Source organism: Pistacia vera, unplaced genomic scaffold (genome assembly GCF_008641045.1).
Source record: "Pistacia vera cultivar Batoury unplaced genomic scaffold, PisVer_v2 Contig503, whole genome shotgun sequence".
Lineage (NCBI taxonomy): Eukaryota > Viridiplantae > Streptophyta > Magnoliopsida > Sapindales > Anacardiaceae > Pistacia > Pistacia vera.
The window spans coordinates 368,343-440,431 of record NW_022196339.1 but is presented as its reverse complement, the minus strand read 5'-3'; the positions used below and the strand labels follow the sequence as shown (position 1 = coordinate 440,431).

Below are 72,089 nucleotides of genomic sequence, written 5' to 3'. Positions count from 1 at the left end.
AATGTCCTATCGTCTTAAAAGATGAAAATGCCTCTCTCACTTACTTATCCTTTATCTGTCTTCTATGTGTGTGACCAAAATGCTCCTCATCATATCGGTAGTGAGTAGTATCGCAATTGACACTCAATAAATCGTCTCACTAAACACAAACTAAGATTGGCCTCTAGCAAGGCATCATGGCCACCCGATAGATTCAGATTTAACGAAACAACTACCTATCAATGATATGATTATTGTGCAATCAAATCCTTTCATCATACGTTATCTTAGCAAGGTTGAGGTACAAAAGCAGTGTCAACCTCAGATATCCTTTACCTCGTTGTATTCAGTTATTAGACCAACGACCATAATAGATTGGATTAAGCTACAACTCAATCCCATTGTGACACAGATTTAGTGTTGTTGCAATTTACCGAATTGATTACTGAGATAATTTCTCCCATACCTAGGAGGGATGAATCCTCTGTCCATCCACCATAGTTTTGATACACTTCTCGATGTAGCTAATCACTACCATTTTGATAGTCCTAAATAGAACTACGTTGGGCTAGTGTCAAACTACATCAATTGGTGCACAAGGCACTCCGGTTGTCTCAAGTCTAAGGATTACATGCACCATCATCCGTTAAAGAATTTATTCTACAGACACTAGGGTTAGCATCTATGTGGAATCCTCTCATGTGTCTATCCGATGAACTCGCCTATGGCAAGCACCCATTTGTTGCACCAGGTTGTCAGTAAATAACATTGACAAGTGAGATCAGTCATTGCATTTTGACAAGATCATTCAACACTATGATAATCTTACCATATTATTTGTGTCCTTAGTTAGAATAATACTGGGGCTACAGACATTTCTAGAATGGCCACCATATGTGATCATAAAGTCCTTACTATTGAGATTTGAAACACTCGATACCCTAGTTATAGTTCTACCATTCTAAGGACATATATCACAATGAATACGAATTACACGATGTAGAAAAAGCCTTTTATTGAATATAAACATTCTTACAAAGAGTCAATATTACAATAATTGGATTGGCTCTAGGCCACCTACTCTAACATGAGGCATAGAGAAGAGGATGATTGTGGTGGAGAAAGCTGGTGTCACCAAAAAAAGGGTAGAAAAAGCAGGTGGCGACGTTTGCTAACGTGCACCGCCTCCTGCTAAAATGTGTCCTCTAATAATTTGGGGGTTAGAAAAGCAATTTACTAATTAGGCTTAAAAAATATTAATGGTGTTGGTTTAAAGGTGGGAATTCGGAATTTATGAAACTAGGGGTGAAGCTTGCTATTTCGCCAAACCTTAGGTGGAAACATATCTACACACACACTCACACAGAGAATATATATATACACACACACACATATATGTACATATAGCCATCCCATTCAAGATGCCCCTATTTATACCCCTGCTCCCTTCTATCCTTGATGGATCAATTGAACAACTTTATAGATTTATATTCAATTTCGAACCGTTATAGAAGCGAACGACTTGATCGCGAACTATGGTCTTTGTTTGTTCAATTAACTAACTCGAATTGATTGGGCTTCGTTCCGGGTAGTGTTTAGTCATAAGCCTGTCTCTTTGGGTCTTCACTTGTCTTTTTTCATTCCACTCCATCCCTACTAGATATTTTTTTCAACCTATTACGATAAAAAAGATTGGTCCACTCCGCAAAGCTGAGCTTTTAGGTTCACTCCCTCTATGCGGTCGGCCTTCTTACCAGTCTGCCTCCTTTCTCTTGATGGAATATAACAATGCCCAAGCTCCAGCTTTGCTTGCGTTCTTCACCGGCGCTCGCTGGATATATATATATATTATATATGTATGTATGTATGTATGTACACATAGGGGTGTAAACGAGCCGAGCCGAGTCGAGCTTTTGGCTTATCGAGCTCGGCTCGTTTACAACAGTGTCGAGCTCGAGCTCGAGCTCAAGCCTGGCGAGCCTCAAAATTGAGACTCGAGCTCGCGCGAGCCGGCTCGATATCGAGCTCGCGAGCCTTGTCGAGCTCGAGCTCGATAAAGGCTCGCAAGCTCGTTATCGAGCTCAATAAGGCTCGATCAAACCACCATTTATCCGAGTTTGATCGAGCCAAGTTCCCCTTTTTTATAGCAATCTGCCTGCGTACAGCATTTCATATTTACATCCAATGTTGAATTAACCATGATAGTTTTGAACATTTCAAAATGTTTATTACCTTACAAAATCAAAAAACAGTTCTGAATATATACAAATAACATTCATAGGAGATTACCGATTTCAGAGTGTCTGGTTCGCGATTTGGGATTTAGGGGTCTTTGATTGCGATTTGGGATTTAGGGCAACTGGGATGGAGAACTGAAATTGAGTAATTGACGCTCTATTTTGGTATATCGTGTTTTTTCAAATTTGCACTTGGGGGGGGGGAACTATGATTTTTTAAACTTTTTTCACTGAAAAATATCAGTTTAATACCTAATAGTTTAAAAAATCATGAAAATACCCTATTAAGTGTACAATGCTTAATCGAGCCGAGCCGAGCCAGGCTCGCGAGCCCACGAGCCCACGAGCCGAGCTTCACTGTGTTCGAACTCGACTGGGTTAACGAACCCAGTTCAAGTCGAGTCGAACCGAGCCTTATCGAGTCGAGCTCTAAACGAGCTTTTATCGAGCTGAGCCGAGCCGGCTCGGCTCGTTTACAGTCCTATGTACACACACACACACACACACACATATATATATATATGTGTGTGTGTGTGTGTGTGTGTGTGTGTGTGTTTATGTACATATATGTGTACGTACATACATAGATATGTATGTATGTATGTATGTACGTATGTATGTATAATCGAATAATGAATGAGATATGAAATAATGAAATGTAGAGGCAATTAAAAGAGAAGACTTACAAGTGGGATATTGTAATGCTTTCTTTCTAGCTAGTATACTCGTAAAATAATCACTAAAACTCATTAAAAATATATATAAGAAAATACACATATATATATACAAGTAATAAAGTATGGGCCCATATTTATTTTTTCTTTGTATACAAATATTTACAAAATGTTCTCAAAAATAGCAACTTGACAGTGTAGCCTGACCTTTCCACTGCGTGACATTTCGAGCGACCGCAACTCACCTATTACCTGCAAAACATTAAAAACAACGGAGTGAGCATTAATGGCTCAGTAAGTAAACCCACTATGCTACCATTCTCTCTCTCCGTTGCTTAAAATTCCAAATTTTCTTTCCTTAATTCACATTTCCCAATTATTCTCTATTCTTTCCTTGTTCTTCTCTCTGTTCTTTCTCTATTCTTTTTCTGTTTTGCTCTCTGTTTTTCCAAATTTTTCACTACCCATGATAATGAGCATGATGTTATGCATATTCATGATGCAAATGCACAAATGCATAAATTATGCATTTTCTTTTCTATTTTTCTTATTCTGTTTTCTTTATTTCTTTCTTTCTTTTCTAGTCTTTCTTTCTATTCTTTCTCCTATTTTTTTTTTTTTTCTATTTTTCATCTATTCTTTTTTTTTTTTTTTTTTTTTCTATTCTTCATTCTATTCTTTTTTTTTTTTTTTTTTTTCTATTCTTTCTATCTTTTCTATTCTGCCGATCGGACTTGGTTGAGGCATGGATTTGAGCCTTGGCCGTGGGAGTGAATTCTCTATTCTGGGTACAGTCCTCATCCACACACACTTCTAACGGACTGTATATTTCTTCTTTCTGAATTTGAGGCCGCTCACTAAAGGCGGCGTGCATGTGGACTATGTCCACTCCCGACTCCCCATCCAACAACCTTCTCTGTTTTTTATCTTTTTTTTACACTTCTTTAGAAAAATTCAGATTTGAATATCTTTAATATCTCATTTCTTTCTATTTTCTCTTTAACATATTTTAGGGCATTTTCATGCTCTTATAATATGTATGCATGTAGATGTTTTCATGCTTATATTCTTTCTAACTTCACATATTTAAATGCAATTATGCATTATGGAATGCAAACTCATTCTCTACCATCTACAAACCATCCCAAGGTAAACACTAATCATACTCATACATGCACTTCTCCTTGGCATTTCATCAAACAATTCATGTGTACAAATCACACTAATTTGGCTATACTTTTATCTCTATTTTAGGCCACCAAAAATTTGGAATAAGCTCCTCCCATAATTAACACCAAATCTGCCTAAAATACACACTTCAAAATTTTCACTTCAATTCTTCCAAACTCATTCAAACATTCATCAAATCAACACTTTAAAACTAAAATTCATTTCTTAGTGCAGGGATCTTACTCTGTAGAAGCTTAAGATTGAATCCACTCAAAAACACCAAAAACCTTTGAATTTCCTTTGAAGAAAATTAAGAATTTGAGAAAATATGAGGTGAAAGTGGCGTCAAATGGGTAAGAGTGGCTAGGGTTTGACTCTTCAATTTGATTAACATAAAAATTATAATTATTTTCCCATTTTGCCCTTGCACTTCTTTAAAATTCCTCTATGTCCCTTACTCAATTACCAATAATGCCCTCATTTTATTGCATTGTCCAAATTCTATCTCTTTTCACTCCTCACAATTTCAACTAATTTTGAGTGAAAAGACCATTTTACCCTTAATGCAAGTTTAGGCTTTTCTTCACATTTTCCTTAAAATAACCTTAGCAAACACAACAGGCATAAGAACATAAATTAAATTGCGTACCTTCATGTGGGCGTTACAATTCCCTCCTCTTATAAGAATTTCGTCCGCGAATTCAAACAACAACTCCGGGTAACGTTCTACATGTCTTGCTCCACCTCCCATGTAGCTTCTTCCACTTTATGATTTCTCCAAAGGACTTTCACTAAAGGGATACTCGTTTCGGAGCTCTTTAATCTTTCTGTCCAATATATGAACTGGACGCTCCTCATACACAAGATTTTCTTCTAAGTCCACACATCTACACGTAATATATGGAGGGATCACTTACATATTTTGGAAGCATTGAGACATGAAATACATTGGTACTCTGTCCATTTGTTGGTGGTAAGCCAACCTATAGGCTACATTTCCCACTCGCTGATACTTCAAATGGACCAATGTATCTCGGTGCTAACTTTCCCTTGCTACCGAAACGTATCACCCGTTTTGTAGGGGGCAACTCTTGAAACACTTTATCACCCACTTAGATTCAACATCTTTCCTCTTCAAGTCTGCATACCTTTTCACCTGTCTTGGGCTTGTTTCATTCTATTTCTGATTAACTTGACATCTTCTATCATTTTCGTGTTAGTTCTGGCCCAAGAGTGGTATCCAACTCATCTTTCTTGCCTATCTCATCCTAATGTGTGGAGATCCACAACGTCTACCATACAAGCCTCTAAGGAGCCATCTTAATTGTAGACTGATAGCTATTATTATAAGCAACTCCACCAAGGGTAACATCTCATGCCAGGACATTATGTAATCCATGCAACAAGTCCTCAACATATCCTCAAGTATCTGATTCGTTCTCTCTGTTTGGCCATCTGTTTGAGGATGATAGGCGGTAAAAGCCAATCTGGTACCCAGTTCCTCTGTAAACTTCCAGAAAGCTGAGACGAATCTGGAATCTCTATCTGATACTATGTTTTGGGTCCTCCATGTAGTCTCACTATCTCTTTAATGTAAATTTGGGCCAATTGATCCGAAGTAGTGCTTTCCTGTACTGGAAGAAAATGGGCTGACTTGGTCAATCTGTCTACTATCACCCATATACCATTAAACCCTTTCTGCACTCTAGGGAGACCTGTAATAAAATCCATCAAAATACTCTCTCATCCATTCAAGAATACTAAGCGGCTGAAGCAACCCTGATGGCCTTTGGTGTTCTGCTTTCATTTGTTGACAAACTAGACACTTAGCCACAAAACTCCAATCCTTCTCATACCTGGCCACCAATAGCATTTCTTTAAGTCTTGATACATCGTGTTGCTCCAGGATGAGCAGTGTATGGTGTGTCATGAGCCTCCGTAAGAATTCTCTTCTTTAACTCATCACTTAAGGAATGCACAAACGACTCTTGAAACGGAGATACCATCTAACATATGAAACTCTGGTATCTTCCCCCTCAAGCACTTGTTGACTTATTTTCTAACACCACTCATCGGCGGCTTGCTTTTCTCTGATTTTTTCCAATAAAGTAACCTGAACCTCTAACCTGCAATCGTTCCTAGTATGACCTTGATCTGTTCTTTGCACATTCTCTATAATTCTTTCTACCTTGTGCGTCAGGACAAGTAAACTTTTCTACTTAAGGCATCGGCTACTACATTAGCTTTCCCAGTTGATACTAATTTCACAGTCATATCTTTAACCAACTCTAACCATCTCCTCTGTCTCATATTCAGCTCTCTTTGGGTGAAGAATACTTCAAACTTTTATGATCTGTATAAATGTTACTCCTTGCTCCATACAATAATGCCTCCATATTTTCAATGCAAAAACTACAGCGCCAACTCTAGATCATGTTAGGTACCTTGTCTCATACTTTTTTAACTGACGAGAAGCAGGCTATTCTCTACCCAACTGCATCAATACTACACGAAGTCCCTGAAATGAGGTATCTATATAAATATCATAATCTACACCCTCCTGTGGTAACACAGAATAGGAGTTGTGTCAATCTTTTTTAACTTTTGAAAACTTTCTTCACACCATTCGACCAAATGAAGGAGTTCCTGTTTAGTGAGAGCTATACCGATTTGGCCAACTGAGTAAACCCTGCTACAAACTGCCTATATAACCTGCTAGCCCCAAGAAACTTCTAACTTCCTTTACTGTCTTCGGCTGTTGCCATTCCAGAATTGCTTTTACCTTATTTGGATCCATGATACACCCTCATTTGAGATGGTGTGGCCTAGAAAGATAACTTGTTTAGCCAAAACTCACACTTAGAAAATTTGGCGAATAGTTTTTTATCTCGCAATCGTTGTAACAATCTTAGTGTTCTTCATGTTCCTTTTCTGTCTTAGAATAACCAGGAATCATCAATACACCACTATGAATCGATCAAGACAATCCTGAAACCCCCTGTTCATTAAGTCCATAAAGATCGTTGGGGCATTGATTAACCCAAAGCCATCACCACAACACTCAATAGCCCATATCTGGTCCGAAAAGCAGTCTTGGCAATATCTTGCTCTGCAACCCTTACTTAATGATAACCCGACCTCAATCAACTTTGAAAACACTGCTACTCCTTTTAGCTGATCAAACAAATCATCTATGCGAGGTAATGTATTTATTCTTCACTGTCACTTTTTAACTCTCTGTAACTATACACATCCGTAGAGATCCATCTTCTTTTTCAACAAAATTGGAGCACCTTATGAGAATGGCTAGGTCGAAAACCCTTATCTAGAGTTCCTGAAGCGGCTTTTTCAATTCCTGAAACTCGGCTGGGGCCATCCGGTAAGGGGCTTTAGAAATTGGTGAGTCCCTGGTGCCAGTTCAACACTAATTCTACTTCTCTTTCTGGAGGTAAACCCGGCAATCTTCCAGAAATACATCTAGACCTCCCGACTACTGGCACATTCTGAATCTTTGTTGTGGACATCACTACTGTGCACTAACTGAGCATATATCCTGAGCACCCTTTTCTTAACACTTTCTGGCCTTCACACGGCTGATTAACATACTAAGCTGGTAACCCTCACCAAAATTAAACTTTCTCCATCATCAAGATTAAATCTTGCTTTTTTTCTCCAACAATCAATCTCTACTCCACCCTCCCCAGGAAATCCATGCTAAATAACATCAAAATCAGGCATATCAAACACATCAACACTGGCAACTCCCTTCCATGGATCACTACTCGGCTCCCCTGGAAGCATCTCTTGAGTTACTACACTAACACCATCTGGTAACTCTATCTTATGGGACAATCCCTCTATGGTTTTAAACCTATTCTCTCTAAAATCTCATGTTAATGAATGAATGTGTGGCTCCGGAATCAATTAATCCATAAGAGAACTGAATGAAATACTGACCGTAACTGCAATGGGCTAGCTTTCGCTCACACTCTAGGCTACTGTAACACCTTGAGCATTGGTACCTCTAATGTTCTGCTTGCGGTGCAGGAAGGGCTTACAATCTTTCATCATATGCCCTGGCTGCCGGCACTGTAACATACATTTCTGCCCAAATCTCTAAGACACTCCCCATAATGATTTCTTCCACACCTGGCACTGGGGAACTTCATCAGTTCTCAGCTTTTTTTTGCCAATCCCTTCTGTTCTTCTTGGGTTGAAACTTTTCTTATTTCTCACCTCTCTATTCGTAGGGGCATCAGCTCTATCTCTTTGTGGAGCAGAGGTGGAACACTAGGGGCTACTGCTGATAGGGTTGCCGGGGTTAGCTATTCACAAATATTTCTGCCCGTAAAGCTCGTTCCAAAGCTTCACGTATGTTCTGAGGGGGCTGGGCACCGACCATCACATCTCGGGCTATTTCTGTTTTTAGGCCATGCACAATTTACTCTCCTCAACTCTATTGTACTCACTACTCCTAGCGCAAACCTTGCCAGGGAATGAATTTCACTGAATATTCTTTCACTGAATTAGCCCCCTGTTGCAACTAATAAACTCCTGAATCTTTTCATGGACTCGATCAACTGTTCTATATTTTGCCTCAAACAACTCCTGAAATCTCCCCGGTCATCAAAGCTGTATCATGAGTATCCTCCATCAATTCCCACCATAACGGCATCACCTTAAATAAAAAAATGGCATACTGAATCTTCTCCCGGTCGGTCATAGGGAAAAGTGTTGTCGTATGCTCCACTGATCGAACCACTCATCTGCCCTATGGGTCCACTGTACCCCTAAATTCTGACCCTGGTGTTGACTAGGCAACCCATAAATCGGCTCAATATGATTCTGCACTACTAGGGGTACCGGCCTCTCTCCCTCTCTCCTCTCTAGGGTCCGTACAATCACCGGGCTCCAACTCTCTCTGGTACGGAGCCTCCCCGATTTTCTGCCAAGACTTGCGTATAATTTACGAATCCTTGCTTCATCGAGGACAGGGGGAGTAGATTCTGGAGGGTTGGAAGGTTCACCTGTGCTAATTCCTTCCTACTGCTTCCTCAGGTTCTACGTCCATCTACATACCCAACACTTTCATCAACTAAATTCATTCATCTACTACAAGTAAGGAAAGATACCTTACAGCGGTTGGCTACGGACATCACGTGGCAGGAGAGGCACATTGTCAAATCCCAAAACCTTTGCTCTGATACCAAAAATGTAATGCTTTTCTTCTAGCTAGTATACTAGATTACTAAAACTCATTAAAAATATATATAGAAATCCACATAATATACGAGTAATAAGTATGGCCCATTTATTTTTTTTTCTTTATAACAAATATTTACAAAAGTTTCTCAAAATAGCAACTTACAGTTTAGCCCGACCCTTCCACTGCGTGACGTTTCGGCGCACTGCAACTCACCTATTACCTGCAAACATTAAAAACAACGGAGTGAGCACTAATGGCTCAGTAAGTAAACCCACTATGCTACCCTCTCTCTCTCTGTTGCTTAAATTTCCAAATTTTCTTTCCTTACATCACATTTCCCATTATTCTCTATTCTTTCCTATTCTTTTCTCTGTTCTTTCTCTATTCTTTCTCTGTTTTGCTCTCTGTTTTTCTAAATTTTTCACTACCCATGATAATGAGCATGGGTTATGCATATTCATGATGCAAATGCACAAATGCATAAAATATGCATTTTCTTTCTATTTTTCTTATTCTGTTTTCTTTATTCTTTCTTTCTTTTCTAGTCTTTCTTTCTATTCTTTCTTTCTATTTTTTTTTTTCTATTCTTTTTTTTTTTTTCTATCTTTCTTCTTTCTATCTTTTCTTCTATCTTGCCGATCGAACTTGGTTGGGCATGGATTTGGAGCCTTGGCCGTGTGAGTGAATTCCTAATTCTAGGTATAGTCCTCATCCGCACACACTTCGAACGGACTGTACATTTCTTCTTCTGAATTCTGAGGCCGCTTACTAAAGGCGCGTGCATGTGGGACTATGTCACTCACGGCTCCCCATCGCACACAACCTTCTCTTCTTTTATCTTTTTTACACTTCTTTAGAAAAATTCAGATTTGAATATCTTTAATATTCTCATTCTTTCTATTTTCTCTTTAACATATTTTAGGCATTTTCATGCTCTATGAATATGTATGCATGTAGATGGTTCATGCTATAATCTTTCAACTTCACATATTAAGTGCAATTATGCATTATGGAATGCCATGTCATTCTCTACCATCTACAAACACCATCCCAAGTAACACATAATCATACTCATACATGCACTTCTCTTGGCATTTCATCAAACAATTCATGGCACAAATCAACACTATTTGGCTACCTTTTATCTCTATTTTAGGCCACCAAAAATTTGGAATAAACTCCCCATAATTAACACCAATCTGCCTAAAATACACACTTCAATTTTTCATTTCAATTCTTCCAAATCTCATCCAAACATTCATCAACAACACTTTAGAAACTAAAATTCACTTCTTAGTGCAATGATCTTACCTATAAGCTTAAGATTGAAATCCACTCAAAAACACCAAAAACCTTGAATTTCCTTTGAAGAAGATTAGAATTTGAGAGAATATGGAGGTGAAAGTGGCGTGCAAATGGGTAAGAGTGGCTAGGGTTTGACTCTTCAATTTGATATAACATAAAAATTATATATAGTTTCCCATTTTGCCCTTGCACTTTCTTTAAAATTCCATCTATGTCCCTTAGAATTACCATAATGCCTTCATTTTTATTGCATTCTCCATGAATTCTACTCTTTTCACTTCCCACAATTTCAACTAATTTTGAGTGAAAAGACCATTTTACCCTTAATGCAAGTTTAAGACATTTTCTTCACATTTTCCTTAAAATAACCTTAGCAAAAATCAACTAAAGGCATAAGAACATAAATTAAATTACTTACCTTCATGTGGGCATTACAGATATAATGAAAAACACGGTTTTTGCTGCAACTTTTATACAAGAGTTTCCAAAAGATATATATATATATACCTTCATGTGGGCGTTAAGATATAATGAAAAACAAGTTTATTGCTGCACTTTTATACAAAGAGTTTTCAAGGATATATATATAATAATGGATAATAATGTGAATGAAATAACGAATAACGAAATGTAGAAACAATTAAAAGAGAAGACTTACAAGTGGGATATGATGAAGAACACGTTTTATTTTTTGCAACTTTACTCAAGAGTTTTCGAGGGCTATATATATTGTTTCCTTTGAAAACTCTTTGTATAATTTGCAACAATAAAACGTGTTTCTTCATCATATCCCACTTGTAAGTCTTCTCTTTAATTGTTTTTACATTTCATTATTTCATATCACATTCATTATATATATTATTTGATTCAATTTACTTTTTTCTTTCAATTTATTGATTTAGTTGGGGGTGCTGTTAAAATTGAATCATTCTGTGGGAGAACTCAGAAATGGAAATAAAAAAATAAAAAATCCTATATTAGTTATCATAATCATGAACTATAATATGGTTTTTTTTTTATTTTATTGGAATTTTTTCTTTTTTTTGGAGATTACTCTTTGTAGAAAATCAAAAAGCTGTCTAGGCAAAAACCAGACTGAATGTAGTGCTCAAAAAGATGATGCTTCAACTGTCAATTTCCTCTGATTCTAAAAATATTGTTTCTACTCACACATAAGTGGCATCATAATTTTTAATATTTTATCGATAGCTTTCTAGCTATTGAATTTGTTTCAAGAATATCTCTATAGGCCAATTTAATTAATGCTAGATGTGAGCAATTTATCTTGGAAAAATGTTTAACATCAATATAATAAGACATATAATCAAAAAACAATAAACCAAAATTTATAAATAAAACTACTATCAAATATCTAATTGAAATTTAATTCCTTAATTTACATCGTCAAGTTGAAAATTGCATATGAGAGGTGTTTATGCGTATTTTCACACTAACAAGAGGTACGTAAGCCTTCAAGGGAATCTATGCAAAAAGTCTAGGGAAGATCGAGAAATAGCAATATATATATATATATATATTGAACTCGTGGGTTGTTATGGAGATGATGTGCAATAATAACAAAGTTACATAGCAATAAATAAAGAGATGGACAAAAGAAATTTTTAAAGTGACTTGGATACAATAAGTAATTCATACGTTCACTGTTATCTTATTGATGTGTTTACAATCAGAGATATTTTATTGTAAAGAGAAAAAGTTGATTTGGGGTGAGAACCCTCTATTTATAGTATTCCAATGGTAACATTTGGTGTGAAGTAATTCGCATGCAATTAGGCATATGACATTGTATTGATTGGTTTATAGGTGAAATAATCCACATGCGAGTTGACACGTGGCTTGGAGGAAAACTTGCAGCCTTAAGGATGAAGTAATTCACGTGCAGATTGACATATAGTCTTAGAGAGATGACTCGTTTCCTTCTCCTTACAGCTTCACATGTTTCAAAGGAAATGTCTTCTAGAAGGCTGCCACATGTCCTGGTGGCGAGGCACTTTAGGAGACCTGCGGTAAAGATTTAGCCGACATGTTTTTACCACCCAACAGGAGGTATATATTGCATAGGAATGCGAACAAAAGAACCTACAGGTTAATGATATTCAATAGTCTACCATAATAGTAAACCATTGGTGGTCGTTGGAAGCATTACTAGTTGGCAAAAACAGGGGACAACGATTTTAGTTGGCTCCTTTTGTATCTGGTTGTCATCTCATAAATATATACATCAAAAGCTTTTCCTTAAGTTCATAACACTTTGTCCTTCTTGCATACATAGTAGTTATTAATAAACTATTGGAACCCGCGTTGTATCCTCTTGTTTTCTAATATCTTTGCAAGTTTTGATATCCCTACTTCACTCTCTAGTAGGCCTTCACAATGTTTTGCCATAACTTTAATGTCGAAAAGCTTTTGAAAGTAAGCAATAATCATCTCTGCAAAAGCTTTATCCGTTCTTGGCAAATGATTGTTATTAGTTAACCGTTTAAGTTGTTGGAGTCGCATATCGACTAGGTATGCTCAAACCTATCGATTTATTAGAGAGAGTAATCCTCTCATTCAACAAGGTCTTATTATGTAAGAAGTTAGGCTCACCTTATATTTTAACATGATATCGAAGCTTCTAGGTTGAATCAGTCTCCGCTCAGCTATCCTCTTTTTTCTGTCCTTATAATTCAAACAGATACTCGGTTAGCACAATACTCTGCTAGCCTCTCTTTCTGTCTTTGCAATTCGAACAGATACTCGGTTAAGTTTTCCAATGGCAAACAATCAAAGCTCAAATTCTAACATAATCACCAACATTTTCATCTTTTACCCAAAATTGTGGTTTATAATCACAAGCTTAAGGGGGAAGTCTTGAAGTGCAAAATAGAATGCAAATAATATGTTTCCTTGATTGTAATAATAACTAAAATCTCCTAGAATAAAGAAACATAATATTGTTTCACAATTTAAAAAATATATTATTTGCATTCCATTTTGCACTTCAACACTTCCCCTTAAAGCTTGCGGTTATAAACCATTATTTAACAAAGTGGCCCTCTACCGTTATTTTAACACAAATTTAACAACGATAAGAAAAGTTATATCTTTTCATTATTACAATTTTCTTTTTTTGTTATTTAACTATAGTTAAATAACAAAAATTATTATTATTAACTATGATTAGTTTAGATTTACTGTTCTAGGAAAGTTCTGCCTAAGTCGTATCTTTTGTTTTTTTTTTTTCTTACGTGGCACTGCATTATATATGTATTTTTGTTTTTATCTCACTTATTATCTGTGAAAGAATATTAATAAAAAAGAGAGAGAATAATTTGAACTGAATAATTGTTAAAATCAATCTTCAATCAGATCTTTGTCCGGAAATATGTTCTTTTATTGGGTTTGATGTTAAATTATTAGTTCAGATCTGCCTGTATTTGTTTAGTTCTTCGATTTGTAATTTGGTTCTTGAAGAAACAAGTACAAGAAAGAAAACCCATTAATCAATCCTCTTCTTCTTCCTGGAAAAAAAAAGTAAGTCTCTCTCTCTATCTCTTATTTCTTATACATCATGAAAGCAAATTGTTCTGTTTGATTCATTGACATTTTCTTCACATTTTCCTTAAAATAACCTTAGCAAAAATCAACTAAAGGCATAAGAACATAAATTAAATTACGTACCTTCATGTGGGCATTACAGATATAATGAAGAAACACGGTTTATTGCTGCAACTTTTATACAAAGAGTTCTCAAAAGAATATATATATATATATACCTTCATGTGGGCGTTACAGATATAATGAAGAAACAAGTTTTATTGCTGCAACTTTTATACAAAGAGTTTTCAAAGGAATATATATATATATAATGGAATAATGAATGTGATATGAAATAACGAATAACGAAATGTAGAAACAATTAAAAGAGAAGACTTACAAGTGGGATATGATGAAGAAACACGTTTTATTGTTGCAACTTTTATACAAAGAGTTTTCGAGGGACTATATATATGTTGTCCTTTGAAAACTCTTTGTATAAAAGTTGCAACAATAAAACGTGTTTCTTCATCATATCCCACTTGTAAGTCTTCTCTTTTAATTGTTTTTACATTTCATTATTTCATATCACATTCATTATATATATATATTTGATTCAATTTACTTTTTTCTTTCAATTTATTGATTTAGTTGGGGTGCTGTTAAAAATTGAATCATTCTGTGGGAGAACGTCAGAAATGGAAATAAAAAAATAAAAAATCCTATATCAGTATCATAATCATGAACTATAAATATTATGGTTTTATTTTTTATTTTTTTTGCAATTTTTTCTTTTTTTTGGAGATTACTCTTTGTAGAAAATCTAAAAAGCTGTCTAGGCAAAAACCAGGGACTGAATGTAGTGCTCAAAAAGAGTGATGCTTCAACTGTCAATTCCTTCTGATTCTAAAAAAATTGTTTCTACTCACACATAAGTGGCATCAATAATTTTTAATATTGTTATCAATAGCTTTCTAGCTATTTGAATTTGTTTCAAGAATATCTCTATAGGCCAATTTAATTAATGCATAGATGTGAAGCAATTTATCTTGGAATAAAATGTTTAACATCAATATAATCAGAAAATATTAATCAGAAAAACAATAAACCAAAATTTATGAAATAAAACTACTATCAATATCTAATTGAAATTTAATTCCTTAATTTACATCGTCAAGTTGAAAATTGCATATGAGAGGTGTTTATGCGTATTTTCACACTAACAAGAGGTACGTAAGCCTTCAAGGGAATCTATGCAAAAAGTCTAGGGAAGATCGAGAAATAGCAATATATATATATATATATATTGAACTCGTGGGTTGTTATGGAGATGATGTGCAATAATAACAAAGTTACATAGCAATAAATAAAGAGATGGACAAAAGAAATTTTTAAAGTGACTTGGATACAATAAGTAATTCATACGTTCACTGTTATCTTATTGATGTGTTTACAATCAGAGATATTTTATTGTAAAGAGAAAAAGTTGATTTGGGGTGAGAACCCTCTATTTATAGTATTCCAATGGTAACATTTGGTGTGAAGTAATTCGCATGCAATTAGGCATATGACATTGTATTGATTGGTTTATAGGTGAAATAATCCACATGCGAGTTGACACGTGGCTTGGAGGAAAACTTGCAGCCTTAAGGATGAAGTAATTCACGTGCAGATTGACATATAGTCTTAGAGAGATGACTCGTTTCCTTCTCCTTACAGCTTCACATGTTTCAAAGGAAATGTCTTCTAGAAGGCTGCCAAATGTTCATGGTGGCGAGGCACTTTAGGAGACCTGCGGTAAAGATTTAGCGACATGTTTTTACCACCCAACAGGAGGTAATATTGCATAGGAATGCGAACAAAAGAACCTACAGGTTAATGATATTCAATAGTCTACCATAATAGTAAACCATTGGTGGTCGTTGGAAGCATTACTAGTTGGCAAAAAACAGGGGACAACGATTTTAGTTGGCTCCTTTTGTATCTGGTTGTCATCTCATAAATATATACATCAAAAGCTTTCCTTAAGTTCATAACACTTTGTCCTTCTTGCATACATAGTAGTTATTATAAACTATCGGAACCCGCGTTGTATCCTCTTGGTTTCTAATATCTTTGCAAGTTTTGATATCCTACTTCACTCTCTAGTAGGCCTTCACAATGTTTTGCCATAACTTTAATGTCGAAAAGATTTTGAAAGTAAGCAACAATCATTGCAAAAGCTTTATCCGTTCTTGGCAAATGATTGTTATTAGTTAACGTTTAAGTTGTTGGAGTCCACATCGACTAGGTATGCTCAAACCTACCGATTTATTAGAAGGGGGGTAATCATCTCATTCAACAAGACCTTATTGGATAAGGAGTTAAACCCACCTAAATTTTAACATGGTATCGAAGCTTCTAGGTTGAATCAGCCTCCGCTCAGCTAGCCTCTTTTTCTGCTTACAATTCAAACAGATACTCGGTTAGCACAATACTCTGCTAGCCTCTCTTTCTGTCTTTGCAATTCGAACAGATACTCGGTTAAGTTTTCCAATGGCAAACAATCAAAGCTCAAATTCTAACATAATCACCAACATTTCATCTTTTACCCAAACTTGTGGTTATAAATCACAAGCTTAATGGGGAATGTTGAAGTACAAAATGGAATGCAAATAATATGTTTCCTTGATTGTAATAATAACTAAAATCTCCTAGAATAAGGAAACATAACATTGTTTCACAATTAAGGAAATTATTTGTATTCCATTTTACACTTCAACACTCCCCCTAAGCTTGCGGTTATAAACCATTATTTAACAAAGTGGCCCTTCTCGTTATTTTAACATATTTAACAACCATATGAAAATTTATATCTTTTATATTACAATTTTTTTTTTTGTTATTTAACTATAGTTAAATAACAAAAATTATATATTAACTATGATTAGTTTAGATTTACTGTTCTAGGAAAGTTCTGCCTAAGTCGTATCTTTTGTTTTTTTTTTTTTCTTACGTGGCACTGCATTATATATGTATTTTTGTTTTTATCTCACTTATTATCGTGAAAGAATATTAATAAAAAAGAGAGAGAATAATTTGAACTGAATAATTGTTAAAATCAATCTTCAATCAGATCTTTGTCCGGAAATATGTTCTTTATTGGGTTTGATGTTAAATTATTAGTTCAGATCTGCCTGTATTTGTTTAGTTCTTCGATTTGTAATTTGGTTCTTGAAGAAACAAGTACAAGAAAGAAAACCCATTAATCAATCCTCTTCTTCTTCCTGGAAAAAAAAAGTAAGTCTCTCTCTCATCTCTTATTTTCTTAACATCATCAAAGCAAATTGTTCTGTTTGATTCTTTACTTATTTGTTAAATTTAGTTTGTTGTTGTTTTTTTTTTTACTGTAAATAAATATTATAAAAATTGAATTGTTAGTAAGAAATACCATATGAGTATCATAATCATTACTGTAAAATATCATATCATGGTTTTTTTTTCTTTTCTTTTGGGTGAATTTTTCTGTTTGATTCTATCTACTGATTTGTTAAATTTAGCTGTATTTTTTTTTACTGTAAACAAATATTTATAGAAGAGAAAATCAGCCCTGGAATTAAGAAATACCCATATCAGGATCATAATCATTAACTGTAAATGTCATGATATCACGGGGTGTTTTTTTTTTTTTTTTTTTTTTTTGGGGGGGGGGGTGGGGGGTGCGCGTTTGGGGGAGAGATTTTTTTTTTTCTTATTTTGTGGAGATTATTTGTTGTAGAAAATCTGAAAGGATGTCTGGGCAAAGCCAGAGGTTGAATGTAGTTCCGACAGTTACGATGCTTGGAGTTATGAAAAGTAGGCTTGTGGGAGCTACAAGAGGTCATGCTCTTCTGAAAGAGAAGAGTGATGCTTTAACGTTCAATTTCGTTCAGATTTAAAAAGGATCGTTACTACAAAGGAATCAATGGGAGAAGTTATGAAAAGTTCTTCCTTTGCCTTGACTGAAGCGAAGTATGTTGCTGGTGAAAACATCAAGCATATTGTCCTTGAGAATGTCCAAAATGCTTCTCTTAGAGTTCGATCTCGACAAGAGAATGTTGCTGGTGTTAAGCTTCCTAAGTTTGAGTATTTCACGGAAGGCGAGACCAAGAATGACCTTACTGGGTTAGCCAGAGGGGGCCAGCAGGTTCAACTCTGTCGTGCTGCTTATGTCAAAGCAATTGAGCTTCTTGTCGAGCTTGCTTTGCTTCAGACTTCCTTTTTAACACTAGATGAGGCAATTAAAACTACGAATCGTAGGGTTAATGCTTTAGAGAATGTTGTTAAGCCTAGGTTGGAGAATACCATCAATTACATTAAGGGGAAGCTGGATGAGCTCGAAAGGGAGGATTTCTTTCGTTTAAAGAAGATACAGGGTTATAAGAAGAGGGAAATTGAGAGGCAATTAGCCGCTGCCAAACAGTTTTCTGAGGAGCAGTTTGCTGAGAAAGTTTCTTTGCAGAAAGGAATTTCAATTAACTCGGCTCACAACTTGTTATCTGCAGCAGCAAATAAAGATGAGGATATAATTTTCTGATGCGGAGGTTAGCTTATGTGTATGTTTGGCTTGCCACATTCGTAGTTATTTTTATTACAACTCTGGAAGAGGATGATCTAATGTTTTCAATGAGAAGCTTTCTGTATGATCTTATTAGTGTATATTCATCAATGCATCGAATTTGTTTACTTGAATCGCTGTTCGGTAATCATTGCTAGTGCTATTTTGATCATCTAATTTTGCAAAAATGGGGTTTGGTAAACATTTAGTGGGTGTAAGCTTTGGTATATAAATGAGTTATTGCAATGCATATAGGCATCAGTTAGGTAAGGTTGATTTGTTTGTTTCAGAAAATCCCAACATAAGGGATTGCTAGTTTGCTACATCATTACGTATCTTTCCTGTGATTACTTTAACTTCATCCTCGTTTGGCAACGATAATTGGTTTTTATTTTTAAATCTTGATGCAAAACTGGAAAATCAATTTCTGGGCGAGACAAGCTTAGCTTGTGTTTAGATATTAAATAAATAAAAAAACTAATTTTGTTTAATTTTGAACAAAATACAGCAATCCTGTTCAAATGTTGAACCCCTAGGCAAAGGAGCTAGATTTGAAGATACATGTAGAAGGGAATTACACAAACCCGTTTGATAACACAAATAAACCATCCAATTCTTTCTTATTATCTACATACAATGCCAATGCTGATAATGGCATGCTTCTAAAATCTTCTGTTGAATGGCTTGCTCGGTTTGGAAGTTGAAGCCCCGCTATGCTTTGCCGGAGAGACACTGTAAAGAAGACACATGTTTTATTTTACTATTTTGTGGATAGGTCTTTAAATGAATAACAAAATATGGACAGCTGATGATATTACCTATAAGACCTTTGAACAGCATTCTTCCTCATGGCTGCAAGATTTTTTACTTCTTGACTGCTCAAAAGGAAAGGGAAGAGGGGAAAGGGTGAATATCAAGTTAATTTCCAAAAGATGAAAAACTCATCATGAGAAAGTAAAATCGTGAACCAATCAGAGAGCTCATGTGAGTATCAGTGAGAGCCCATTCAATATTTTTTACTTGACTTTTCAAAAGTAAATCAGTGAGAGCCCATTTGATGATCAAATCCTTGACACAAGACTATGAGCATAAGATTAGGACCTAAATATACTCAGTTCCCACTAGGAAATCTGCAGCATTCAAATGGATGATTATGGGGCACCACTCACGACTAGAGCCTGTGTATCAGTGTCATGAACTTTGAATTGGTATTTTTATTTTATATGACATTTAACAGATAGATCCACCTCTTTAAATGGAAGAATTGAAGAATAATGCCTGCCAAGATAAATTAGAACTTAAACCAGGGTCATTTCATGAATTTGTCTTCTGAAGTGATTATGTTATATAAGGGGCGCAATCGAGACTATGAAAGAATCAACAATCATGGCTCAAAAGATAAAATCATTTATCAGAATCTGCAGTAAAAACAACAGTTAAAATATTTTTAAACCCATTCATGCATACACCAGGCTGACATAATTTACCTTTTAAGGAGATCTAATTTTGCCTTCTTCATCAAGTTGCTCTTTGTACCAGAAAGGTTATATGCACTGCCTACAAATAATTACCACAAGTAAATTAAGTTAAAAAGGAGACACAAATCCATAAAGCCTGTGTCAGCCTGCACTAGGTTCTATAGGGTCCCTCAATTCCAGTAAACGGGCACAGGAACATATACAATTACAAGAGAACCAACCACAGCAGAATAACAAAGTTACCAAAGCTTCTTTTATTGCTTGAAGGTGGAACCTTTGTGCAAATCTGAATTTTCCGACTTTGTTTTCCTACAAAAATTAAGCACTAGGTAAGAACTTTGAATATATGTACCATTACTCTTCACTGGATCATAACTTCCAGAATCATAAAATTAATATTTCATTCAAAAAGCAAGGATAGTATAACTTATCGAGATATAGTCCAGGGAATGTGATTGGAAAATAATAGTCCATACATGCCAAGACAATATTTCTTCTTTCTTCCATAGCCCCAGCTATAATATAATACAGGTAGGAGTAGGCAACGTATGACATCAACACAACAAAATCACTTTACTAATTTAGATGCACAAAATTTTACTCCAGCGAAAAGAAGCCCAAACCCCACCAAATACATGCTAGTCTTTGCAGAGACATATAAGACTGTTACTTCACCAAACAACCTGGGAAAAGGAATATACAGATCCTCTATAACAATCCCCAGTCATATTAAGAAAATTTACTTTATTATATGACAAAAATCATCAAATGTGAACTACGCTCTTGGAATCAATGTTTTTTTGGCCATACAAAATATCTATTTCTTTCTCCCTTTAAATTCAACCGTACAACTTAACTAACACATATTAATCAGCTTAACAGCAAACAAATACTTGTTCTATGTGGAGGTCTAAGCATGCTTAGTTCAAACCCTAACACAATTTAAACAGTTTGTAAATACCCTGAATCAGAGTTTGTTGGATATTTTTCATGACCTGAGATTTGGATAGACAACTAGACCAGTTTTTAATTGAGTCAAAGACTACACTTTTTGCTATAGTACAATGCTTTCGCTGCATGACTCTAATATTTCACAAAAAGACAGTGTTTGCACTCTTGAATAAAAGTTTCTAGATTTCAGTATGAATAAAATAGCCAAAAATATACTGGCGTAAAATGGTGCCCCAAAATGTTTTTCCAAAACTGAAGAATAACTTTGATCGATCTGAATTTTAGTGCAGGCTTACTTTGCACATATTAATTAGAATACCAAACAATTTACTAATGAAAGAGAATTTTCAGTTTTTACAACAAAATGAAAAGTTAAGATACATGCTACATGGCTCTACACACCTAAACCATCTTAATTTTGCAAGCGCATGGTACGCAGATGGAAACATATACAGTTGCAACCAAAGGCCATTACCAGATCTTAGTTCCCTTGACTCTGTCAAGGGAGAGTCATCCTGACATAGTCCCAACCTTTCTAAAGTCTTGCATCATCACTGACCACTCAAAATGTGACAATCATTTATTGTTTGGTAGTCAGAAACTTTATCATTGCAAAATACAATTTCCAAGCCAATACAAAACAGAACTGTGATAACAACATCACTCCACCTAATTCATTATAGCAAGTAGATGCACAAGGTGAAATAGAATTAACAGCAAGTTTCATCCATGCAACTTTTAATATGTATTCAGATGATTAAGGACATACGAGCATCTGCAGTTTGATATAATTGCTTTAGACGATTAACTGCTTTCATCTCGGCCTCGCTTACATCTTTTGTCTTTGCCTGCAAATAAACGAAAATCATCCCAGATCAGATCAGCCGTGTGTAAGAGATGGGGCATATCTTGAAATAGGTAACATTACCATTTCCTGATCAAGAACAAAAACCAATCTATAAAAAAAAGAAAAAAAATATATTATTGTCAAATGTCCCAGGTCAATTTGAAGTAAAGAAATAACTTTTCTTTTGCTGCAGGGTGGGTCAGAAGCATTCAAGCATAGAGATGGAAATGCCTCTGCAGCAATAAAGGATGCAAAGAAATAGAATTGCAGTTCTATTTACATTTAATATTTCCCATTTTTATAGAACAAGAAATTACCTCATACAATTGTTTCCATCCAAATGTCACTTTGTTCTCCTTCATCCTCTCAACTACAATATTGAAGCTCTTCTCACCAAAATCTTTCTTGTAGAACTGCATCCAAAGCACATCTGTAACTGGACTAAGATCTCTTCCCTACAAAATTTCACATAGTATAAGCCTCCAGGCTCCAGCAAAACCCTAACCCAAAATATAACATCACAGAATTCATTAGTAATCCATCTTACTACTGTACTATCCTCCACATGAATCAACTGATCCTTTGTACAATGTGGCAAAATGCGCTTGAGCAAATGTAAATCAGTTTCACCAACATCTCCAATATATCTTACATTATCTATAGCAATCTTAACACAAAGATCTACCAATGATGGAGCTTCCCTGAAGGGCCTTATTCTACCACTTCTCTTCTCAAACATGTTTCAAGAAATCTCCAGTTAACCTAATTTAAACAACACACAATCAATTCTCAGAAATTATTAATCAAAAATTAATGAACTAAGCTGCATATTAACGAAAAAAAAAAAAACTGAAATATAATCAATCAAATAGTTGACTTTTTATTTAAATTAAAAAATTAAAATCAATCTCCAATGAACTTGTGTGTTTCGATTCAATTATCAAAGATCTGTACAATCAACTTATAGAGAAATAAAAGAATAGAGATAATCAGCAACAGAAATATACCTCAAAAAAGAAATTAAAAGAAAACTTTCAAGGATGCAGAGAGATCGAGTGATCGGAGACGGAGACGGAGACGGAGACGGAGATAAGAAAGGCTATAAACGGTATCTGATGATACGATGAAAAATAATCTAACACGTGGCCGGCAGGGCCGGTTAAGGGGTGGCGGTGAGGCACCTGCCTAGGCCCCAAAAAAATGGGGGCCCAATTTTTTATAAATTTTTTTTTTTTTTTAAATATCTACAAAAATGAAAATGGCTTATAATTTTCTATCTAAGCCAAGGGGTCCAAAAAAAAAAAAGTTAAAAAAACCCAAATTTATCATAAACTTTTACATAATCTCCACTCAAAGTTTAACAAAATAGCAAGTTTATACCTCTATTTATATATCTTAGTTTATACCCTTAAATTAACACATTGAATCTCTTTTAACAATGGAAGATTAAAATAGTAATACATATCTCAAATTACTCACCCCCAATTTAATCCCAAAATTTGCATTCACATAAATCATCTCCAACCTCTTCTGCAACTAGTGGTTTGGAGTTGATTTCGGTCAATTTGGTTTTCGGTCAATTTTCTCACCAAAATCAACCGAAATCATCATTTTCATTTCCCAACCTGATAGCCCTCAATTTGACTAATTTTTGATGAATCTCGCAACCCAACTCCACCTCACGACAGCCATTTCAAGCTTTTGGATGGACCTAGATTGTGGCTCCGACACCACCATCTTCCTCCCCTCAGCCCTCTCACCAAAACCCCTATCATACACTTATCGTTACTCTGCCAATCGCGGCCATTGATACCTTTGGGCTGTGACTTCTCAAGCCTTTTCTTATCAATCTGGCATTGGAAATCACCCATACTTCTCCAATATTACTCTCCCAAACCCCTCCACCAACCTAACCTTGTTAGCCTGTCGATTGTTGTCCACCTCTCCTAGTGATTTTTCATCCAAAAGGCAAAAAAAATAATAATAAATATAATAATAATAAAATATTGCTTATATTATTAGAGGGCCTCAAAAGAACTTCTGTCTAGGGTCATAAATGTTCTAGAGACGGCCCTAGTGGCCGGACCTCTGAACTTGTTCTATCGTGAGGTGCATGTATGTTAGAATGTAGAATCTCATTCTTCTTATTTTTACTTGAGCAAGTTCTAAAATCGGACCCGAAGATGAACAGTCAAGTGACGATTTTTGTTGAACGGTTTAACCGGTCTGGCTGACGGATCAAACTAATAATGTCATCAAATATATATATATATATATATATATATATAGATATATATAGATATATATATATATATATATTTTTTTTTTTTCTCACATGTCAATATGTCATTTCATCTTCTCTCTCTCTCTCTTCTTTTCTCCTTTAGTCCTTTATATTTTTTTTTCCACTCTCTTTCTTTCCGTCGTTTCTTTCTTCTTTATACTTCTCACATGTCAGTACGTCACATCACCTCTCTTTTTTCTTCTCTACTTCATCATTTTTTCCCCTCTCTTTCTCTTTCTTCTTCACTTGTTTTGTATTCTCTCTTTTCTCACCTCCTCTTCCCTTTCTTCTTCTGCATCTTCAGGTCTTCTTCTTCATTTTTTTTGTTTTTTCTTTCTCTCCGTTCTCTTCTCTTTCTTCTTTTGCTTCTTAGATCTTCTCCTTTATCTTTATTTTCTTTCACTTTCTAATCTCGAATCTAACTAAAGATGAATAGAGATGGAAGAGAAGATGAATGAAGTTGGATTGGAAGTCGGAGAAAGACGAAGAAACAAATAAAAGATTAAAGAAACGAAGGCTGAAGCAAAAAAGGCATAGATTTTGCCTTTTAAAACAATCACATCTGTTGGACCGGATTTTCATATGATCCGGTTGAACAAGCGGTCTAACACTATTCAATGGTCTAATAACGGTCGGAAGCGGTTTAAATGAAAATACCGGTTTTTAACATTTAATAAACCGAAATCATTGACGAAACCTGGTTGGACCGGTTGGACCGTTCGGTCCGATCTGGGTTTCAGAACATTGCTTTTGAGGAAAGACAAATGTTAGAATATTAAGTTTTCCGTCAAGCCCGTTTAATTACAATGATCCCCACTATTTTTGAAACGACACCTTAGCCCTCATTTCTATAGTTTTTTCCCATTAAAATTAACAATGGGTAGGTATATTTGATATTTCCATTTTCTGGAATGGTATTTTTTGAGTTTTTGGTTAACTCAAAGTAATTTTTTCCTTCCTCGTATTTTTTCTTTTTCTCTTTTCTCCATTTCCCTTCTTTGTTGAATCACCACTATACCATTAGGCTCTCAACAACATCAGAGGTTGGATATGGCCTTTAATATTGCCATGAGGTCAAATGTGGACTTGGTTGTCGCCATGACACAAATCTAGCCTCAAACTATGTTGCCAAATGTTGGAACCAACCTCTAGAAGCGTTGTGAGGTCAATTTTGACCTTTAGCGATGTTGTGGGGCTAATTTCGGCTTGCAGTGATGCTACGAGGCCTCCAAGACCTTTAGCCAAGTTGAGAAACCACCACAAGGTTGGTGTTGTAGGATTGACTTGGATTGATAGTGGCAATGAAAGAGCATACTAACTTGTAGTTTTTAAAACAATATGGTACTCTTTACTATTCCTGCTATATACAAAGAACTAACACATCTTTGAGGTTGGAGAAGAAGTTTAAGGATTTAGAAGAAACATAAGGGAAATGTTTAAAAAGCTTTCATTCTCCTCCTCTCATCGAGAAGGATTGATCTTATTTATAGTAAATGCCAAGAGTAGAAAGGACAAAGGTTTTTCACGTGAGACACTAAACAAATGTGACGCATCTTTGACAAATATGCCAAAGTTACATCCTAAATTGACAAATAAAACAAAAAAACATGTTATTACATCTTTTTCATACTAGTGCACACCATTGTTGACTTAATGATACACGGCACACCATTGTTGACTAAAGTGATATGGTATTGCAAACGTGACAAACTCTTATATTCTAACACGGAGGTTAGACATTACTCATCTGCTAAATTTGCATTATGCCAGGATTTTCATCACAAAAGTCAAGACATCCCATCGCTTGGATAAAATCTGTCGAGATTTCTGAGGTCGGTATGTCAAGATAACAGTCATGACAGTTTGGATAATTGTTTAGAGGTTAAACTGGCCTTGTGTCTGAAGTGCTTAATGGATGAATGTGATGTCTTTTCTTGGACTTTCGTGAATAATGTTTACGTGCTTGTTGGAGTTCGTGCTCTTAGGAAGAGTTTAGCTAAGAGTCTGGATACCACCATTTTGGATAATCATAAAATTTTGAAATGTCTGGGGTAGATGCTACCTAAGTCATGAGTGAGTCAATACATGTTAGTTTGGCTTGAAGTAACTGTTGAGTGTATTATGATGGAAAACATTCCCATGGAGCTGAACTAAAGAACGAAGGCCATAATTCATCTGGAATAATTTGATTTTTCTAAAAAAGACATTTCTGGATATATCTGACTACAATAGGATGATCAAACATATTGTGAACCAAATCATACATGTAAGACCTATGAAACTCCGTGTGATGCTTAGATAGCATAAGTCATCTTTCTGAATAAAATGGTGTCTGTGAAAGAACATAATGGACCACACTATTTTTTTGAGAAACAAGGCATTTGTATCTGCCAATTTGGTGAAGAAAAATTGTTTTCCATTTTTCGAAAGGCTTGAACCATTAGAGGAATGTCATCAGAGGAGTTAAGTCTGAGGTTGGAGATAACCGATACGGAGAAATGGTTTTGATCATATGATGACCAAGAAACTAGATGGCAATGTGATGAAGGTGTAACGAATACCAAAAGAACCATAGCAATTCTTTTGAAAACTGAATGTTTGAGCTAAGAGAAACATAGAGGAACACATAAGATTTTTTCAAAAGGGTAATCAAGACTGTAGCGCCCCACTTGAGGTATGTAGCTAATGTTTCTTATTTTGCTCTTATTTGAGTCGGTTTATTATTAGCATTGTTTGGTTAGCCCTTAGTTGAATGGAGATATTGGTTTGGTTAAGTGTTTGCCCTGGAAATTATGAAGAATTGGCAAAATTTTAGGGTTACAAGCCTCGCCAGGGTGAAGAAGAAGCTTCGCCGCAGCGAAGAGGTGTTTTGGCCCGCGGTGAGTTGCTGGAGTGTTCCACCGCGGCGAAGGAATTGTCTTCGCGGCGGCGACGGGTCAGCTGAAAAACTTATGGAAGTTTAGATATTTTCTTCTCTAAGGGCAATTTGACCATTCTACCCCTAATTAGTGGGAAAAGTGGGGAGTAAAATGTAAGGAAATTTTATGGAAAATATGTTGGTATGGGGTTGTGATTGTGATGAATTAAAGGATATATATGGAATTCCTAAGGAAGAGTAAGGGCAATATGGGAATGCTTGCCGATAAGTTGTGTTAAAAGGATTTAAGTCATTGCAAACCTTTCATTCTTCTTCTCCACCGCCATTCTCCTTTCCTACTTCCTCTCAACTCCTCTTTCATTAGTTCAAGGATTTTTAGAGGGCTTTTTGGAGTGATTGGGGTAGAAAATCAAGCTAAGGCATCCTAAGGTAAGGATTCTTGCTTTGGATGTGAGGTTTTGGTAATTTGTATATTAAAAGGGTATGGTTTTATTGTTAAAGGGTAGAGAAAAGTCAAGCAAGCAAAGGAAAGAAAATACTAGTGAGAGTTCTCCATTACAGGTAAGTAAATCCTACCCAAGTTGAGATTTGAGAACTTTCTGAGTAGAGATTTAATAGCAATTATGTATGCATGTTATATGCTATGAAATTGAGATTAATTATCCATGTGTGGTGATTGAATACACTTCATTTAAGAGAAGTGTTGATATGTGATGAGAAGATGTAGTTGAGATGAGGTTGGAAGGTTTTGAGTAAACCTTTTAGAAGTGTTATTCCTTGGCAGGATTTATAGCATGTGAGGAGGGTATCTCCCATTTGGGATGGTTAGAGAAAGGAATAGAGCTATTGTTATAGTAAAGTCTTTATATGCACTTGAGTGTTTGATGAAATGCCTAAGAGAGGTTTGAGTATGAGTAGTAAGCCTAATTCTTGCAATATTGCATGTGACCATCATAAGTGCATTAGGGGAAATGAACCATCCTATGCATAATTGTGCATTGAGGAGTTACTTAAGAAAGAGAGAAACTTTGTGAATGAAATACTCTAAGAGTAGAGAGAATGAGAAGTGCTAGTGCTAGAGGAGAGTGAATGGAAGAGCACTAAAACGGGTAGGTGCTTTGTGATCTCCACTGATAGCTATGAGAAAAGGGTGACGCTTTGTGATCTGCACCCGATAGTTATGAGAAACAGGTTGATGCTTTGTATCTCCACCGAAAGTCATGAAGAGTGGGTTGGTGCGTGTGAACTCCACCCGGCCGTGCCTCCGGCAAGATGAGGCATGACATATAGTAGAGGTTAATAAAAGAAAGTTGTGTGAAAGAGAACAGAAACAGAAATAGTGTAAGGAAAGAATTAAGAGAAATAATTACGGGGATAGACAAAAGATTGGGACTTACTAGAGCATTGTTTTGTGCTCACCCAATATTTTTCCTTTGTGGTTGCAGGATCTAGGTGAGTCTGCAGTCGGTGGGGCGTCGGCAAGCGAGGAGCAATAGCCACACTGTCCCCTGTTTTGAATGGCATTTTGTAAATGATACTCTTTTGTACAAAGAATGTATATACAAATACAAGAAAAGTTTTGGGCCATTTACTTTTATTAGTATACAGGTTTATACAAAGACGAATACCAGCATATATACAGGGTTGAACATGAACTTTGAACAATGAGTTGATATGAAAACATGAGAGCTTTGGCATTATCATCAAGACTATAGGTTTGAACAAGGTCAAAGAATTCAAGAAGAGTATGAGACTAAGGTGGAAAGGATGAAAAAGGAATTGGCTTGGGTTAAGAATGATCAATATAACATGGGAGTAATTTGACCTGGGGTTCAGGAAATAGGTTGGGCTAAGCTGTTGAGTTTTGGGCCATGACTAATAATCTACAGAAAATTAGTTTCACCTTTGAGGTGTTTAACTGTAAGAGAGTAACGGCTAAACATTCTGCCATATGAGTAATTGTGATGTGAGACATTTTTCTTATTAAAATAGAGCATTTGGCCAAAGGCTTCATACCTTTTCCACAAGAAAATGATGGCCAATGAGATAATAAATCAAAGTTAATTCATGTTTGACGGTTGAAAGTTTTAAAACTAGCAAGTTGTTAAAACTTAAGCGAATGGGTTCACTTGTTCATTTTGTGTGCTTTATGAGTTGATTAAACAATTATCAATATAAGCAAGTCATCCATGACAACAAATAAAGAACACAACTCATTTTTACATGGTTTGGCAACTTCCGACATCCATGGGATAAATCCAAAAGAAGCAATCCATATGTAAAACTACTGTTCCAATACAAAGCTAAAGATAAGACAAGTTGCAAAACACTCCCTGCTTATGACAATACTTCAATCTTCACTTTTTGGTTGAACATCAAGCCACCATAGTTAGCTTCACTCGACAAGACCACCTAGTCACCCTTGAGCTCCTCTCAAGGTTCAATGCCAAAGGTGCACTCTAGCTTCAGTAGCTTGAACTCCTCCAAGTAGCAACTATGGAACCACATTCCAAAACCAACTCGAGCAAAACAAGAATAACAAGGTAATTTAAGCCTACCAAAGCATAAGGAAAACCTAGTCCAGAATAAAAGAACCTCAGCAAAATATTCAGAGAATTACAAAGGCATATTCAGGCTTCCTAAGAGAAACACAATAACAAAGAAAAACCTAGTCCATTGGGCTAGGGGACAATAAAGCGAAGGATAAGCTTTTGTGTTTTGCCTTTTTAGGAAAAGTTTCTTGGGACCATGACAAGGCAAAACAACTTTTTTCCAACACACCATTTTATATAATGACAAGTGTACATGAACCACATAAAATATCTCAGAAGAAAATAAAATTGCATCAATTGAAAAGAGAATGCAATACATGTTGTGAAAATATTAGGCAGATGAGTGTTATCATACAGACTCTGATGTGCCCACATGACATATATGAAAACAGAATTAACTAAGTGTGGTACATCGATAGAGAGTCATGACACTGGAAATGAAACTGAAATCATTATGCATGAATCAAAATGAAGTCCCCACACCAAAAAAATGTTACCACACGAAACTCATAAGTTGACAAAATACTTACAACGGCTATGATTTCTTTGAAAATAGAATGGTAATACTGTTAATGAGGTTTGAATTGTCCACTTCAGTAGCCACATAGGTGTCAAACATTTGCCTCATCTTGTTAAAAAAGGACGACTCCCCCATAATTTTCACTAGAATCTAATATGTCTGAAGGATACGTGTAATAGTTTAGCAACGGTGGACAGTGATGCCATTACTCTCCACTTTCTGACATCCTTTCTACCGCTTCTCACCTATTTCCTGCAAAACATGAAAAAACAACAGGGTGAGCACAAAAATGCTCAGTAAGTAAATCCTCTACTTTTTCATCCTCGCAACTTATGCTTTGGTTCTTTCCTTACTCTATTCTTTCTCTTCTTCAATTTCTCTTTGTTCTTTCTCTTTTCTTTCACTGTTACTAGTTCTCACTGTTCTTTTCCTTTTTTCTAATTCTTTCTGTTCTTTCTTTCTAATTCTCTTTGTTCTTTCTTTCTTTCTTTCTTTCTAATCCTTACTAACCATGATAGAAATCATGGTAACATGCATTAATGGAGTGCACATGCAATAATGCATAAAAATGCATTTTCTTTTCTTTTCTTTCTATTTCTTATTCTTGTTTCTTTTTTTCTTGCCTGCTTAAGCTCTTCTTTTCTTTTCTTTCTTTTTCTTATTGGCTCAAGCTTTCTCATTCTTTCTTATTCTTTCTTATTCATTCTTATTCTTTGCCGATCAGACTCAGTTGATGCATGCATTTGGAACCCTGGCCGTGTGAGTGAGTACAGTCCTCATCTACATGCATTCTTATAGACTGTACAAATTCTTTCTTTCTTCTTAGGCCACTCAATTAAGGTGGCATGCATGGAGGAATTCTTCTTGGTACAACCCTCATCCACATACACTCTTATGGGTTGCACAAATTCTTCTTCTTCTTATGCCGCTCACTTAAGGCAGCATGTATGTAGGAACTTCTTCTTATCACTCACGGGTTCCCTATCACAACAGCCTATTCTTTTCTCTTCTTTAGCACTTTTCTTTCTTTAATTCTTTAGTGTTTTTCTTTCTTTCTCTTTGTTCTTATAAATTCTTTATTCTTTCTTTAAGTTCTCATGCATATGTAAGTATATGCATATGGATGGCTCATGCTTATGTTTCTTTCTTAAGTGCAATTATGCAATGCAATTATGCTATGGTGCACAAGATAAGTTTCTCTACTTATGCACAAGCTTCTCTTAGGCATTTCATCAAACATCATGCATGCATACTTTAATTATATCTTTGATAAATCTCTACTTCTTTAATAAACCATCCATTCATGAAGCAAAACTCCTCCATAATAAATCTAAACATGGCTAAGAAAAACACTTCAAATATTCTACTCAATTTCTTTCTATATGCAACCAAACTTCACTTGGTCACCGAAATCTCAACTCTATTTCTCATGGCTCAAATCTACTCATCAAGAGCCATCTACTCATCAATAATCACATTCTCACCAATCAAAGTCAACTCATAAGCACATACATGCATATCAAATTAGTTGATTGCTTAAATCATAACTTAAGTTGGATTTACTTACCTTTGGCTTGAGTAATTCCACAAGAAACTCTTTATCTTTGTGGGACTAGTTCTTGCTCTTAAACCCTAAGCATAAACTTTATAAGAATTCCATACTTCATAAATTAATCTCATATCTAGAGTAAGAATCCTTACCTCTTGATGCTTATGATCAAATCCTTGTCAAAATCCAACCAAAAGCCCTCAATTCCCTTAGCAAAATAGATGAAGAATTGAGAGAAATGGAGAGTAGTAGAAGTGTATGGGGTGTAGAGAATGGGAGGGTTTCTAAGGCTAAACCCTTATTAGCTCATTTAAAGAAGCACTATTTCCCATTTTGCCCTTGCACTTTCTTGGAATTCCATCTTTGTCCTTTAATTCTTTACAAAGTCACCCCCAGTCCAAAGCATTCTCCATGAAATTTTCTTACATTTCACTCCCCACTTTTCCTACTAATTAGGGGTAGAATAGTCAGTTCACCCCTATGGACAATTCTCTAGAAACTTCACAAGAAAAATCACCCGACTTATCGCCCAGGTGAAAAAATACAGAGCATACGTCGCTGCTGCGAAGCTTCTTCTTCGCCCCGACGAAGTCTGCATTTCCAAAATTCTCTAAAGCTTCACCAAATTCAGGGCATCCAATCAAATTTAACACCTTACAAACTTAACCAAGGGCAACCAATCAACAATAACAACACCAAGACAAAAATAAGCAAACAAAACTACGTACCTTAAAGTGGGCATTACAATACGCTTGCCTAGGGAAGGAATTTTTAGTGGCTGTGTGAGAAAGGCTTTATGTTTGAGACTTTTAACAATATTGGTTTGCTTGTCTGTCCATGGAAGATGATGTTTCTTGAGCATTTGAGATTAAGGGTGAGTAAAGAGAGAAATGTTGGCTATGAAACATCACTTGTAATTGGCAATTTCTAAGAATTGTTAGATTTCTTTCTTTGTTGTGAGAACATTAGGGAATTTTTGCAATTCATTAGCAATGTGTGGTTGGAGTTCATACTTGCCATTGGAGATTGTCATTCCAAGAAAATCAATCTTAACTTGGGTGAGCTGCACGGAAAGCATGATATCATAAGAAGTAACAATATCAACAAATTATTGAAGAGGAGCAACATGAGATTCTTCATCTTCAGAGAATAAAAGAATGTTATCAATGTAGATGAGACATGTATGAAGAATAGGATGAAAGACTATTGCCATGGCTTTTTGAAAGAGTGAGGGAGCAACTTTGAGCCCAAAAGGCATCATCATCTGTTGGTAATGTTGATTGGGAATGTAAAATGTTGTCTTGTGTCTATCTACAAGATGAATACCAAGCTGCCAAAATCCAGCTTTGAGATGAAACTTTGAAAACACTTTTGCATTATGGAGATTTGCAAATAGCATATGTCTGGAAGGCAGAGGGAATTTATTATCATGGAGGAAAAAATTCAAGGGCTGATAATTAATAACAAGCTTAAGCTTTCCACGTGTCTATTCAACTCTTTTGTTGACATAAAAAGCTTCAAATGTCCACTAAGGGTCTATAGGTTCGATTAGGCCTTGGGAAAGAAGTTGGTTACATTCTTGTTGGGCAAGACTGAGATGATCAGGTTGCATGTCTGAATGGATGGCTTTAGTTGGATTGATGTCTTCACTTTTGGTGAATGAGAAATGAACGAAAAAGTCAGGATTTTGCCATAAAGGGTGAGAGCATTAATGGAGAAAATCAGCATGAGAATCTGCACGTGAGAGAGAAACGAGCTGAGATTTGATTTGATCGATAAGAGTGACAGCAATTTGGAAAAGTTTAACCTGTGTAGTCTATGACTTGAAAAATATCTTAAATCAATACCATTGGGAAAAATTCCAAGTCTATGAAGTTTGGAATAAACATCAAAACCTAGAACCATATCTTTGTTAGGTAATTCTGATCCAATGACTTTATAAAGAGTGGAACATCTTGGGAATATTTGGATTTTGATAGGTTTACTAATGAGGTTAGTTGCAAAAAGCTCAATACTAGCAATATGAAAGAAAAACAATATACCTAACACTTTTACTAACGAAAAACAATGAACTCTCATACTTTATTCATCAATGTTTAACTTCTTTTATGTAAGAAAAGAAATACTACTTCTACTTTAAAACGAAATCTACTTTCCTAGTTAAACATAAACAAAACTCCTATGAAATAATATTCCTAATCAAGTTCTACTTTCCTAATTCAACTCAACCAAATCTCTTACTGAATAAGAGTTACTCTAAAACAAGAATACTTAAAAAAGACTAGAATTCTACGATCCAAGACGCTCGCCGCGACCACCATTTCCTTCGCCGCGGTTGTCGTTCTTTTTTACGTTCAGTGTTGCTTCTCAATGCTCACTACAGCCACCATTTCTGTCGCTACAGTGACTGTCATCATTGTGGCGATGCTTTCTATCACTACAGCAATCAGTCGTCTTGTCTTCTTAACCATTTTGACATGTTTGTGGCATGACATGCGTTTACTTCTTCCTCGTTTCTTCTTTGTGTCTTCAACTTAAGCCATGTTTGCACTTCCTCATTTCTTCTTTGTTTCTTCAACTTGAGCCATGTTTGCACGCACCAAAATAGGTTCATTTTTCAACAGAAGTTTCCACTATGAAGATGGAAAGATTTTAAGAATGATAATAGTGCGAGAAACACTAGTATCAAAGAAGGCTATGATGGGGATAGGGTTGAAATATTTAGTAGGAAAGATTTAAATTTTTGTCAAAGGAATTGGGCATGAAAAGGTTGTAGACGAAACTAGTTGAGGCATTGCTTGAATCTGATAAAAAGAACAGTAGTCTTTAGAATCCATATCAGATATATTAGAATCAGTATCAATAGCCTTAAACTGGGAGACATTGTCGATGTCTGGTTCATCATAAATAAAGAACAAACTTTCAACATCATCATCTGAAAAATTGAGTCTGATGATCTGAGAAAGCTGTAGCATCTTGGCTGACTGTTTTGGCTTGTTAGGGCAATTTTTAGCAAAATGGCCAATGCCATTGCACATAAACATCGGTTAGAATGTTTGCCTCTGATTTTCTTTTTCCAAAGAAACTTTTATAATTTGAAGGGTTTGGACTTTCGTCAAATAGGAACATTAAATGTTTAAAACTTGACTCATCGAGAATTAGATGTTTCCTGGTAGGGTTTGGACTTTCGTCAAATAGGAACATTAGATGTTTAGAACTTGACTCATCGAGAATTAGACTGTTTCCTGGTAGGACAAGAGCAAGAACAATCCGCTTTACATTTAATTTGCAAATCAGGCATGTGACATATCTTGGTAAGCTGCTTAGAACACTTGAGCTAGTCATCAAAGAATTTTTTTTGCGAGTAGAGCTTCAAGAACAAAGATGACAAACTAATAAATTTCGCCAAGAGAGGTTTCTCCTAATTGTTTTCCTTGGACCTGTATTAGCTTGGTAGCTTCTTGTCCTAAGGATTCTAGAATGGAGGCTAGGAAAGCCAGCTTCATATTTGGGTTGTCCATACCTTTAAGAACATGATACCTTTTTAGCATTTCTTTATAATGACAATCAAGATCTTTCTTTTTCAGAGAACAAAATTTCATCTTAAAGAATTCTTCTTTCATTTGGTTCTCATGAAATTGGGGAGGTCCACAAAATCCATCATAGATGAGATACAAGGCTTGATTAATATTTGTCATCTGAATAAATTACAATTGCCTGTATTCTCCAAGACTGTTCCACCAATCCCAAAGGATTCCACCAAAACAGACTGTGAACTGATTGAAATAGTAACAACTTGAGCATGAGGTTTGAGCAATTTCGCTTGTAACCATGTTTGGAATTCAAACATTTTGTCTTTCCATTTATGTGGAGGAAGATCATCAATAGTAAGAGTTTGGAGCGTGGCTAAAGTTCAGAAGGAAGATGATTTTCTAATGAATGTTGACGAGGCTGGTCATGTATTAATGCCTAGGAATGTCATCATTAACTTAAAAGACAAAAGGTTGTCTTGAATGATCAATGGGGTGAGTCATAAGTGTTAGAGTAGATGCCCTAGAGCCAATCAATTATTGTGGAATTGACTCTTTGTAATAATGTTCATTAATCAATAATAAAAGGCATTTTATTCTATATCGCGTAAATCATTATTATTATTGCAATATGTATTGATATATGTCCTTAGAATGGTAGAACCGTGACGAGGGTATCAAGTGTTTCAAATCTTGATAGTGAGAACCCTATGAGCACATATGGTGGCCATTCTAGAAACGTCCGTAGCCCTAGTATTATTCTGAAATAAGGGCACAGATAATACGGTAAGGCTATCATAGTGTTGAACGACCCTGTCGAAAGGCAGTGACTGATCTCACTTGTTAAGGTTGTTTGGTGACAACCTGGTGCAACACATGGGTGCTTGTTGTAGGCGGATATACCGCAGCAAGTTCACTGGACTGACCCACCAGAGGATTCCATATGGATGGTAACCCCAGTGTCTATGGAACAAATCCTCTAACGAATGGTGGTGCATGTGATCCTTAGACTTGAGGTCACCGGAGTGCCTTGTGCACCGACTGGTACAGTTTGACACTAGCCTAACGCAGTTCTATTCAGAGCTGTCAGTACGGTGGTGATTGGCTATATCAAGAAGTGTATCAAGACTATGGTGGATTGACAAAGGATTCATCACTCCCGGGTACGGGAGAAGTTATCTCACGGCGCAATTCAGTATATGGCAATGACACTAAAACTGTGGCCACAGTGGGATTGAGTTGTTGCTCTATCCAGATTATAATACGGGTCATTGGTCCAGAAACTGAATATATAATATCGAGAGTAACCGAAGGTTGACACTATTTCTATGCCTTCGTCTCGTCGAGATAACGTATGATGAAAGGATCGAATTGTACGGTAACCATATCGTTGACAGGTAGCTACTTTGCTGAATCCGAATCTATCGGGTGGCCATGATGCCTTGCTAGGGGCCAATCTTGGTCTGTGTATTAGTGAGACGATTAATTGGTGTTAATCGCGATACTATACACTGCCGGTATGATGAGGAGCCTATGGGTCACACACATAGAAGATAATTTAAGATCCAAGAAGAAGGAAGGGCGTTTTCGTCTTTTTAAGGCGAAAGGGTATTTTGGTAATTTCACAATGCAATTAAATTTGCTGAAGGTCGTAGCCTTTATTTAATTAGAAAAATTAAATAAGTGAAATTACGTTTAAATATGTGTTCACATATATTTAATTAAATCATCATTATTGTTAAATGTTAATATATAGATTAAATATATATTAATTGAGTTTAATTGAGATAATGATGAAATAAATAAAATATCTAATTAGGGAGTGTTTGGTAACATGGGGTGTTTGGGTTGGAGCCCAAGCCTATTCCATTTGGGAATAGGGCATTAAGGTTTTACTATATTTATTTGTAAAAAAAACAATTAATTGATTAGCTCATTTTTCATTGTAAAACCAAATACACAGCAGCCCCATTTCTCTCCCACGGCAGAAACCCATTTTGCCTAAAATCAATTCATTTTGATTTCATTCTTCTTTAATCTTAAAGTCAAATAGGATCTAGCAAATTCCTCTTTAGTTCTTTGTGATTGTTTTCGTGTGGACTACGTGGGTTTGATCATACGCTTGGGTCGGTAGCAAAAATGTTCAAAGACAAACGTGGTGGAGCCTCCAAATGTGCGTATGATTCTCTTAACTCATGATTAACCTTTTGTGCAGATTTTACTTTAATATAAATTGTAAAATTATACCCTTGATCTTGGCTCATGTAAACTATCCTTATATTACATTTTTGTTTCCGCTGCGTATATGGGACCGTTTATTAACAAACGTATCATTAGTTTCATGAGTAATGCTACAGACACTGAAATTTTACATCGAATTTTTGTACCGAAGGACACGGTAACCAATCAATGATGACCACACTAGAGTCTTTCGTGAATGAACGGCCGTCCAACATTTATGGACGCCCGCCCATATTTAATGGACTCCCGTTCATATTGTATGGATGGGTGTCCATTTATTACGGACGCCCATCCAAAAAATTTTAAAAGAAAAATAATAGACGTCCGTCCATCTTATATGGACGGGAGTCCATTTACTATGGACGGGAGTCCACATAAAATGGACGCCCGTCCATACTTAAAGGAGCCTCCCTCAACTTTTTTGACTTGGACACCCATCCATACTAAATAATAGCATTTTTCTTTGCAAAACGTCTGCAAGCATGAGTTTAGATTCATGAACTGCAGAAAGAGCACCAATCAAAGTTGTGTAAGCTGAAAAAGCAGGCCTGAATTTGAGTGTTGTTTGTTGAAAATGTCAGAGCATCTTTAGTTGTTGAAAGAGTCTTCTTCAAGAATGACTCTTTACAAGTTTGGGAATACTTCCATGGAAAAAAAAAAAAGTGAAGAACCAGGTGCCATGAAAATAAAGTAAAGAAACAGGTGCTATTAAATAGAGAAATGGACGGATGTCCATCTAAGAGGACGCCCATCCAATACTTTTTTTTTTTTTTTTTTTAATTTAAACAATGGACGGACGTTCATCTAATAAGGACGCCCATCCATTTAGTTTAAATTATGGACGAGCGTCCATTATAGATGGACGACCGTCCATATAATATGGACAGGAGTCCATTTAAAATGAGCGGCCGTCCAATAACAATGGACGGTCGTCCATATTTATTTGATGGACGACCGTTCATTCGCGAAATATTTGTTAACGTGCTACGTGGCTCGTCTGATTTAGTAGACACGTCATTCGATGTAAAAATTCGGTGCCAAACGTTGGTGTCCGTAGCATTTTTCTTAGTTTCATAATCCTTTCACTAACTACTTTGATAACTCATAATTAATACTACACAATTTATTTTTATTTTTTTTACAAACTTTTGTATACAAAATAAATATAAAAAATTTTCTGATAACCCGAGATATTTTCCGCTTTAAACACAGTCTTCATGGGCTTTTCAACCCACAATGCTTCTAACAAGTTAAAAGGAACACCTTAAGTTACATAAATTTGCCCAAGCTCTCCACATAACTATGCGGGGACTCCTGCATATTTTTTGCTCCCACACACCTAGTGCCCACAACACGGCCTCGGCTATGCACAGCTTATGAAAAATCAAATCGTATAAAATAGTAATCAGTTTGCAAATAAGAGCTTTTATACATAATTTGTATATATGTAACATTACTCATTTATAAGAAAGAAACACTGTAATTAGCTAAGGTTATGCAGAGCTACACAAATTACCGGGTTAAAACTTTTTACGTACATTGAGAAGCACCCTAAACCTCGCAAAAACTATTCTGAACAAAAGCGAAAGGGTGCAGCTATTCTAGACAACAGAAGTTGCAATTTGCAGTGGACTCGACTTATCAAAATGAAAAAATGAATTGTCATGAATATCATTAGAGTGTACCTCATCAAATGATGCACCAATCATTTGGAGACCAACAGGTCCACCATCTACAAACCCACATGGCAAAACCAATGCAGGTAGCCCTGCCAAGTTAACGTTTACCTGTATTGAGCATATAATCCAAAATGAGACAAAACAAAATTGAAACCAGGTAATATTTGGATTTCTAAATAAAAACAAAGAGATGAAAAGAAAAGAAAAGAAAATCACACATGCCATGAAGGTAAACAGCGAAATAAGGAGTGAAATATATTCAACAAATTGAACCATGATCCGTCTTTAAACAATTTTAAATCTTAAAAGTCACTAAATAAGATGTGATACTATAAAGAGAACAGAAACGGAGATTTTACAAGAGGGGTCATTCAGAAATATTAAAAAGTTTCCTCCAAAATTAATCCATGGTATCAGCATTGATTATAGGAAAGTAAAATCTGGATAGAAATCTATTTATAAAAATATTTATAGTGGGTAGCAAACAGGACCTAAATATGGCAGATCATAGAGCAACAAAAAAATTCTTACAGCCATAATTTCCCTGCATACATTGCCAGTGGATCATTTTTTTTCTCACCTGTAAACATCACAAGTAATAACGAAACTTCAGTCTAAAATAAAAACCAAACATTTTAAGCAAAAGACAAAAGGGAGGAAAGGGCGGGGGGTTCGTGGCGGAGGAAGGAAAGAGACAATCGAATACCAATCTTATAAGCAGCGGATGGAGCTTCAGGAGAAATTACAATGTCGTTTTCATCCAAAGCTGCCTTGAAGCTTTTCTGAATTATGGTCCTCACCTAAAACACTATTAAAATCAAAAAAAAAAAATTCTTCAACAGCAAAGCATAGTTCTTCAAAGATCATGAGTCTTAGAACATAGCGACCAGGTAACGAATAATTAGGCGTAATCTTATACATCTCACCACTATAGATTCAACTGTGGTCAAGCAGATTAAATTTACACAGGCAGAGAGACTGTAACAATGAAAGATTAGGGAGAGCATCAGCTAACTTCTAATTCCTATGATTTCTACACATTTGTCACTTAAAAATGATAATAAGAAAAAAAAACTTTTGGTAATCCATAATAAATTTCTTGGAACTGAAACTACTCGTGACCACACACGAAGGATGATTATAGTACCTGCCGAGCACGCTTGTAATATGCATCATAATATCCAGCTGAAAGGGCATATGTTCCTATCAATATTCTCATTTTAACCTGCAAAAGTTTAAAGCACGTTTTAATTTAACACTCCTCACTGGTAGAAATCATTGTTACACTTTTCCTTTAGGTTGCTTAGCAGCTAGCTCTCTCAACACATCTACGATTGAACCAATGACACGTAGCCCTATCCAGTTAAAAAGATTAACAAATTTAAACAAATATGGGAAAATAGGATCTTGTATCCACTTGAGATATGCATACCTCAGAGCCGAATCCTTTAGCACGGGAATCTCCAAATAGTGAGTTTAGGTCATCGGCAACAGCTTGGTTTTGATGCCTGGATATTGACGTAACAAACAAGGCAGGAACTCAGAATAATCTAATTATTATATATGACTGAGTTGGAAACATGCTTTCTCATTTCCTTTGGTAAATTAGACTACACCGGCAGCCACAATAGTTTATTTCAAGTTTTTAATGCTCCATCTTTCAACTAAAACCCAATTCTTAATATATGCTTGCTTTTGGACTTCAAAATTTGCCACCAAAGGATTTTTCTTCTCCATCCCATAGATTTACAAATGGAAGTAAAATTAGTAGAGATATGTACAAAAACTTCAGTCTAATAATTTATTGACAACGTGTGAAACAAAAAACAAAAAGAATGGTTGTTAATGAGATGTATTTTTTCCATAATTTACCTGACACCATCATAACGCGATAGGTTGGAAGAAGATTCAGATGAAGCTAGAATATAGTAGGCTGGTAAGCCGAAGGAGAAGGATGGCAATAATACCTACAATGTCAGTCAAAATAAAGAATAACAAAAATCATAAAATAATTTGCATAAACTTCAATGTAAACAAGTGTGAAAAAATATCAAAGGCACCTCCGACGAAGTACATCCTAATTCTTCTAAATGGGAAACAGCACCAAGAATTGCAGATTTTACTCCAGTATCAACACCATTATCAAGAGTTTCACGAATGAGACCAACCCTCAGCCTTTTCAATGGTTCGGATTCCAAATGAGCATCAAAAACAAATTGAGTTGTGAAATCAGTGGCACTTCCTGAAAAGTAATATTATCACAAAATTAAAATATAAAACTGGAGAAAAAAGTTCTAAACAACTCAGTAGCACAATCCAAAAGCTCACAATACTAGAACCTAATTTCAAAATATTGTGTTTTCAACAATCAGAATGGCCAGATGATCTATGACATGACAAAATACTGCCGGTTATAATGCTCAACAGCAAATATGGTGACTCTTCAACCAACAAAAGCATATTAATCTTAACTATTCAGATGTGAATACAATATGGGAAGAGAACATGTCTCTTTCTGATTGGAACCCACTCCAACAACTCAACAATTTGACTGAGCCATAGGTCTTTCATGGGCTTAGGTAGAACTCTCCTTGAAAAATTGGCTTGCCAAGAGAGGGTACTCAAACCCTTTATAACCCACATGCCTACCCTTTTCCCTCTCAATTTTCCCTCAGCATATAAAGTTTTTTCTTACCGCATTGGTGTAAACATGCAAATTTCTTGACATCATTTTTCAGGAAAAAAACTAATACCTATTGATTATAAGATTACATAACAGTTGCTCCAGGGAGAAGCACTAACAAGAGTACTTATTGACCCACTTAGATGTATCTGTACCCACAAACATACTCAGAAGAATGAATAAGAAAAAGGAGAAGATGTTAGGGACACATCCTTGCTTGCTACTAGTGACATCAAGTCTATCATGACCAGAAATTGCATTAAGAAGAATTCCAGCATCAGCAACAGATGAACCAAAGCAACCAATGACATCGAGTGATGATGCATATGCCATAAGTCCGAATCTTGAGACATGGCCATATGTTGGCTTCAATCCAACAACACCACAAAATGAAGCTGGCTGTCTTACATTTCCACCGGTGTCACTTCCCAGAGATACTACACACAGCCTAGCAGAAACAGTTGCTGCAGAGCCTCCTGATGATCCTCCGGAACCCATGAAGCATCCCAAGGATTCGCTGTCACCTAACGAATCAACACATGCATCACCTGAGTATACCAACTCCAGTTACCAGTTGTAAACATCAGAATCATCTTGAATTTGTGCCGTAAGAGGAAATTTATAAGTTTTCAAATACTCAAACCAAGCTCAAGAAGAGCAGTCTTTCCATATTCAAACACGCTAATGCGAAACATTCTCACCCATTTGACAGACACATTAATCAAATAGGACTTTCAAGCAGTCTTAACAAAAATAACCTTAAAAACAGATACTTTTTGAATTGTGTATTAAGAGTAAAGTTTTTAGTTTTGAACTACTCAAACCAAGCTCAAGAAGAGCCGTCTTTCCATATTCAAACACCCTAACGTGAAACATTCTGACCAATTTGACAGAAGCACATTAACCGAATAGAACTTCAAGCAGTTTTAACAAAACTAACTTTAAAAACAGAAACTTTAACAACTCTAGCTTCAAGTATTAATTAATTATTAAGAAGAAGACCTGAAAAGCAGAAGCTTCAGCGGTGCTGCCCATCCCAAACTCATCCAAATTGGTCTTACCCACAACAATCCCACTCAATTCCTTGACTCTCCGAACGGCAGTGGCATTGAACGAAGGACAATAATTCTTCAAAACCTTAGACCCAGCAGTGGAGGGGATATCTGTAGATGCAAAAAATCTACCGTCATGAAAATAGGGTCTGATCCTGTGGGGTTAAGGCCACTAATAATCCGCTAAACCTGCACACATGAAAGGGCAAGCGTGAAGCTTCCGAAAAACACCGGGGTGGTCTTTGCCGTAGGCACTCCGACGCTCAAGTTAGCGAGGCTAAAAGAGATTATTTGATAAAAATTAAGGAGATGAAGAATGTTAGCGTGCCGAATGCTCCAAATTAATAACCTTACTAACCTAACTACTAAATTGCATATAGGGTGAGCAAGGGTCGATCCCACAGGGAATGATTCGATTAAATCCTATATTCTAACCAATAACCACAATGAAAACAACAAATAAATAAAATAAAATAAAATCATAAACAGTAAACATGACAACAAAATAATGAAAGGGGTTGTAGACAATGCAATCTAAAGTGAAACAAATAAATCTCCAATGGTAGAAAATATCAGATTAAAAACAACCAGTTCTCGGTTCAAGATCCACCTAAACATGCATTGGACATGAACTAACCGTAACATTATTCTATCTCGTTATTGTGGAATTACTGACCCTAGGAAACAACTCTGTTACCCAAATTTCCCTTAATAATCACTACTGAAATAAGCTCTTCAATTAGATCCTAACCCTTGAACAACCTAGAATAAGCTCTCTAAATTTAATTCAATGGCAACCTTAAGCACTAGGAAAATGGATCAATTTAAGCAACAATCACGCAAGATCGGATTATTAAACTTAGGTTATGTTATTCAAGGTTACAGATTGAAAACTTGTCTGTAATCATCTGTCATCATGTGTTACTAATTGAATAGAAGAGGACAATTACGTATCACACTTTCTAATTCTAACAAATAAATTCCGATTAAACAATTCAGTAGGCCATTACTAAATCACCCAAACAGAAAATTATAAACAATTAAAACAGAATAACATAAACAATTCCAATAAAAACGAGATTGAGGACAATGTTACTGAATTTAAGTTATACCAATGACATGAATTCAGGCTTCAAAATCCCCTTGAACTGAAGAAAAAAGATCAGCCGCACTTATTGACGTAGAAAGTAAAAAACTAAAAACAAACCTCCACTGCTGTTCTCCCCCCATTTAACCTAACAACTCATAAATAAATAATGTGTTTTTTCCTTAATTTTGCCCCATGATAAACGGAAATTACTTTCCTAGACCTTTCCTAAACGACAGACTTCAAAAACTGTCAAATCCTTATTAGATATGAAAAACAGAATTCGTAATCCAGCTTGCACCAGGATTCTCACAATGTAAAAGAACTTTTCTAGGCTTGGTCACTTCATAAAAGTTGTATTCCTGGATGTGTATATGAATTTGGGCTTTTGAATCACCTGCTTTCGATATCTGAAGCTCCAACTAGGCCCATTCGAAGACTCAATACTTAGCCAGGAAATCCTTCCCCAAATAGGATTCCAGGTCCAGTTTTGCAACAACTAATGAGGGCCCAAACGAACTCGGATTCTCACCCATAATACCTTCCTAGAATGCTTGATTCATCTACTTTACTTTTTTTGAATAACACTTTTGCAATCAAGAAATCTGACTCCATGAAAAACCTGAAAAACGCAACACTGGTCAGAATAACAAAAAATCTAGAATTTCCTAATCTTTTCTCAATTATTTCATAATGTCTATCCAAATATTCCAAACTTACAAAATAAACTCTAATCAACTCAACTAGGCATAAAACATAACAAAAAACATAATATGGAAGGAATAAAAATATATAAATTACACTCTTATCAAAGAATTACCAGGAGTCTTGTCAGAGGCTAGGACTACGATGAAGGCATCGGGTTCTTGTGAGCAAGAACTTAAGAGCAAATAGATGGTTTTGAGTAGTGTAGATTGACTATGGGAGATTGTCTGTCTAATGAGAGGGCAAACCTCTGTTTTTATAGTGAACCCAAGGGGTTGGAATCCTAGTAGGACATTGAGTCCTCTTTTTTGCAAGATAATCCCTGTCAAGAAAGAAATATGATTTCTTAACCTTATCAGATTAAGTTTAATAGTTTAAATAAGATTTGGAATCTTAGTAGGACACTAAGTCCTATTTTGGGAGATAATCCCTATCATGAAAGAGATATGATTTTTTGACCTTATCAGATCAAGTTTGATAGTTTAAGTAAGATTTGGAATCTTAGTAGAGAGGAAATAGAATGAGATTCTGATTTCCTATTTATAGACTGTTGTAGGCTAGTGGGCTGAATCCCAGTTTAGCTTAACTTATAAGATAGCCTAACTCATAGAGTGGGTAGTTCACAAGGTGATTTTAAGCGTAGGCCCAATCGGGATTGGGTTGAGGCCTTGGGCCGTGACATGTTTATTTCGTTATTGGGCCTCGTCAAGCCCAAGACGATTTTTGGCCGAAACAGTTAGCCCCCCACTCTTTGAGTTAAAGAGTAGATTTAATCGAATGAGTGCAGACTGAACGGATTAGTGATAGCAGCTCGTTAGGTCGGATGGATCGTTGTGTGGATTGGGTCGATGACTCGTCGATTTGAGGTGCAAGTCTTTCAATCGGTCTAGGCCGATTGAATGTGTAAATCTATAAATCGGTTCGAGCTGATCGAAGGTGTCTACTTATGAATCGGTTTGGGCTGATTGAAGGTGTAAACTTATGAATCAGTTTGAGCCAATCGAAGGTGTAAACTCATGAATCGATTTGAGCCGATCGAATGTGTAAATTCGTGAATCGGTCTGGGCTAATCGAGGGTGTAAACTCATGAATTAGGCTAGGCTGATCGAGGGTGTAAACTCATGAATCGGGCTAGGCCGATCGAGGATGTAAACTCATGAATCAGGCTAGGCCGATCGAAGGTGTAAACTCATGAATCGGGCTGGGCTGATCGAAGGTGTAAACTCATGAATCGATCTGGGCCGATTGAAGATGTATGCCAAGTGGAGCTTGTATGGAGCTTGCGGTCGAGTCAGCATGATCGACTTGTAGTTGAAACCTTTGGGGGCTATGTGGCCTAGTCGGTGTGACCGATTTTGTAGTTGAAAACATTTGATTGAAGTTGGAGCAGTGACATGCATGTTTTAAGCAAAGAGTCGAATGGAGAGTCAATATGCATGATGTGCATGTGTTATGGACTGAATGAAGAGTGAGCTAAATGAAAAAATGGGCTGCATGCATTTAAGTAATGGGCCGAATAGAGAAAGATTTAACCAAATAGAGTGGTAGTTAAAAGGAGATAATGACACATACCTTTCCCCTTCAAGTGTTGCCACTCATGCTTGCTGGACCGAGTGGAGAGAGGGATGTTACTTTCTATGTTGGAGATGAATCGGTTGAAGTTGAGTGGCCACGTGATTCACTTTTGGGTTGAACCGAATGGGCACGTTGATATTGTATGTGTAGACCCAAATATCATTGAGTGGACTACTCGTGTTGTTTAGTGGTGCTGAGTTGCAGTGGGGAGTGGAAAGTTTGCAAACAGCGGGGAGTGTGAGGGCTTTTGTGACAGTTGTGCTGGAGATTATGATGTGAAGGTGGTTTGAGTTGATATGTATTGGTTGAGAAGGGGCGATGGTTCGAGTTTGAAGTTTTGTAATACGGTGGGGTAAGGAGATTAGGCGAGAGTGGGGTGGCGTCACTTAAGCGGGTTTTGTTTGGGGGGTTTCTCTTCGTGTTTAGTAGATGACTTTTGGTGTTTTGAGAGGATTACTACTGTGTTTTTAGGATTTAACTATGTGATTGGAGAAGCTGTAAGGGCGATTTTAGGAGAACAGGTGGATGGGTTTTGGGTTTCAAAGTGGTGGCAAATCTCCGTGAAGTTGAATTGGGATTGGATCAAGGTTGGTCGAGTTTGAGTTACCTTCTAATGGAGCGAAGGTCCTGGAGATGCTGGCGTATTGCGGCATCTTCTTGAATGAACAAATTGACCTGTTTTATGGCGGGTAATGCATTGCAAAGCTCTGATGATGGTGGCGGACCACTTGGTGGTTTGATGATTGAAGTGAAAAGGCGCGTGTAGAGAGGTTAGAGACAGAAGTTATTGCCTTATCTGAACAAAGGATTAGAGAAGAGAGATTGTTGAAGCAAAGTCAATGAATCAAGTGGTTTAGGAACACCACTTTAAACTCTAACACATTATTATTCTATTTTTAATTTAGAACAATAATATGAGCTTCAAGGCCTTATACTACCCGCTGAATGGATATAATATAAAATAAATTACGATATGCCGAATAGATACAATATGGCATGTGAATAGATAAAACAAACGAAGAAAAATAAAGAGAAAAAAAAATTGTTATCGTGATCGGATTTTGTGATTAACATTGTCAGTCAAAAGGAGTTCTGTGTCGACCTCTTATGTTGTAAGTCGTTGTTGGCAGATGATTGTCAAGGCCCCACGGTGGGCGTCAAACTGTAGATGCAAAAAATCTACTGTCATGAAAATAGGGTCTGATCTCGTGAGGTTGAGGCTACTAACAATCCGCTAGACCTGCACACATGAAAAAGAAAGCATGAAGCTTCTGGAAAACACCGGGGTGGTGTTTGCCGTAGGCACTCCGACGCTCAAGTCAGCGAGGCTGAAAGAGATTATTTGATAAGAATTAAGGAGATGAAGAATTACCAGGAGTCTTGTCGGAGGCTAGGACTACGGCGGAGGCGTCAGGTTCTTGGGAGCAAGAACTTAAGAGCAAATAGATGGTTTTGAGTAGTGTAGATTGACTATGGGAGATTGCCTGCCTAATGAAAGGGCAAACCTCTGTGTTTATAGTGAACCCAAGGGGTTGGAATCCTAGTAGGACATTGAGTCCTCTTTTTTGGAAGATAATCCCTGTCAAGAAAGAAATATGATTTCTTAACCTTATCAGATTAAGTTTAATAGTTTAAATAAGATTTGGAATCTTAGTAGGACACTAAGTCCTATTTTGGGAGATAATCCCTATCATGAAAGAGATATGATTTATTGACCTTATCAGATCAAGTTTAATAGTTTAAATAAGATTTGGAATCTTAGTAGGACACTAAGTCCTATTTTGGGAGATAATCCCTATCATGAAAGAGATATGATTTTTTGACCTTATCAGATCAAGTTTGATAGTTTAAGTAAGATTTGGAATCTTAGTAGAGAGGAAATAGAATGAGATTCTGATTTCCTATTTATAGACTGTTGCAGGCTAGTGGGCTGAAACCCAGTTTAGCTTAACTTATAGGATAGCTCCACTCATAGAATAGGTAGTCCACAAGGTGATTTTAAGCATAGGCCCAATCGGGATTGGATTGAGGCCTTGGACCATGACATGTTTATTTCGTTATTGGGCCTCGTCAAGCCCAAGACGATTTTTAGCCCTAACAATATCCACCGTACATATATTATCTTTGACTCCAACAAGAACCCCAGCGAAGGGTCCCACGTTTTCATTTCTCCCAATCTTTTCATCAATAACTTGTGCTTCTTTCAACACATGTTAGAGATGTGAATGAAGGAATGTAGTTGAGGCTCAATGAGCTTAAGACGAGTCAAGTAGGACTCGACCAGCTGGGTGGTGGTGATGTGGTGAGAGACAAGGGAGTGGCCAATGGAGAGGATTTGGGATTCCAGTGGTGACGTGGAGGAGGGCAGTTGCTGTTGGAGAATGGAGTGTGACGAAGAGAGAATGGGTTTTGTATAAAAAGAGGGGGGTTTAGTGTTGGGACGTAAGAAACGAGAGAGAGTGCATGGAGGATGATGGAGTATTGATAGCATTTTGAGTGGAAAAGGAGTCGAGCCTCCTGGAGTTTAAGGGAGACGAGATTGATTTCATTTTCCCATATCTTAGAATTAAATACATTTTCTTCACATTAAATATCTTTTGATATTTTATTAGTGAAATAAAATGAACAGAGGATTTTTGGAATGTATTATTCTTTTTCATTATCAGGGTGCCATTGGTTCATTATTTTGATACTTTTTAGAATAATATTTAAAAAAAAAAAAAAAAAGTAAAATTGGGTGGTTATTATGATGTAAGATTTGAAAATTAATAAAAATACCTCTTATGTTTGTTTATTTATTAAACACCCCTATAATAAAATTTTAAAAATTAACAAAAATACCCTACTCACCTATTAAATACCGATAGCCAGCCACCACCGCTGGAAGGTGGTCAAAGTCACCGTATTGACGCACAACCAACTGGATCTAGTAAGTCGTGCACCGATATAGCCTTTTCCAACCAAATCCATAGTGGATCTGGCCGGAAAAGGCTCGATCTAGTCATTGAGGGCTAGATTTGGCCGCATTTGGTCGTTAACGACGGCCAAAGATATGACCGTTGTTGATGGTCAACGATGATCATATCTTGGCCATCGTTGACGACTGGCTACAGCCAAAGATCTGGCCAGATCCACAATGGATATTTGGCCAAAAAAGGCTAGATCGGTGCACTACCGGCCAAATCCAGCCGGTAGTGCATCATTATACCAGATTCCGGCCACCCCACAATGGATATCTGGCCGAAAAAGGTTAGATCGGTGCACTATCGGCCAGATCCAGCCAGTAGTGCGCTATTATACCAGATTTCGATGGTAGTGGCCGGAATCTGGCAAATGTGGGTTACCGGGGTGTTTTTGTCAATTTCTAAAAAAAAAAAAATTGGAGGGGTGTTTAGTTAAATTAAAAAATCTAGGGGGTTTAAAAAGAATTTAATAATATAGAATAATATTTTAAGAATAAGCAAATAAATGTGTATTTTGGATAGAACGGGGAATAGAGTACTGAAAAATTGTGTACCAAAAGGGCCCTAAATTTTCACACTATTACAACCCATATAACAAGATGTTAATCAATCTTCTACTAATCAGAGCTACCAACTAACCTAACCATAGTTATACAATTGGCATCAACTACTACAAACAATGTAATAGACTTAACCAACAATACTATAACCAATACCCCCTTCAAGTTGGAGGATGAAAGATGTCTAACACCCCCAACTTGTGAAGAAGATAAAAATGAACTCGACTGCTAAGAGTTTTAGTAAAAATATCAACACGCTGTTCTTGAGTGGAAACATGAGCTGTAGTGATTAGGCCACTCTTAACACTATTGCGAACAATATGGCAATCAATATCAATGTGTTTTGTCCTCTCATGGAACAACGGGTTAGAAGCAATATGAAGAGCTAATTTATTATCACAAAATAAAATGATTGGAGCCAAATTGCAAAAATCAAGTTTAGAGAGAAGCTGCACTATCCAAGTTACTTCACAAATAGTAGATGCCACTGCCCTATACTTAGCCTCAGAAGAAGATTTAGACACTGTTGCTTGTCTTTTAGATTTCCAGGATAATAAAGAATTGCCAAGCATAACAGAATATCCAGTTATGGACTTCTTAGTCATAAGACGCCCAATCAGAATCACTGTAGGCCACCAAATTTAAAGAATTTTGAGATGGAAAGTACAAACCAAGACCAAGAGCTTGTTTAAGATATCGAACTATTTTCAAAGCTGTTGCCATATGGGAATCTGTAGGGGAGTGCATGAACTGGCTAAGCAAATTGACTTAATAGCTAATATTTGGCCTGGTTTGACATAGATATAGAAGTTGGCCCACCAATCTTTGATAAAGATAAGGATCAGGTAGTAGAGAATCAGTAGTGATGTTAAAGAGCTTGTCATATTGCACGGAAGTGAACTTCACATTCTGATCCAAAGGTACAACGGCAGGCCTAGATCCAGACAATCCTGGAGAAGCAATCAACTCAAGTGCATACTTTTGTTGACAGAGAGTGATACCTTTGTTTGACTTGGCCACTTCAAAACCTAAGAAATACCTTAAAGTCCCTAGATCTTTGATCTTAAAATGAGTATGTAGAAGGGATTTTGTCGCAGCAATGAGGGAATGATCATTTGCCAGTTATGACAATATCATCCACATACACAAGCAAAATAACAATCTTGCATTTGTCCTTCTTAATAAAGAATGATCAGATTGGGATTGAAAACACCCACCAGTAACTAAGGCAAATGTAAGCTTATGATTCCAAGCCCTAGAGGCTTGCTTTAAACCCTAAAGTGACTTGTGAAGCCTACAAACCAAATTGTGCTTACCTAGTTGGGTAAAACCTTGTGGCACTGTCATATAAATCTCCTCTTGTAAGTCTCCTTGCAAGAAAGCATTATCCACATCTATTTGAAACAAAGGCCAATTATACATGGATTCTAAAGCTAGTATTAACCGAACAATAGCCATCTTAACCACTGGAGAAAAAGTCTCATCATAATCTACCCTGCTTATTGAGTAAACCCCTTAGCCACTAACCTAGTCTTATACGTCTCCAATGTACCATCAGATTTGTATTTCAACTTATACACCCACTTGCATCCTATGAGAGTTTTACTAGGGGTAAAGGAACTAATGACCAAGTGAGATTATGCTCTAACGCTTGAATCTCCTTTTGCATATCATCTATCCAATTAGGGTCTTTGAAGGCTTAGGCAAAAGTAGATGGTTCAGTGAGATTGAAAAATTATGATAAGTATGCTTGATAAGTCGATGGGAAGTGTAAATAAGATAAAGAGGAATGTATAGGATATTGGGCAGTAGCTACTATGTCAGGTTCAGATAGTATTGGACAAACAAAATCAGTTGTCCAAATAGGAGGTTTAGACACCCTAGTGGACTTTTGAATTGTCGAGGCTGGATGCGTCTAATTTGTGACAAGAATACCTTGTGTAAAGGTAGGTAGATTTGAATGTAATAAAACTGGTAAAGAAGTGTCTAGGACAGGTTCAATAATTGGTTTTGGTATCTGAATGGAAGAGGCATCCGTAGATAATACAATATGATTTTGAATACGTACAGTAGAAGAAGTAGTATCTAAATCCATGAATGAGTCTATTAAAAACATAGGCTTTGTTGATTTGGACCAAGCAAAGGAAAAAATTTCTCATAAAAAATCACATCTCGACTAACTTGAATAGAATGGGTTTGTAAGTAATACAAGTAATAGCCCTTTTGTGTAAGTGAGTAACCTAGAAAAACACACGGTGTAGACCTTGGAGAATACTTGTCTTTAGGAGATAAAGTTGTCACATAAGCCAGGGAACCAAACACCTTCAAATTTCCAAGATTAGGTTTCTTATTATAGAACTTTTCATATGGTGATTGTCCATGAAGAACCTTACTAGGTAATCTATTAATGATATAAACTGTTATTTTAATGCAATATCCCCAAAACTCATGTGGCAAATGTGATTGAAATTTCAATGCCCTGGCTACTTCTAAAATATGCATGTGCTTTCTCTCTATAATACCATTTTGTTGTGGTGAATATGCACCAGTACTTTGATGTTCTATGCCTTGGCCTATAGTAGTTCAAAACAGTTTTTATTAAACAATTCTAACTCATTATCAGTCCTGATGCATTTTGGAGTTTTGGTGAACTGATTTTGGACCATTGATAAAAACTGTTTGAAAATTTGAAAGACATCAGACTTAAATTGCATAAGGAGAACCCAAGTATTCCTAGAGTGATCATCTACTATGGTTAAGAAGTACCTAGCATTCCCATGGGTAGGGATCTTGTATGGACCCCATACATCCATGTGCAACAAGTCAAATATATTAGTTGTGGTTGATTGACTTAATGAGAAAGGAATTCTAGTATGCTTTGCAAGTGGACATATAGTGCAATGCGGTGTATGTGAAGACTGAAGAAGGCAGATCAAGATGCATTGACTTTAAAAAGTGATATGGAGTATGCCTTAATCTGTGATGCCAAGTTTCTGAATCAACATTCAAAGAAGATGTAGAGGACGATAAAGAAACACACTCTTTATTATTTTGTAAACCAGAAGATACATTGGGGATACAACATGATGTTTTAGAAACAATATCATGCGATGACTGTAAATTGATTGCATTGTCTTTAATTTTGAAATTGGTGTGAAATAGTATAACCCTTGCTTATGTTTACCAATCCCCTTCAACTTGCCACTCCAAAGGTCCTAAATCAAACAAAAATCAGGATAGAATGTAACTGAACAATTATTTGAAGTGGTCAATTTTGATACCGAAAGCAAACTGTATTTGAAATCTGGTAAATGAAACACATTATCTAAAGAAATCTCTTCATTTAAATTGACAGAACCAATATGATATATATGGAGCCTAGTACCATTTGGAAGTCCTACTAAAGAATTTTGTGATGTTCCTTGTAATGACTCTCTCTCTCTAGCTAGTATACTCGTAAAATAACAGTAAAAACTCATTAAATATATATAAGAAAATATATAAACGAGTATAAAAGTATGGGCCCATATTTAATTTTCTTTATACACAAAACTTCACATAATATAATAAAGTCTCAAAATAATAACTTGACAGTTTTGCCCAACCCTTCTGCTGCGTGACTGTTCCAAATGACTGCATTTCACCTATTACCTGCAAAAACATTGGAAGCAACTGGGTGAGCACTATGGACTGGCTTTTGCTTCACTCTGTGCCACAGTAAAAACCCTAGCATTTGTACCTCTGGAAGTTTTCGCTACGGGTGCGGGTGCAAGTGGGCTTTACAATCTTTCATCAAGTGCCCTGGCTGTCAGCACCTATAGCATACATTTCGGCCTAACTCCCTTAAACACTCCCCCCGAATGCGTTCTCCCACACTTTGGACATGGGGAAAACTCAGTAGGTCTAGGCCGTTTACTCTGCCAGTCTCTTCTATTCTTCTTAGGTTGAAATCTCTTCATGTTCCTCACTTCCCTGTTTCTTGAAACATCACTTCTTTCTCTCTGTGGAGCGGGAGATGGGTCACTCGGTACTGTTGTTGATGGTCCCGCTGAGGTGAGCTTATTTACAAATATCTCCCCACAATTTCAACTAATTTTGAGTGAAAAGACCATTTTACCCTTAATACAAGTTTAAGGCATTTTCTTCACATTTTCTCAAAATAACTTTAACAAAAAATCAACTAAAGGTATAAGAGCATAAATTAAATACATTCCTATGCTAGCAGGAGATTCTAAACTTAGATAGTCATAAGTCATATGGTTCGTAGTTCCTGAATCTATGATCCAATCACTTGTATTATGACATGAATACAAAGAAATGAAGTTACCTGCAAGGTTAGCCATTGGTGCTGAGACATTTTCCTTTCCAAGTAACTAAAGAATATGATTATACTGCTCTGGTGTGAGTACTGGTCCAAGATTAGTTCTAGCTTTTGAGTCAATGGTTGATTGAGTAGCTTTCACTTGATTAGTCCTAGCTTTAGATCCATTCTTGCCTTTTGTGAATTGAAAATCAGCAGGATAGCCATGAATCTTATAGCAAGTATCCTTCTTGTGACCAGGAAGATGACAATGCTTGCATTCTATATATGGCTTCTTGCCTTTATATTTTGGATTATGATTCCACGATTTTTATTATTTTTTGAGTAAAGTGCAGTCGATACCTCTGAATTGATATTGATTCCAACAAGCATTTTTTGACTTTCATCCTAATGTACAATTAAATAAGATTGTTTCACCAATGGCAGAGGTGACATCAATAATATTTGACTACGCACCATCAAGTAACATTCATTAAGCCCCATTAGAAACTGAAGTAATTTTTGCTTATTCAAAATCTCAAGGTAAACCTTTGCTGAAGCACTGTCAGGTGGAGGTAAGCTTACCAAAGCATTTAGCTCATCTCATAATGTCTTTAATTTGTTAAAATAAACGGCCACAGAATTTGTTCCTTGTACCAAATTCGGCAGAGGTGACATCAATAATATTTGACTACACACCATCGAGTAACATTCATTAAGCCCCATTAGAAACTGAAGTAATTTTTGCTGATTCAAATGCTCAAGGTAAACCTTTGATGAAGCACTGTCAGGTGGAGGTAAGCTTACCAAAGCATTTAGCTCATCTCCTAATGCCTTTAATTTGTTAAAATAAACAGCCACAAAATTTGTTCCTTGTACCAAATTAACGATTTCTCTATTGATTCCAAAAACCCTTATACCATTCACCTTATGATACTACTCCTGAAGGTCTTGCCTGACTTGAGATGCATTCATAGAATAAACAATTCCACTAAAAATTTCTTTGGATACTGTATTGAAGATCCAAGCCAACACCAGAGAATTACACCTTTCCAATTGTGCATGTAAAGAAGCAGCAAACTCAATTTTTTACAAGTTCCATCCACAAACCCTAGCTTATTCTTGGCACACAAAGACACTATCATAGCTCTACTCCAAATTCCATAATTTTCAATCCCAAGAAGCTGTTCTGAGACTAACATCGAACTTGAAGTATCTGATGGATGTATATAAAGTTGTGAATTTGAATCTATCATTGCTACATTCGATTCTCCATTAACACTTGCCATTACTCATTCTGATCTTCAAATGAAATCTTTATTTCAACAATGGTGTTTTAAGAAACAAATGATTGATTGAATAAAATTTCAGAAAATCCGATGGAGATAAAATTGGGAGCCAAGAATTGCTCGGTTCTAGTTTATTAAGGAAACCAATAATTTCTCCATTGAGGAAGAACTTGGGTAGAAATTCAGAAGACGATGAGGTCAACAAGGAGGAAAGTGAAGAGGAGAAAGAGTGGGTTGATTGAGAGGACAAGAGTTGGCTTCGTCATTTTGTTCTGATACCATGAAATAAAATGAAGAACAGAGGATTCTTGGAATGTATTCTTCTTTTTCATTACTGAATTTTTGCACTATTACAACCCATATAACAAGATGTTAATTAATCTTCTACTAATCACAGTTACCAACTAATCTAACCGTTGTTATACAGTTGGCATCAACTAATACGAACAATGTAACTAATACAAACAATGTAACAGACTTAATCGATGATACTATAACCAATAATTAGGGAATACTCTCTTACAAAAATATCAAAACAGAAGGATTTTTTTATACTATCTTCTCGAAGCAGATAAATTTAATTCTAAACCGTCTCATAACAGGAAAATAAAATAAATCCTTTACTTTAATAACCAAAATTCCTTTGAAACTTCTTCTCTTGTTAGTAAGCAATTATTGGTTGTTTTTTGGAATTAAAAGTTCATCTGACTATCATAAAAGTCACAAATGAGTGAACGATTTGTTTCTTTCTTCTATAAAAGGTTTGCACCCCCACTCTTTTTCTTCTCTCCGACTCATGTTTTTCTTACGCCGTTACTTGTTATAAGGTTACACACCACCACCAAATTACCTGCACTCTTTCTAGAACCAAACAGTTGACATTGAAAACTTGCAGGCTTAGCCTATGGTCTTTTCACGCGTGACACTCCAATCCTATGTGCCTTATCACCAATGTAAAGCAACATTTATTTTCTTGCAAACAAAAACAAAAATCAAAGGGGCCAATGGGGGTTCCACTGGCGTTAACCCTTTGACATTCAACTTAGACATGCCGCATTTAGGGTCTTGCGACTGGTTAAGTCACAAGAGGGTGAAACTGTAATTCTAACCTATTAGACTTATCAAAGGCTAGTGAAATGATATTCAATATGTTTGTACAAGGATAGACTATTCAGTAAATGTTTGTTGGTGTTTTTGAGAGAGTTGAGTAATGGAAAAACTGGAAGTAAATGCCAATAATGGATTTTTTATTTTTATTCACAAAAAAAAAAAATGTTTGCGATAAGAATTTATTAATAGATATAATAAATTCTCTTACTTGCTTCCTATCTTGTTTTGTGTTGTATTTCTCTTGTTTTTTCCTTGTCTATAGACTATAATTCACCAAACCTATGCCACATAGCACTCATGCATGTGTGCGCGTGCGCCTGCCCCGCCCAATATATATAAATATATTCATCAAAAATATCAAATTAAATTCTTAGTTTTTACAAACAATCTCACATTTAATAAATTTTATAATGAATTTTATATATTTATTTAATTATACAAATAACAAAATGAAGAAAGTTTGTATATGTTTTTATATATTTTATAAAATAAATATCAATTCTAAAATTTGTTTGTCAAATTAAACTATTGTCAATTGTTTTGTGTTTCAATACTTCTATATATAAAGGCTAGCTTACAGCCCACCACCACGGTCTCTTCACTTAAATTACAGATACTCAAATAGAGAATCGAACCTGAAACCATGTACCTATCCACACTATTCCCAATTCGTTCTAATTATCTTGACTACTTACAGATGAGTCATATCAAAACATTAAAATTAGGGAAAAAAAAAAAGATAAATATAAAAAATATGTATTTTGATACATTATTTTAAAGGATCAAAACATAAAAGTGAAATTACAACAACAGTTATGATATTTTGCTATAAAAGTTAGATAAATCTTTGAATATTTTATTAGTAGAAATTTTATTATAGTTTAATTTGGAGGTGTTGTTATTTGTGTTAGCTTAATAATTTGGTCATTAGTAAATTTTATTGGTTTTGTTTTACATTTGTTAAAGTATTATAATTTTATTCTATATCGTTAAACATAATCATAAATATATTAATTATAAAGATCATTATCAATAAATACTCATATTTTTATATAACTTATACCCAATATATTATTTATTATAAGTTTATTTATAATTGTATTATTAAGTTTAATTAATATCTTCACCCTAGAATGAGTTTGGTTACGTCAGTATGCTTGGTGAATGCCTTGCCGAGGTGGCACTCAAGCAACACCTTAACTTGCAAGCCTACTTTAGTTAATTTTTTACAAGCAATAAATTCGTTGTCTAAAGCTTTACAGAGGTCGAATGTGCCTCCGTCCTTAATATCCCAATTGTCAACTATCTATATAATGGGATTAGGCAATCACTTGTCCACATGGTTGCTAATTTTATCTCATTAACTAGGCTACACAAGATGGCGTCTGCGAGTTTACTTTGCAAGGTCCTATGGTATTGGACCCAATGTTCAGAAAACTGGATCGGCAGGTGACTCGGTCAAGCGATCGGGTCACGGTTTGAGCGGTCGGATCGGTCAAACCGACGGATCTGACCAGTGACGTCATCCTTATCCCTCACCGTCATTTTATTTTTAATTTCTCCGTCTTCTTGAATCTTTCTTTATTTCTTCATCTTCTTGGATCTTCACCTGTCCCTCAGTAGCATCACGACCCCCACTCCTCCCCTTTATTTCTTTCTTCTCACCAAAAAAACAACTCAACCACACCATTATCTTTTTTTTTTCTTTATTTCTTCACCACCGGTCCCTCACCATCACCGCCCCCTCCCCTCCCCTTGTTTCTTTTTTCTCACCAAAAAACAACCCAGCCACACCATTATTTTTTTCTTCTTTATTTCTTCATCTTCTTCACCACCCGTCTCTCACCATCACCAACACCACCCCCTCCCCTCCCCTCCCCTCCCCTTATTTCTTTTTTCTCACCAAAAAACAATCCAGCTACAGACCTATAATAGATCTACAAAACCCAACTGCCCCTTCACTTCTCTTCCCCACATATCTCCAAAACCAAGCCAAATGGAACACAACTAAATGTTTAAACCAGAAAACCCACAGATCTCTGGGTGGTGATGGATGTAAACAACGGGGCCAGAAGAAGGTGGATTGAATACATAAGGGGTGGCCAAAACGGTGAGGGTGGGTACGACGGTGAGGAGGTGAGGGTGGAGGTGGGAGGCCACGATGAGGGAAAGGGTGGTGAAGAAGAAATGAAGAATAGAAGAAGGGGTGTTGAACAATGAAAAACGCAGATTTGCAGATGACTGAAGTAAAGGAGAATGAAATTAGATTTGATTTAGGGCTTTTTCAGTGAACCGGTTTTTCATTTGGGACGGTTGGGCCGGCGGTCTGATACTGTTATACTGGTCTAATAACGGTTTAAAGCGGTTTATTGTTAAATTCCGGTTTTTATCCTTTATTGAACCGGATATAAATCCGATCGGACTGGCCAGTCCGGTCTAGTTTTTAGAACATTGATTGGACCTACTCTGGCTTCATAGGCCCCACTTGTGGATCCACGTTGGACTCACCATCCCTTAGGCTTCTCTTGGCTTTGTTTTGGGCTGCCTCTATGCCTAGTCCAATTCATTATTTAGGCTGATTAGGACTATATGTGGTTTGACCATTTTGCCCTTTTGTATAGTAAACCCCACCACATATATATATAGAAAAATATTAGTAATTATCTTTACTTTCTTTTTAATTTCAATTTTAGAGTGAAACAGTTACAAATAATTTATTTTCTTGAAAAGTTATAAAAATATCTTAAATAATTTGATTCTAACCTAAATGTTACTTATACATGTTTTTAACTTTTTTTAATAATATTTTTGGTATAAATAATTATATATTTAAAGATTGATTTTTTAAATAATTGCTATTTAAGCCTTTTTTTTTTTTAAAGAGTGTTTATGGAGCTTAAATCAAAACACTCTTTTAGAGTTTAGACATAGACTTACAGTTTAAAGAAGTATTAAAATTAGAGTAAAAAATTTCTCTTATTCTAATAATCTTGCACGGGTAGATGTATTGATTTAAAATAAACCACCCAAAGAGATGCTGTCATGCGGCAAAAATAAAGAAACAGTTCAGTTCTGTATAGTTCATTTTTTAATAAACTGGGTACTGCAGTGAAAACCATAACATACCATTACCGTATGGTCTATAGACAAAAAAAAAAAAAAACTTAACGGAATTTTTGACTAAAAATCTGGGTAATACACAAACCCTTTTCGTTAACTTTCTCTCACAAATACGATGTATCAGTCTGTAATAAGTCATGCTTGCCCAACAATAGATCTTGTCTGACCAAATACAAACTGACTAATTACAAACTGTCACATCACGTTTGTAAGAGAAAAGAGAAGAATATGGTATGGTCCTTAGAAAAAAAAAATCTTAACATAATTTTTGGCTAAAAATCTAAGTAATACTACATTGACAAACCATTCTCACTAACTTTCTCTCACAAACGAAACGTGTCAGCTCGCAATAGGTTCCGCCTGCCCAACAATGAGTTCCACCTGATCAAATGCAAACTGACCAATTACGAACTATTATGTCACATTTATCAAAAAAAAATTGTGAAAAATATTTGTCAACCTATCTTTATTTCTAGAAATCAATACAATACCACACTAAACCGCACCGAACTGCTTGGTACAAATTCTTGGCTTTTTTGTCCACCCCTAGGGGACACTAGGTAAACTTCACACTTGATTATATCCAAGATCAATTAATTATTAAAGAATAAATCTAAAAACGACGGTTGATCGCCATGTTATCTCTAAATATATGAATTTGGTTAGCATTTCCCAAGGTCTTTGAGAATTGAATTGTCCTTCCAAAAGTGTTGTACAGATTAGCAAACAAATCAGCTAGAACAAGATCAGTAATTGTTCACCAACCGAATTAATATACAAATCCAGAACAGTTTACAATATTATTCATATATTTCTGTATCATTTGGCGGCTCTAAAATGTCTAAAGTTTGACCTTCTTCATAGATAATCCAAAAGATCTTCGTGGTTCTCCAGATCCCATACAACTATTTTCCCATCCAATCCTGTTATTTTATGGTGTAAGTATAAACAAAGAAAAAAAAATTAAACAAACACCAGAAAAAGGGTCAAGAAGAGGAAAGAAATTTAGAAATTTTGCTTTCACCGACCTGATGTGCTGAAACGAGTTGTGCTTGAAACCCCTCCCTCTCTAAGAGGCACAATGCAGCTGCAATTCCCAAAACACAACATTTGACTTTCAACAAAATCATATGAGGTAGTAGTGTAAATGGAACAAACAAATGGGAAATCTGAGGAAACATGTATGGCATGTGCATGAAATTGTAGTTTTAGTAGCAAATAGAAAAGTTCCGAGGTAGTTACTTTATGCAGTTCTCGTGAACGCCGCCTCCACGTGTTCTTGAAGGTTCAACAGCATCATTGCTCACTCCATACTTAGATTGGCCATAAAGTTTTCCAAATGCTTCAGAAAACTGGAAAAGAAGGGTACAGGAGGCAAATCAATCTAATATCCACCACATTGCACCTATTTAAGCCTTGACCATTATAGGAATAAAAGCGAATAGAACAATGTGTTGTATAAGCAATAAACATCGAGTCCATATAAACATTTTTCCTCAGTGGTGCATACTTTTGTAAAGAGAAAGGGGAGTCAATGCATAATTTACTATTTGAATACGATTTGGCTTCTTGGTTACAAAGTATTTTGTTTGCTTACCAGAAGTAGTTTAGGTCTTGCTAAAACTTAGCTATTTGACTATATATATTGGATGAATATTTAGAGGTAAAATTTTATGGACATGTACAATAGGTTATTTATAGTTGACAAAAACAGTGAAAATTACTAAGAGAAAAGAAAAGTATCTTGTAAGAAAATAATGTGTTTTGCTTCGTTATAGTCTTCAGTTTCCATAAGCTCAATAGTTAGGGATTGAAAAGTGTTGCTCAGGGATAATTATCTTCTTTCCCTGAGTCTGTATTTTTTCCCCCTATAGTTCATGAAATGGATTACTGGTCCTCCTTTTATTCCTCTTTAGATTTTTTCTGTTTTTTATATAATTTAGAAGTACTAGGCCAACTAATATTGCAGCTCAAAAGTGATACTCTGCAATTTTCTCACCAAGCGAAACCAAAAGGCTTTAACATTAGCAAAGAAAAAGGAACAAATTTAATAACTTACATACCTGTGATCCATACTTTGGACCTGAAGATGATGTTTTCCTTTCACCAAGGAATTTAATAAAGCTCCTAGAGAAAATAAAGAGGAAAAAGAAAATACAGAGAAGTTACTTCAACCTCATCCTAGAATAGAAAGACAAAATAATAATATCAGCTATCTTGCCAGCAAGGTCTCTAGGTGATTCTGGAGAAACTGATAAAATCCGGCATATAAGCTAGTGTTACAATAATACCAACTCATGCCACACCCCGAAAAAGGTTCACTTTTATTTTAAAGCACAAGAAGTAATTTCATCATTTAAGAAAAATAAAATTAATAAAAAACCAAATAGAGTTGCAAAGAAGATAAGTATACAGCTTAAGTTCAATAAAAGTGAATTGACTTTTTAGTATAAAATATAATCAGATTCCTACATACCATATTCCTGTTTCATCTGCTGCAAAAACCATTGGGTTGCAATCAAATCCCACACCTATGACCATTCTCTCGGATACAAACAAGACCTGAAATTACACCGCAGATGTCCCACAGCATCCATATGTAACATCAAGTTAGAAAATAATATATCAAGAAAATAAAAGATTCTCAAAGCGCTAGCAGAGTGGATGCTGACCCACATCACGGAGGGGCAAATCACGGAATGCAACATTTTGGGCTAAAGGAGAAGGGCCGACGTCATCAACAAAGTAAATCATAGAATTATGACCTGCTCAACATCAAGAATTGCAGTTACATGAGAATAAACCATCTCAGAAAACTCTCGATCTCTAATACTAGAGATGAAAATACAATTCCTAAATGATCAAAAGTAACAGTTGGCTGAGAGTAAGTTCAGATAATGCATTATGTGACAACCATGCAGCTTCCAAATATAATTCTTATCAAAAGGAACTACTTAGGACACACTGAATAGAGCGACCGAACTAAAACGATGCCCCCTACTTGCAAAATTAAGAATACATATTTGCTTCTAGTCAAAGCAAGCTATGCCAAAGGCTTAAGTTTCAAAAGTAACAAGCAGTAAAGAGCTGATTCTGACCTACATAAGCTAAGGTATTTCCACTGGGTGACCACTTCACACCAAATGCCCAGGAAAATGTGAGATCAAGCTGAACAATTTGCTGTTTTAAATAGAAAAGAAAATCATCAAGGTCACGATGCTTTGATATAATCTAAAATTTAAAAGCAAACTGAGAGAATAATATTACAGCAAGCCTAGACAGAATGATGTGCACTAGCATTTTCCAAGTCCCTTTAAGATTTCAATATTCTCCTAAATCAAGTTTCCAACATACAATGCATGCTATTTCAAATTACTTCTTAGTGATACTTTAACCTACTTCACAACTGAATATTGACTTGACACCAAACTTGTATGGAAAACCAACAAGTGAATCCAATAGAAGTTTGTGTTAGAATGTTAACACTGTAAGCAGTTCGACTTTATGTATGCAAAAGTTGAAGAATAGCATCTCAAGCAGATTGCACATGAAGTAGATACCAAGTGCCTACAATGCAAGATAACCAACTATAAAATTAGATCCTCTCTGTTCCTGATATTGTGATACTATTTCTTTGCCTTTTCAGGGAATTGTAAATATTGAAATTTTGATCAAATGCCAACGTCAAAATAATTAGCCTTTAACTGGTCCTGTATTCTTTTCTACTCGTATCTTTCTGAAGCAAAACAAGCATTATCACAAGAAACTTTGCCTAACATATTCTTCAACTACATTTAGATGGTAAAATTATATTTTAATTTCAATAAGGAGAAAGGATCAGATATTGAACCTCTCCAAATTTTGTCTCTGACGAAGAGCCTGCTTTTGAATCCCTGGATCAATAATTAGGAGAAACATTAATGATACTGTGACCATAGAATGTTGTTGGGGAGAGAGAGGAAAATAATAAACTGATAAAACCGTAATTTGATTGAACATACCTAGTATCAACACCTTTAATAAAGGTAGAAAATACTCGGCACTTTCCATCGGTTGACGTTGTTGCAAGAAGAATCTGTAACAGTAAAGACATAATAGGCACTGAGACACAATTCAGGTCTTCCTAGCGAGTTTGCAATGTTAATGATCCATAAATTAGCAACATGACTAATTGCTATACTTGCCCTTAGTAGCAACTAAGCAAGTAGAGGGAGAACAAAAAGGGGGAGAACTTATGAAAGAAGTGGTAATAATATATGAAACTTTTAAACTATTCCGAAATGTATAATTAATTCTACTTGTGACAAACAAACCCAAATCATGATAATGCAGACATCCCTTCCTCCAATTTATTTTTGAATCACCACAGAGTTTTTATCATTAATCAGAAATGTGCCAGTCATTTCTAGCATCAGTTTATATTTCAGATTATCAATCATTAAGGTTAAAAATGGTCCAGTAGCTGGCATGACATTACATTCCCATCTCCAAGTTTCTAAAGTTTTTGGATTCATGTCTCAATCATCACATTCACTAGTTTAAGACACAAGAGTTAACCTTTTATAACATCCCACTCCAGTTTGATGTAAGGACACATTCAAACCATGAATTTAAATGATTAATTAATACATACATGCAAATAGTTTACAAATGCTTACAAAAGGTACAGCAAAAATCAAAGTAGGAGATACCCACATTATTAGGATGCCAAGCAACACCAGTCACAGACGAATCGTGTCTCTTCCTGATAAGTTTACTGACCCACCTGGAGAAAAATATAACACACAAATTATCAACCTTACCACCAAAAAAAAAAAAAAAAAGAAATAATTGTAGTAGACAAAAAGGATTCCAATTACTAAACAGGTTTAACCAAAACAGCATGAAAGGGAACTATGAAGTAATCCATTAAAGGCACAATACTCTGTAGTAATTGTTAATCAATACAAGGTCAAGCATTTATAAGATGAGGTAATCCTTCAGGTACATCAGATCTCAATATATATATATATTGTAGAGCAGTTGCAAATTGAATGTCAATTACCAATTATTCTCTTGCTCATAGTAACATATACAAACAGTTTTAGCACCACTTCCGACAGCAAACTTGTTTTCTGAGAAAAGAGAAAAAAGAAAAAACACCAACGGTTAAATCATTATAATTGTCATTGCATGGTGAAGAAAACTAAGATAAGAGCCACATTTCCAATCAGTATTAATAAGCTATACCAATGAAAAACTTATAAATTCAAAACCCTTCATGTGGAAACAAGTGTTAGCAACCAAAATATTGACCAGGTTCTGCCCAGAATTCCTTTAGCCATGGCATGTGTAAATGAAGTAAACAAGCTCAAATAAGTCTGATTTAGCATTCACATTTCACTAAACACATCAGTTAAAGCATGTAAATGCATGCAAAACCATGAGAATTGTATTTGACTTCTATGAAAAATCACTATTGTCAATATCGAAAGCAATATTCCAATAGTGTGTGCTATCAACCTATATTACATGCCATCTATGCAAGTGTACAGGTGCAAACACACACCAAGATGCGCCTTAGAAACAAACAAATAGGATCAGCTGCACAAGTCTACGTATTCCTTTTCCAGTGATTATGAACTTCATTTTGGTGTGCCTTCAAATCTATAAACTAATTTAATTGAAAGTTTACTTCTCCTATTTAACGTCTTTCATGTCACTTGGGCAAGAAAAGGAATGGAAAACAATAATTAAAAAGAGAACAGGGTTACTATGCCTTTGGGACTCCATTGAACACAAAGTGCAGCACGATTTAGCCTAAGGATAACAAGAGTTGGTACCCATTCTGATCCCTCCTGGTTCCAGACATATCTTGAGAAAAACCACAAATTAAGTAAGGAAAATAGATAAAATAACATGTGCAAAAGAAAATGACAAGAAGACAAGAAACTTATGCTAAGATGTCATCTCTCAACTTATATAACTACTACATGAACTGTACAGGTATCACAAAATTATGTAAGTACTTACGAATTCCGATCATGAGATACAGTCACAATTCTATTCGACCTTGCACTCCAGTCTATTCCAGAAACGATTTGATCATGCTGTCACATAAACAAATAGGAAAATACAATTAAAGACCAAAATAATAAAATCATAATCAGAAACTGAGTATAAACTGATTTAGATTTTAAAAGAGAGATGAATTTTCAACCATGACATTGCTTTAAATGACATAGCAAAACATTTTTGGTAAGTAATATATGAATAATAACCTTTATTTTGACTAAGAACATAAAATTTCATCTGAAGCTTTTTGACTATATTAAACAAGCATAATAAAATAGAATTTACCAAATTAAAATAATTTGATGCATTGAAGAGACATTTACAGCAAATACCTTTTGCAGAACATGCAGCTTCTCCCATTTGTCTTGGAACTGTTTATAGATGTGAACTTCATTATTATTAGGGCAGAATGCAACCACTACAATGAATGAATTTAAACAAATTGATATTAGAAATTTGGGAATTCATTTCAAAATGAAAAGGACCGAATCTAAAACTTAAAAACAATAACGATAAACAGTTACTTGAGCGATCGGGACTCCAAGCATGGCAAGTGATGCACTGAGCGTACTGGTGAACTGAGACTGCTGCCATTTTTTCTTTTTTTTTTATCTGCAGAGAGAGAAAGACAGAATCTTTCTGCGTTGAATTATAATTTAGCGAAAATTTCAAAATTTAAAGTGCGAAGAGATCTGGAAGTGAAATGAGAATTAGATCCAAATTAAGATGGGGGGAGAGATTAGAGAGATGACTTTACCGTAAAGCCACCGTCAGGTTCAAGTAAGAAGGAGCTTTTAGATATAAATATTTCAGTTACAAAATTATTTTCACAATTTTATTAATTTAAATATTATGTCACATTTAAATGGATAAGTATGAAAACTCTTATATGTTTGCCGACTATTATTGCATTACCCGACACTTTCAAAAATGCATGGATAGCCCCCACTCCATTAAATTTGGTGGCTAAGTTTAACAGATAAAAATGTATTTTTTATATTTCTTAGGGGACGTTTGGATCATATAATATTTTATCATAGATGGATACTATATTAACGGAAAGATAAATTACCTTGAAGATTACTATGAATGTTTAGAAAATATGTTTGGTTGATTCGAATAAATTGGTGAATAATATGTTTGATTAGGAGGATAAATTGATAGGTATGTTATATAGATTATCAAATTGTCCTTCTTTTCAAATATTATTTTTTAGTATTTTTTAAATCACTTTTAACCCCCTATATTTGAAATTTTGCTAAAACACCCCAACCACTACCGGTAGCCAGCCACCATCGTCAGCTGTCGTTGACAGTTGATGGAATGGCGCACGATTGGGTGTATATGGCCAGTCGTGCGTCAACAAAGCCATTTTCGACCATAAATCACAAGTCCATGGCAGTTTCACGACCAGATCTATGATCATTTCACGGCCAAATCTGTGGCCGTTTCACAGCCACATCTTTTGCCGTGAAACGGCCATAGAAACGACAGATCTGGCCGTCTTCAACTTTGGCTAGAAAATGCCTTATCGGTACACAACCAACCAGATCCCATCGGTCATGCACCATTATGGTGATTGATGTCGGCGGTCGACGATGATGAGTAATGGCCGATGGTGGTCTTGGGTGATTAGGGGTATTTTATTAACTTTTAAACTTTTTTGTGACTTAGGCAATTTAGCTAATTTCTCAAAGGTTGGGGGGTTGAGTAATTGTTATTTGGTAGACATTTGATGGCAATTGTATCCGAAATGACATTTAATTAAGGCCAAAATAGGTATAAAAAAATAAGATTACCAAGTAATGTTTTAATCCCAAGGGGGGAGGGTATCAGATTACCCCCAACATTATCAACAGTAAACATTATTTACAATAAAAGATTCTCATAATATTGTATTACTTACAAACCAAGCACTGGAATCTTGCAAAAATAAACAAAGATTACTCCAGTTATCTTATATGCCCCCGATCCAAACGTAGCCGTAATCTAATAAAGGGTAATTTAGATTTTCTCAAAAACCCAAAACATTTCCTATGGTACTTTTGATATTTTTTAATCTAATGAAGGATAAATTTGACTTTTTATAAACCTTAAATATTTCCCATTTTTTTTTCTTATATTTCTATTTTCATCTCTTCTTCCTTATTATTATATAATATTTCTTCTGGAAATCTACATATTGTTTTTTTTTTTAAACCCAAGGTTTTTTCCCTTTCCTTCTCTCTCTCTCTCTCTCTCCCCCCGTGTAGATAGTTAGAATCTAATATGGATGCTTGAGAGGATGAGGTCAAGATAACCTTGTAGACCTGTACTCAGAGACATAGAAAGGAAGGTGAACACGAAGTCCTTGACATCAGTGTGGTGTCAGTCGTTGGCACTTCGACACTCAAGTAACCACGATTGAAAGAGAGTCAAGTAGGGAAAGAGATAGCGATGGTAGGAATCACCGTGAATGTAGAGTGGTGGCATGACAATCATCATAGAATGGTCAGAACTCGATTCTACGATGTGTACCAGTGGTTATATGAGAGAGCAAGAGTGTGAAGAGATTTTGGCAGTGTATAAGTCTATAGTAAATTATGATGTCCCTTTTGAGAGGGTCGACCTCGGTATTTATAGGCGATTGAGGTGGTTAGAACTTCCATGAGACTCGAAGTCCTGTTAGGGAGTGAGCATTGACTCTACGTCTGCTTGACCTGGTGAAAACGTTATAATCTTCTCCCGAGTATTGTGCCATGTGGCTGGAGACTTGGAATTAATTTGAAACTTAGTCGGGGGATTTGAAACTTCGACACTCAAGTAAGCATGATTGAAAGAGAGTCAAGTAGGGAAAGAGATAGTGATGGTAGGAATCATTGTAAATGTAGAGTGGTGGCACAACAATCATCGTAGAATGGTCAGAACTTGATTCTACGATGTGAACCGATGGTTATATGAGATAGCAAGAGAATGAAGAGATTTTGGCAGTGTATAAGTCTAGAGTAAATTATGATGTCCCTTCTGAGAGGGTCAACCTTGGTATTTATAGGCGATTAAAGTGGTTAGAACTCCCATGAGACTCGAAGTCTCGTTAGGGAGTGAGCGCTGACTCTACATTTGCTTGACCTGGTGAAGATGTTGTAATCTTCTCCCGAGTATTATGCCACGTGGCTGGAGACTTGGAATTAATTTGAAACTTAGTCAGGGGATCAGATCTATAGAATTGATGACGGGTTGTGCGACTGATAGGCTGGAACCTGGGTTGGCACAACCCATAGAGTGACCTAACTCATGGAGTGACCCAGATTGTAGGTCAACCCAATTCATAGAGTAGCCCAAATCATAGAATGGCCTGACTCGTAGAGTAGCTTAGCTTATAGAACGGATCGACCCATAGAGCGGTCCAACTTACAGAATGGGCCACCTCGTCAAGTGGATCTTCTATAGGATGGGCTTTGATGTAGCGTCAACCTTGGTTGGGTCATGGCATAGAGCCAACTGTTTGTGGGTTGTGGCATAGAGCTAATTGTGTTTGGGCCTATCTAGGGCCCAATATTGATTTCTACCCATACACCCCATTTTTTTCGCCCTTCTCACACAAGGCCAAATCGACCTATACTAGTGGCACGAGGGGCTAAAGCCTTAAGCGGGTGCACCAATTACCAAATCGAGCCTTTAACAATTGCCTAGAGAAAGGTTTTCAACATCTATTGGCACTGTATGGCTAGATTCAGTCTATAATGGTCCCATTGCCGACCTCTAAGGCTTTGACTGTTACTGCGAGATCCCTAGGGCCTCTATAATTGCCACAAGGTCTTGGAGGACTCCAACGATAGCCACGAAGTTAGGTTGAGCCTTTAGCAATTGCCTAGATAATGGTTTTAGTTTCTACCAATGTCACAAGGCCAAATTTAACTTCCATTGGTGCCATAGTAAGGCCCCAAAGGCTTTAACGACTACTAGGGATGTAAATACCCAAGGCTAGGCTCGAGTTTTTCTTTAAAATGTAAGCTTAAGCCTGGGAAAATGCTCGGGTTTGTAAAACCTAAGTTGGGAGTACTCGGGCTTTAAGCTCAAGTTTGGTTAAATAATTTAGGGTTTTTTTTTTTTAATTTAACTTTAATTAATAGGCTATAGGTAATTTACTAGGGGGTATTTAAACTTTTACATGATAAAAGGTATTTGATTAATTTCTACGGGGCTTTCTATTATTTTTTAAGGGGTTTTCCAAAATTTTATATAGGGGCTTTTGGTAATTTTATATATCTTCATATTATATACCCGTGCTCGAGTTTCCTTACCAAAGCTTGGCCTGGGAATAACTAGGACTGATTTTTCATGCCCCAGGCTTGGGAGTAATATATGCCCAGGCTGAGCCAAACCCAGGCCTAGTTTCATCCCTAACGGCTATCGCAAGGTCCCTAGTGTTGACTAAGAGTCTACATGCTCTTACTTTTATGATAACAAAACAATATGCCCCATAATATTAAGCTACTAACTTTTTGCTTGAGCTTGTGTAAAATGTAATATTCTCTCTAGCTAGTAATTCTTTGAGACATATATGATAAAATCCATTAAATAATTTTTCAAAACATATATACATATATGTATATAATCTGAAATCCAAAAACACTAATTTTAATTTATATAAATATATACATAAAATAACTATTATACATTAATAAGTACAAAATATCCTTGGACAGTGCTGCCAAACTCTTCCGCTTACTAACGTCCCACCCAACCGTATTTCATCTAGTACCTGCAAAACAGTAAAATAACAGAGTGAGCACAAATTGCTCAGTAAGTAAACCAATCTACAGTTCTACACTACTATTTTCCCTCTATTACTCCTATTTTGGCTTTCCTTTTCTCACTTCATTCTTTTATATTATTCTTCATTCTTTTCAATCATTCTAATTTGCTACTTACTGACGCGCAAGGACAATTAATAAAAATGTACATAGTCGAACACATAAGAAATTCTAGTTAATGTAAGTAGCATAATACATATGCAAAATAATAAACTTTTTCTAAGAAATAAATTTTCTTTTCTGTTTTATATCTCTTATTATGTTTCTCTTTCTTTTTCTTTAATCTATTCTGGTTTGCCAATCGGACTAAGCTGAAGCATGGATTTGGAACCCTTGCCGTGTGAGTGTATTTTGAAATTCTTTCTGGGTGCAGTCCTCATCCACATGCACTTCTAATAGACTATACAAATTCTGTTTTTCTATTCTGAGGCTGCTCACTGATGGCGGCGTGTATGTAGGAATTTTCTGCATCTCTGTCACTCACGAGTTTCCCATCGCAACAACCTTCTAACATAATATTATATATCTCTGAAAACGATTCTATACACATATATAAATAAATTCCCAAGTTATGGAAATTCTACAATTATTAATAAGTAGGAAAATATACATATTTACATATTAGCTTAAAATGAATCTACAAAATAATTTTCTTTTCTTTCTTTCTCTCACTTTTTGCTAACATTTTCCTCAATATTCTCACTTAACAAATCAAGTATATATAGATAATATGCACAATATATGTATGGCCAAGCCCATTCTTTGATATTCTTTCCAAATTCAAGTACACAAACTTGAGAATTTATTATGACATATTGATATGTCATGACATAATTCTACCATTCTCTACTATCAACAATGTCATATCAAAGTAACAATTGAACATACAATCATTTCTAACACTTTCCCAAAGTCATAAGTTTCACAATTTCTAATTCAATAACTAAAACTAATGTGCTATTCAAGAAAGACTAAAGGTTCAAGTAACTTGAACCATGCACTAAGAGCCATTTATCTCATTGAACTAATATGACCAAGTAATATTCTAAATTTAGGCATAACAAAATGCACTATTGAATACTAAAATTTACACTTGGTTAAGCCTAACATAACCTTTCTACTCCAATTCTTTCCTTTCTCTAACAACTTCTTTAATAAGATTTAACCAACTCATGCATACATTTCTCTTTGAATTCTCATCAAACAATTCATATGCACATGCAAATACTTAGTTGGCTACATTTCCACATCTCTCCAAATCCACCAAAATTGGAGCAAAAAACTCACTAAATTTAGATTCAAATCTGGCCGGATTCAACAATTTTCAACACTTCAAAATTTCATCAATAGTTCTTCCTTATTTCATCCATAATTCCACCAAATCACCACATACTTATGCACTACTTCTCATCGTTGGAAATTTACACATCATTCAACATCAAAACAGCCAATAATTCCCACCATACAATGACATACAAACATACAATCAATCTACACAATTTTTGCTCAAATCAAAACTAAAATTGGATTTACTTACCTTGAATTTGCACAACACTAGTAATATAACCTCCCTTTCCTAAAATTCTCTTCCTCTTGGAC

At 35.8% G+C, this 72,089-nt stretch overlaps 3 protein-coding genes and 1 pseudogene across 3 annotated transcripts; 1 reads left to right on the top strand and 3 right to left on the bottom strand.

Annotated features, from left to right (window-relative positions):
- Nucleotides 1-17,256: 17,256 nt before the first annotated feature.
- LOC116105750 (V-type proton ATPase subunit D-like) lies at nucleotides 17,257-18,821 on the top strand. The gene is given in 3 exon segments (XM_031392165.1): nucleotides 17,257-17,390; nucleotides 17,869-18,005; nucleotides 18,008-18,821. Coding segments are annotated over 2 exon segments (783 nt in total). The 5' UTR covers nucleotides 17,257-17,390; nucleotides 17,869-17,881; the 3' UTR covers nucleotides 18,667-18,821.
- A 333-nt stretch (nucleotides 18,822-19,154) lies between these two features.
- Nucleotides 19,155-23,013, bottom strand: LOC116105736. The gene is made up of 8 exons (XM_031392148.1): nucleotides 22,969-23,013; nucleotides 22,511-22,723; nucleotides 22,281-22,418; nucleotides 21,886-21,964; nucleotides 20,409-20,474; nucleotides 20,175-20,244; nucleotides 19,506-19,562; nucleotides 19,155-19,419 (listed from the first exon to the last, which is right to left on the bottom strand). Exons 2-8 carry the CDS (start codon nucleotides 22,700-22,702, stop codon nucleotides 19,350-19,352), a joined length of 672 nt encoding a protein of 223 aa, XP_031248008.1. The 5' UTR covers nucleotides 22,703-22,723; nucleotides 22,969-23,013; the 3' UTR covers nucleotides 19,155-19,349.
- Nucleotides 23,014-39,118: 16,105 nt separating this feature from the next.
- Nucleotides 39,119-51,279, bottom strand: LOC116105676 (annotated as a pseudogene).
- A 9,111-nt stretch (nucleotides 51,280-60,390) lies between these two features.
- On the bottom strand, nucleotides 60,391-66,328 carry LOC116105655 (actin-related protein 2/3 complex subunit 1A-like). The gene is made up of 15 exons (XM_031392063.1): nucleotides 66,219-66,328; nucleotides 66,027-66,112; nucleotides 65,653-65,729; nucleotides 65,399-65,493; nucleotides 64,685-64,754; nucleotides 64,336-64,405; nucleotides 63,642-63,715; nucleotides 63,491-63,533; nucleotides 62,739-62,820; nucleotides 62,317-62,405; nucleotides 62,117-62,202; nucleotides 61,704-61,767; nucleotides 60,883-60,992; nucleotides 60,669-60,727; nucleotides 60,391-60,563 (listed from the first exon to the last, which is right to left on the bottom strand). Exons 1-15 carry the CDS (start codon nucleotides 66,286-66,288, stop codon nucleotides 60,499-60,501), a joined length of 1,140 nt encoding a protein of 379 aa, XP_031247923.1. The 5' UTR covers nucleotides 66,289-66,328; the 3' UTR covers nucleotides 60,391-60,498.
- Between the last annotated feature and the right edge of the window lie 5,761 nt (nucleotides 66,329-72,089).

Bases quoted from the DNA above. Each gene is read 5' to 3' on its own strand.
- LOC116105655 (XM_031392063.1), bottom strand. From the start codon at position 66,288: ATGGCAGCAGTCTCAGTTCACCAGTACGCTCAGTGCATCACTTGCCAT. The intron at 64,755-65,398 runs GCATAGTAACCC...CTCTTTTCTCAG, and splicing joins TGTTCAATGGAGTCCCAAAG to AAAACAAGTTTGCTGTCGGA. The intron at 64,406-64,684 runs GTAATTGACATT...ATTTTTCTCCAG, and splicing joins TATGAGCAAGAGAATAATTG to GTGGGTCAGTAAACTTATCA.
- LOC116105736 (XM_031392148.1), bottom strand. From the start codon at position 22,702: ATGTTTGAGAAGAGAAGTGGTAGAATAAGGCCCTTCAGGGAAGCTCCA. The intron at 21,965-22,280 runs GTAATTTCTTGT...GTTTATTTGCAG, and splicing joins GATGGAAACAATTGTATGAG to GCAAAGACAAAAGATGTAAG. The intron at 20,245-20,408 runs GTAACTTTGTTA...AATTATTTGTAG, and splicing joins AAGCAATAAAAGAAGCTTTG to GCAGTGCATATAACCTTTCT.